Genomic DNA, 72,089 nt, shown 5'->3' with positions numbered 1-72,089 from the left:
TTGGCTCAGGTCTGAATCCTGACTGCCACACTCCCCGTGTGACCCCCCCCTCAAAAATGTTTTTGGGTCTGCCTCACGGGCTTCCTTGCCAGCCGTGCCAACTCCTCGTAGTGTTACCGCTCAGCCTTAGTTGCCTCCAGTTCCTCCTGTGGACAGTGATACTCCCCAGCCTGCCTCCAGTTCCTCCTGTGGACGGCGATACTCCCCAGCCTGCCTCCAGTTCCTCCTGTGGACGGCGATACTCCCCAGCCTGCCTCCAGTTCCTCCTGTGGACGGCGATACTCCCCAGCCTGTGCCCAGGGTCCATTGCCTTCCAATATCTCCTCCCATATCCATTTCCCCAGACAGCGCTGCTCCTCCTTACCATGCTGTGGTGGGTAGTTCTGTAATGGCTGTTGGTGGAAGAAGGTGAGGACCAAGGTGCGACGTGGTACGTGTTCAGTTTTTTTCCTGTTTTCACTTTGTCATTATGGGGTATTGTGTGTAGATTGATGAGGGAACAAATAGTGTTATCCTTTTTAGAATAAGGCTGAAATGTAACAAAATGTGGAAAAACGGAAGGGGTTTGAATGCACTGTATAGTGTATTTTTCCTGATAGGAATAACACCATTCTCCATGCACTGTTATTTACCAATTGATAAGAGGTATTGATATGATCTATTTAAATGAGCAAGCTGTCTGGTTAAGGGAATTGTAAATATAAATGACAATTGTTTCAGATCTGTCTTATGATCGCTGGAGACAATGTGAAACTAGTCATATTTCAGCAAATGGAAAAACATGTCAACATGACAGGTATTTCGGGCCTGTTTTTCACAAAGTGAAGTAGAAATAGCTGTGTCGTTATTCAGAACTGTAATTCTAAGCCTATGGCTTCAGAATTTGCAAGGCTGAAATTTGGAGACCCAAGCCGAGGCTGTATTCTATGGAAACCTGAGAGCACTGACATTAGTGCCTTACTTACCGGGTTGATTTATGCACTCTACAATGTTTTAATTATATGCCTGGACTTTTCAGTATTTAAAAAAAATCATTTCTGTCGTATTAAATATTAGCCACTTTCAGTAACCACCGTCAATAATATCAACATACATAATAACTGTCACTTTAGTGCAGTAGCCTACAATTGGTGCTGAAAAGGAGATGAATAGCGTGTATTTAGATGGCTTTCTTTCATTGATCCCTACGCTGAACCCATTCTCTCGATATACTCAGAGTGTACAAAACATTAGGAACACCTTCCTAATATTGAGTTGCATCCCCATTTGCCCTCAGAACAGCCTCAATTTGTCGGGCATTGACTACAAGGTGTCAAAAACTTTCCACAGGGATGCTGGCTCCAATTTAGCTGGAAGTCAATTGGATGGTGGACCATTCTTGATACATATGGGAAACTGTTGAGAGTGAAAAACCCAGCAGCGTTGCAGGTCTTCACATCCTCAAACCGGTGCGCCTGGCACCTACTACCATAACCTGTTCAAAGGCACTTCAATCTTTTGTCTTGCCCATTCACCCTCTGAAGGGCACACATACACAATCCAATGGTTCAATTGTCTCAACCTGTCTCCTCCCCTTCATCTACACAGATTGAAGTGGATTTAACAGGTGACATTAATAAGGGATCATAGCTTTCACATGGATTCAATTTGATTTGATTTTGATTTGATTCACCTGGTCAGTCTGTCATGGACAGAGCAGATGTTCCTAAGGTTTTGTACACTCAGTGTATATTCTGGTGAGTCCGTTGAGAAAATTCAAATGTAAGGTATACTGTATTTAAAGAGATGGCTTTAGATAAATGTACTAAAAACCTTATTGAATGAAAACTCCATGAGAAAATATGTTGGCCAGCAAGTGGGACGGTTTTCAGAGGTTGAATTACATTTATTCAGCAAACACAATGGAACCACACCTGAAAAGCCCATTACACACCTGCATAAGGTAAGTCTGAATGCCAACTACTGAGAAGTGCATAGGAAAGGCCTGCATAGGAAAGGCCTGCATAGGAAAGGCATACATAGGAAAGGCCTGCATAGGAAAGGCCTACATAGGAAAGGCCTGCATAGGAAAGGCCTGCATAGGAAAGGCCTGCATAGGAAAGGCCTGCATAGGAAAGGCCTACATAGGAAAGGCCTGCATAGGAAAGGCCTACATAGGAAAGGCCTGCATAGGAAAGGCCTACATAGGAAAGGCCTGCATAGGAAAGGCCTGCATAGGAAAGGCCTGCATAGGAAAGGCGTAAATCTGAATCGGGCCCTTAGTGCCTCATAATTACTTCATAGTAATAGTTTAAGGATGGTGATAAATCCGGGCTGAACTGTTTTGGCCTCTTGTCCCCAGGATACGGGGCTGTACTCACACACACACACACACACACACACACACACACACACACACACACACACACACACACACACACACACACACACACACACACACACACACACACACACACACACACACACTGGTGTTATCCATAAAAACAAACATTATCACCTACCACAAATCATCTGTCCTCGGTTGCAACACTCACTACCGAGTTGAAAGCCGAGGACGTCAGCACAAGAACTGTTCATCTGGAGCTTCATGAAATGGGTTTCCATGACGGAGCAGCCACACACAAGCCTAAGATCACCATACGCAATGCCAATCATCGGCTGGAGAGGTGTAAAGCTCGCCGCCATTAGACTGGAGCACACTGGAGCAGTGGAAACACATTCTCTGAAGTGGTGAATCACGCTTCACCATCTGGCAGTCCGACAGACGAATGTGGGTTTGGTGGAGGTCAGGAGAACACTACCTTCCCAAATGCATAGTGCCAACTGTAAAGTTAGGTGGAGAAGGAATAATGGTCTGGGGCTGTTTTCATGGTTCAGGCCCCTTAGTTCTAGTGAAAGGAAATGTTAACGCTACAGCATACAATGACATTCTAGATAGTTCTGTGCTTCCAACTTTGTGGCAAGTTGAGGTCCATACAGAATGGTTTGTCGAGATCTGTGTGTAAGAACTTGACTGGCCTACACAGAGCCCTGACCGCAACCCCATTGGACACCTTTGGGATATATTGGAACGCCGACTGCGAGCCAGGCCTAATCGCCCAACGTCTATGGAATGAGATGTTCGACAAGTCACGTACTTTTGGTCATGTAGTGTATGTTGTTACACTTTGAGAGGAGGTGGAATTCTGAATGAATTAAGTCAAGGTCAGAATATGGCGTATTTGTAAACACACCTCCACCACACATGAATTTCTTTGATATCCACCCCAAAGGAATAGCGGGTGAATAGCATGTTATTCTCATGCATAAGGTCAAGGTCAGAATACGCGAGAGAAAAGTGCATCAAAATGGAATTGTGTTCCGTTTATGCACGCTTCACTCAGGTTGGAATCCCCCTAAATAAAGAGTGTGATTGCCTTGTCGCCAGCGGTGCAAAAAGTCACTCCACATGAAGGTGACTTCAAGAGATGCAAGCGTCTCTGTGCCATGGCTACAGGGCTGAGTGATGGGTCTCCAGTTGGACCTCACACACACACATGCACGCACACTGGTGTTATCCATAAAATAAACATTATCACCTACCAAAACAGGGCACACATACCAGACTCAATCGGTGGACTTAAACACTGAAACATGCCCTTGTGTCGATAGATACACACACAGGTTGCCATTGAAGAGGCGATTATTTTTCTCTCTGCCTGAGTGATGTTTCAGTCCACTTTTGAGAGCCTGTCACTCATCCCCCATTCATTGGATGTCCTTGATGATGACATGTCACATCTGGAAGCTCTTCTGTGTGTTTGATACATAGACATTCTCATAGACATTTATTTGCTCTGCTTTCCCATGGGTGGGTTGTGCTCCTGTGATGTGAAGAGGGAAACCAAGACCTCCACAACAGCATTGAAGTCATTCTGTTATTCACCACCTCAAGTGTCTTAAAAGTGTTTAGGACAGTTGTTTAGAATCAACCCTTTAATGCCATTAGCTTTCTACAGGTGTGGCTGCAACCTAAGTAAAGCCAACCTTTCCTACATACAACATAGCAATATCAGTGTCTTGCACACTGAATAAATGTGTAGCCACTGGGCCATGTTAGAGTAGGATATTGTTTCACAGGAGAAAGTGACACTCGTCTAGATGGACTCCTAGGCACTGAGACACACACACACTTAGTTTTGGAGTGTAAAAATGGTTTGACATCAAAAATCCTAAAAAACCTAACCCTAATGCTAACCCTAGCCCTTAACCTAACCATAAACCCAACCCTAAACCTAACCATAAACATGAACCCTAACCCTAACCCTAACCATAAACCTTAACCCTAACCCTAAACCTTAGCCCTAACCCTAACCTAACCATAACCTTAACCCTAAATCTAACCCTAAACCTTAGCCCTAACCCTAACCTTAGCCCTAACCATAACCTTAACCCTAACCCTAAACCTAACCTTTAATCTTAAAATAGCATTTAAACAAATTTAGGACCTGAAAAAAGTCCTGACTTCTCAAAAAAGTGATTGTTTCCTACCTTTTCAGAACATTCAGGTGAAATGTTAGGACTTTGGGGTCCTGACACACACACCACTGATGTAACATCCCCCCAGAAGAGGCCAGTCTGCTTCCAGTTTGATTGTACATACTTACTGTTGATGTACAAAGGGCCGGATCCACTTTCAGGATACGCTTCTAATGAAACTCAAACTGTAACACATTTCAGATCTCAGAACAAAGAGGGAGAATCAAAAGCGTCAGAGGAGGCGACCTGGGGTAGAGCGTGCTCTCCGTTCTAAACACAGCACCTCACCATGATGATCCAACTGTAAACAAGACCTCTCTGAAGTCCATCTCAATTACCCAAACAGGTGGGGGAAAGAAAGCTATGTTGGTATTTAGAGTTAAAGCTAAGTGATATAAGCATAAACTACAATTTAAAGTCATGTTTACTTCCACAGCAGTAGAGCCTGAGAGAAGAGGCTACTGAAACTAACTGGCAAAGCATTGAAAATGATAAACTATTTAGAAAATCTGTTAAAATTAATGTTAATCCTTAACAAAAGTGCTCAGCTGCCATCGAGAGTTGAGTTATCTTAGACGCAGCGAGGACACATGAAAAGTATCGAATGCAAATAGAACAATATGTACGTCAGCAGATAAGTTATGACTTTTCAGCAGCTTTGAAAAGCCACACAACTCCATCTTAATAAACAAACGTATTATGAAGTTATGGAGTGAGAGATTTATTGGAAATGTTATAAATCACAACAGTCTCTGTTAAGTAGTGGGTTGTTCCACCCAGAAGAATGAAAGGAAATGCCATGGGGCCTCAAACCCGCTGTAGTGCTGCCTCCGCCTATGTAGAACGTAACAGTGCATTATGCAAGGTTTTTGATTAGATTATTGAATTGTTTGCCTGAATATAATTTGTATCATTAGTCTAAGGATTCATAGATCAGAATGGGTTTTGAATTATGTAAGTTAACTTCACAGAAATTGTTTACAGAGTTACATGTGAGGTTGATGAGAAAACCACAAGTTTGATTGTGGGTGCTGACATTCTTTAATGTACTTATTTGGTGTATCTTGTATCATCAGCCTACAGTATACATCCTCAGTGTAACTACTCCACCTAGAATATAGGCCTTCAAGCCCCGAGCCCTGAGGCCACAGCATTGTATTGTACAGCCCTGTCCTATTACCTCTCCCCCTGGAGCCCGGGTTGGTGGGCCATCCGGCCTCCCCCTGGAGCCATGGTTGGTGGGCCATCCGGCCTCCCCCTGGAGCCATGGTTGGTGGGCCGCCCGGCCTCCGCCTGGAGCCCTGGTTGGTGGGTCGCCCGGCCGCCCAGCCTCCCCCTGAAACCCTGGTTGGTGGGCCATCAATGCGCCCCCTGGAGCCCTGATTGGTGGATCAGAACACACCTGTGGCCAGCGATGTTCAGAGCTGATAAATGCTCATGCTTAATGGAGCTTGGGAGGAGGAGCTCGCTGCTTATTGGCCATGAAGAACACACCATTTTAAATGGCTCTGATCAAAATGGTTCTTACAGAGTGGTATAGCGCTGCCCAGTGTGAGTGGTCCACAGTTGTGTTGTGCATGAGTAAATGGTAATGGTGATGGTATCAGTTTAAACTGAGTGGCGGGATAAAGAGATGTGAGATCAGTGATTGTAAAGGTTTGCTGCAGGGGTTAAATAAATATTCACGGGGAGAAACAAGTGGAAAGTCCTACAAACACAACATTGTGAGTTACTGAAGCAGAGCGAGTGAGGTTTGGCGTTTAGACACAGAGCCCTGGTCTACACCAACTCATCAAAGACTATCTCAAGGACATAGACAAACGGTCAGAGCCCTGGTCTACACCACCTCATCAAAGACTATCTCAAGGACATAGACATAAACAGTCAGAGCCCTGGTCTACACCACCGCATCAAAGACTATCTCAAGGACATAGACATAAACAGTCAGAGCCCTGGTCTACACCACTTCATCAAAGACTATCTCAAGGACATAGACATAAACAGTCAGAGCCCTGGTCTACACCAACTCATCAAAGACTATCTCAAGGACATAGACAAACAGTCAGAGCCCTGGTCTACACCACCGCATCAAAGACTATCTCAAGGACATAGACATAAACAGTCAGAGCCCTGGTCTACACCACCTCATCAAAGACTATCTCAAGGACATAGACAAACGGTCAGAGCCCTGGTCTACACCACCGCATCAAAGACTATCTCAAGGACATAGACATAAACAGTCAGAGCCCTGGTCTACACCACCTCATCAAAGACTATCTCAAGGACATAGACATAAACAGTCAGAGCCCTGGTCTACACCACCTCATCAAAGACTATCTCAAGGACATAGACAAACAGTCAGAGCCCTGGTCTACACCACCTCACCAAAGACTATCTCAAGGACATAGACATAAACGGTCAGAGCTCTGGTCTACACCACCTCATCAAAGACTATCTCAAGGACATAGACATAAACAGTCAGAGCCCTGGTCTACACCACCTCATCAAATACTATCTCAAGGACATAGACATAAACAGTCAGAGCCCTGGTCTACACCACCTCATCAAAGACTATCTCAAGGACATAGACATAAACGGTCAGAGCCCTGGTCTACACCACCTCATCAAAGACTATCTCAAGGACATAGACATAAACAGTCAGAGCCCTGGTCTACACCACCTCATCAAAGACTATCTCAAGGACATAGACATAAACAGTCAGAGCCCTGGTCTACACCACCTCATCAAAGACTATCTCAAGGACATAGACAAAGAGTCAGAGCCCTTGTCTACACCACCTCACCAAAGACTATCTCAAGGACATAGACATAAACGGTCAGAGCCCTGGTCTACACCACCTCATCAAAGACTATCTCAAGGACATAGACATAAACGGTCAGAGCTCTGGTCTACACCACCTCATCAAAGACTATCTCAAGGACATAGATGGTCTCAGTCACACGCTGAAACCTGAGGACGGGATCAGGGCGTCTTTCATCTGTTTTCAGATTCAATGTTGTCGTCTATCTATCTGATGAACACAAACAACAGTAGCTGTTTCATGTTTTTGTCTGTATTTAAACCCTCCATTGTGCTCTGTTGTGTGTCATTCTTTCCTTCCTTGCCAACATGATTCACATGATGCTATCAGCTATTGACTGTGGTTTACAGTACACAGAAGCTTGATATTTTCCACATCTTCTTCCAGTTGATGAGTGTGGACAAAGTTCGTATTTATAACAAGGGGATAATGGATGGTTGTGCGAGGGGCCTGGCCACTCTGTCCCCAGGTCAGCCTCTCTCTCTGTCTCATGAATCTTGCGCACTATGGAAGTAACAGAGGCAGTAAGGGAGAGCACTATCTGATCTCATTCATGTGTGGTGCTGCTGTTTTTAGATACTGTCAATGTACTGTGAGAGAATTACCTTTCTACTGTACTGTTATAGTGCTGTCTTTCGTAGTACTGTTATAGTGCTGTCTTTCATAGTACTGTTATAGTGATGTCTTTCATAGTACTGTTATAGTGATGTCTTTGTTAGTACTGTTATAGTGCTGTCTTTTGTAGTACTGTTATAGTGCTGTCTTTCATAGTACTGTTATAGTGCTGTCTTTTGTTGTACTGTTATAGTGCTGTCTTTCGTAGGACTGTTATAGTGATGTCTTTCATAGTACTGTTATAGTGCTGTCTTTTGTTGTACTGTTATAGTGCTGTCTTTTGTAGTACTGTTATAGTGCTGTCTTTTGTAGTACTGTTATAGTGCTGTCTTTCATAGTACTGTTATAGTGCTGTCTTTTGTTGTACTGTTATAGTGCTGTCTTTTGTAGTACTGTTATAGTGCTGTCTTTCATAGTACTGTTATAGTGCTGTCTTTCATAGTACTGTTATAGTGGTGTCTTTTGTTGTACTGTTATAGTGCTGTCTTTCATAGTACTGTTATAGTGCTGTATTTTGTTGTACTGTTATAGTGCTGTCTTTCATAGTACTGTTATAGTGCTGTCTTTTGTAGTACTGTTATAGTGCTGTCTTTCATAGTACTGTTATAGTGCTGTATTTTGTTGTACTGTTATAGTGACATCTTTTGTTGTACTGTTATAGTGCTGTCTTTCATAGTACTGTTATAGTGCTGTCTTTTGTAGTACTGTTATAGTGCTGTATTTTGTTGTACTGTTATAGTGACATCTTTTGTTGTACTGTTATAGTGCTGTCTTTCATAGTACTGTTATAGTGCTGTCTTTCATAGTACTGTTATAGTGCTGTATTTTGTTGTACTGTTATAGTGCTGTCTTTCATAGTACTGTTATAGTGCTGTCTTTTGTAGTACTGTTATAGTGCTGTCTTTCATAGTACTGTTATAGTGCTGTCTTTTGTAGTACTGTTATAGTGCTGTCTTTCATAGTACTGTTATAGTGCTGTATTTTGTTGTACTGTTATAGTGCTGTCTTTCATAGTACTGTTATAGTGCTGTCTTTCATAGTACTGTTATAGTGCTGTATTTCGTTGTACTGTTATAGTGCTGTATTTTGTTGTACTGTTATAGTGCTGTATTTTGTTGTACTGTTATAGTGATGTCTTTTGTTGTACTGTTATAGTGCTGTCTTTTGTTGTACTGTTATAGTGCTGTCTTTTGTAGTACTGTTATGCCATTTACTGTTGAAAGTCTCTCAGTTGGTTTGGCATCTTTAGCTCATAGTCTTTGAATTATGTCCAGGGGCCAACATGGATTTGGCCCCAATTTCAATATGGCGGTTAAAGTACAATATTGAGTATGGGGCAGCCAACTCACATCTGATGTGACGATACTGGCGTCATAGTGTCATGTCCCCCTTGATGTCTCCAGAATAAACAGCACTGATCACATAGAGTACACATGAGAGTATGTGTGTGTGTGTGTGTGTGTGTGTGTGTTTAGACAAGCAGCTCTCAGTGCAACAGAGGCAGGCTGTGTTTGCAAAGCACTGAAGCCACAATGTGTGTGGGAGGGAGGCATCTTTTATGAAGCAGGACCTCAGCCTTGCTCATCTGTCTCCACTCCACAGTAGCTGTTACCGTGTGTTTGTGTGTGTCTGCACAAGTGTGTGTGTGTGCATATATGTTTATGTTTGTGAATCGTGTGAGAACTGTGTTTGAATATGTTAGACAGATACGGTCACAGTTAAATGGCTCAAACAACAAGACAGGAACACTGGATCCATTACATTTGTTTGACCAATAACTTCCTGTGAAAGATAGATGTGTTTTGGCCCAGGCAGGTGTTCATTCTGACAGCAGAGTCACTCCCCTTGCACGATGTCCCTGTATGCTGGGGGAATTACCATTCAGCGCACGTATGTGTCTGCCTGTGTGAGGTTTGGGAGTAGCAGGTTCAGCTTGCCTAATGTAAAGAGCTCAGACAGAGACCCTATCTCACCTCACATAGCCACGCATAAAGGACAGAGACACAGGAGGCCATTCTCAGCGTCTCAGTCACAGCTCTGTGTGTGTGTGTGTGTGTGTGTGTGTGTGTGTGTGTGTGTGTGTGTGTGTGTGTTTTCAGCACAGGGTAAATCAGCACATGAAAGGTCGCTTCTCTCTGCTCTGAAACAAACATTCAGTCTGATGTTAAGTTTCTCAATTTCTCTCACACGTGGGATTCTGTGAAACCAGCTAACTTTCAAACACAAAAATAAATTGAAATAGAGAACTTCCTCCTGCAACGGGACAACTACAGCATTGTCAGTGTTAACATACAACTCTCTACATTTTCATTTCTGCCAGTCTCAAACAACAACAACCCTGTATGTGTAGTTTACTACACCATGACATGTATTTATTTGTGCGCTCCTGTGTTGATAATGTATCAAGGCACAAATGGCGTGAGTCAGTCAAGGACTACATTTACCAGTGCTATTGTGCATGTCTGTATGGGTGAGTGAGCCCAAGGGCCAAAGTGTATGTCTCTGTGTGTGTTCTTAGGAGATTTGTGTTGGGCATTTCAATGTAGCCAAACCCTTAAAGGGCGGTTTTGGGAGGGCAGAGACACAGAAATATAGAGAGAGGGAAGAATGAAGGAGAGGGAAGAGGAAGGTAAAGGGACGAGTAACTGTCTGACCAAAGCAAAAGAGAAGAAATATGGTGGATCTCTCATCCCGGTCACACAAATGTTTTGACTAGACCATTTAAGACATCTCTGTCATCACCAATCACCTAGCAATAAATCCCAGACCAGCTATGAGTGAACCTCGGTGGAAAGGGAATAAGAAGGGGATTCCTGAAAGATGGCTCTGGTTTAAAGAGGAGAGCCATCCACTACACAGCAGCAGCAGTCAAAATGAATTAAAGAACGCGTTGAATTAGATTATGCCGCGACTCTTGACATTTGTTTCTAGTTTCCTGAGCTACAACGAACCTTGGCAACTGGTCAGAATTTGATAGGATCTTCTGTTCAAGTAGTGGATTTGTTGTTAAGGACATTTCGGATGGAGAAACTTAAATCGTTTTAGGTGTTATGTGATGTCGGAACCCTTGTCATTATATCTATATACTGTATGTAGTTTTCTCCACAAGTGTCTCCCAGTCAACAGCCTGTAAGGTGCAGACGGGGCTGTGGTCACTAATGACACTGCACGGTGAAGGCTAACACAATGCACCTGATGACAGGACTGAAGACCACTGGGGCTATAGAGGCGGACCTACTGACTGATGCCTTTTACTCTCCCAACATTCATTATCTACATCCAGGTTTTCTGTGGTATTTAGCTTTTTTTCTTCCTGCCCCTGTCCAATTCTCCTCTTTCACCATCTCCCTCTCTCCACTGCGAGAAAAAGAGGGGAAGAGTGTGTTGAATCAAGAGAAACCTCAACACATTTGCCAGATATTGGTTAGAGCCTGTGTATACCCCAGGCCTCAAATACAGTTACTGCTCAGAAGGAACATAGTATGTGACAGAACGGAAAACAGTTGTATATAAGCTGAAATTCTTGAACTTTCACATTCTGTTTTGGGACAATGCCTGTTCAGATTTGTTCTCTGTACATTGTCACATTCATTGCGTTTCTCACGAGCCCCAGCTTCAGCCTGGAGTCTGAGACAACTTTTTCAAATCACATCCTGACAGATACAGGGTAAACAATAAGGACACAATATCTGCATCTTCTCAAACAATGTGAGAAACCCCTATTCCTTTCTCACAGGTTAATTGCAGGAAAATAATTGTTGATGTATCTCAGTTCCCTGCATCCTCCTTTTAAACAGAAGGCTTTTCAAGGCCATCACTGAAATGCAACATGCTTGTGATACTGGGCTGAATTATGTCAGAGGATTTGGATTACAAGCAAATGCGCAAGCACATACACACGCACGCACATACACACGCACGCACATACACACGCACGCACATACACACGCACGCACATACACACGCACACACATACACTTACAACAAGGACAGATTCATACTAGTGTGATGAGTTTGTATTGCTGCAATGCTTTCTTAAACCAGCAGAGGCTCTGAGGTAAAACCAGAGAAGTTTCACTTCCAATCTGTTCTTTAACTTTAACTTGTTTATTCTCTCCATCTCTCCAGCTATAACTTTTAATTATCTTTTCTACATTTTTTTCTATCACTCTTTTTCCTGCTGGTGTTGTGTTACTCACTGTCAAATTCTTGGCCTCTAAGTGGTTTTGGTCATCAGGGTTTGTTGCTACCCATGAGTACCACTCCCTTGGTTTCCATGGACGCAGGCCCTCAGCTTTAAAGGAATGTCCAGGAATGTTGGAACGGACACCCAGAATAGACCCGCACACCCTCCCTATACATATAAAATGCCCATGGATGGCACCCTTCACGCGGGGCAACCAACAACTGTGCATCCCCCTGTTACCACGGCAACAGCAGCCAGACACAGTGTTGAGACAACTTTGTCCGTATCATTCCCAGCGTGACTGTGGTTTTGCCGTAAACCCTGGCTGGCGTGGTAATGACACTCCATGGCGGTGCAGCAGGGCGGTGGGCGTGGCTGACTGGTGCGGGGAGCAGTGGGTGGACGCTGATCTGGGCCCAGTCTGGCCAGATTCAGATGGGGAGGAACAGCAGGAAACTCAGGCTTCCAGTAAAAACATGCCATTAAAACACATTGAGTTGCTGGGAGCCCCGGTGTGCATGCTCTGTATGTGGTGGTGGTGGGGGCTGTCCCAAGAAAAGGGAATAGACAACATATTTTAGAGCCACTAACCCTCTGCGTTGAGGTGTAGGAAGAAAGGAGTATTCCACAGCTGAAAAAAAGCAGACATACTTTGTCTGGACTTTTTTAAAACATTTTAATGCCCCTGTGTTTGAGAGCGTCAGCGCGGCCCTGAGGCCTGACCACTAAGAGCAGGCAGCGGGCACAAGCACCAGGCACAGGCACCAGGCACCAGGCACAGGCACCAGGCACAGCTGAACCAGTGGGGAGCCCTGCCTGGACGGCCATGTGGTGAAATCCGTTCCAGAGGGAGTAGAGGTTAACATGGCCACATCTGATCTGAGAACCCTGCAGAACAGACAGCTGCCAGTCCTCAGGGACACTGGGTGTGTGAGTGGTGGAGATGCGACTGTAAAGGCACATGTCTCATTCCATATCCACGATCTCCCATGAGTTTAGCAAAGCAAGAGCAGCATAGGCCTAATCAGTCTCTGGGGGGATAGGTGTTACTAGTTTTCTGCATTGATTTATTGATTGATTTTACACCATATCCACAGAAACAAGCACCCAAACACAGAAAATAGACATACCGACTATTGGTTTTATAAACCAGAGTGTGATTTTGAGGAGACTGACTGTCAAACATGATAGGATTTATAGCCACTTCAACAGCACCACAGCCTATTTGATGACAAGTTTAGAGAGACTTCCAGCTCAAGCATCCAACTGCCATTCAGGAGATTCTCACAGGCTCAGTAAATCCTACAAACCAATGCCTTTGAGCCCTTCAGGAGCATCAGCAGTGGATGAGTTTGAGAAATGAGTCCGAGTGAGTCCCTCTATAGAGGGAGCAGAGAGTAGAGCAAACATCAGAGAGACTCTTTAGTGGGTGGCTTTAGATCAGGTGGTGATCAGAGTGATGACTGTGGCCTCTGAAAAAAGCAATTAAATGACCTCAGGCTCCCAGCAGACTCCCAGCCAACCCAAGAATAAGGGTTAAATTAACAACAACAAAGTCAACAATTTTAACCAACTCTCAAAGCGTTTCCGAAATTCCCCAACGTCAACAGTTAACCAACACGCACTTAGAATGGACAGAATAAATGTCTGTTTTGTAGGTAATGAGGTTTTTATGAAGTAAAAACATGGAAGTGTGATGTGAAATATTCACAGTTTGAGATGAACAGTAAAAGAGAGGGAATGTGTAACAGTCTGTGGAATACAGGAAGGCTATGGTCTGGTCATATAAAATCTACAGAGAAACAAACATAACTGCACCATCCATTAAATACACTTCCCATTTAACATACAGGATTACAAAAACAGGAGTGCAAACACAAAGAAACTACTTGATCCCTCAGAATATGAAATGACCATAACAAAACATTCTTCTTTTGACAAACTGTAACAGTAACTTTGACAATGGTAATGCATTACATTTCCAAGCAATGCGTGGGCTGGAGGAAGGGAGTAGGCTGGCTGTGTTTGGTAAACATCTTTGGCTTGGAAACTCCTTGGAAAGTTTGTACCTGGTCACAATAATTGTGGCAGAGTAAGACACCTGAGCAGAGGTGGTAAAGGCACTGTATGGTTGGCATGAGGTGGGACCCTAGAAGCAGACTGTGGGGTAGAGACTTTTTGAACTAGGCTAGTTATTGTATTGTGCTGCATAGTCTGGAAATATCAATCCCAATATTTATATCAATCCCAAAGCCAAAATATCAATCCCAAACTTTCATATCAAAATGAAATTGGATGTAAATGGCAAACAGGGAGAAAATGGCAGTTTGGAAGCAGATCAGAACTGTGTGGGTCTTGTGCCTCATCCAAAAATCCCTGTGAATTGAATATCTAATGTTCATACTCCATAATTCATACGTACAGGATTTGTTTCAATATTTAAATGTATCTTTTCCATATTCTGCATTTGCATATACAGTATTTAATAGCAACAAACACTGCTTATTGCTACATATGAAATGCATAGCAAGTCATCCTGTATGTATAACACTGTAAATATAGTATACTGTATCCTTATCTTTAGTAAACTGTCTCAAATAGATGGGTTTCTTAGCCCTCGGTCTCTCCGTGAACGTTCTCCATGTGCACTTTGAGGTAGTCATTCCTGGTGAACTTCTTATGGCACAGCGAGCACTCTGCCATGGGCCTGTTGGGGTTGTGGGTCAGCTTGTGCCTGCTCAGCATCTTCTTCAGACTGAACGACAGATCACACACCTACAGAGGAGAGAGAAGTGTGTTAGTTAGCTCTGTTAGAGATGGCAATTATCACACCTTTAATACGGTACATACAAATCTCTGTTTTAGTAGGTCTCTGACAGATCATATTGAACTCATTCAGTCCTAAACTAAAGGACTATGTTGGAGAGGAATATTATGCTATGAAATCCCCATTATGAGTGCAGCCAGCTAATTGAACCAATCACATGAGAGAAGGCTTCAAGGCAGAACTCATATTTTCCCAGTAAAGCAAGGAGGAAATAAATTAAAGATCCATCACAAATGATACATTTTACACCCTACAAATGACTCCATCTCAAACTATCAATCATATTAATCCTGCATTGGCATGAGCACAGCAGTTCCCCACATGGACTTAGGCTTCCCAGCATGTCTTCTTCACACTCAAATACTGTATCCTCCATTCAAAATACAAACCATGGAGAAGTACCCTGAAAGTCCGGCTGCAGAGAATCTTCAGCTTCCTGTGACCAAGTGTGTGAGTGCTTCTGTGACCGAGTGTGTGAGTGTTTCTGTGACCGAGTGTGTGAGTGTTTCTGTGACCGAGTGTGTGAGTGTTTCTGTGACCGAGTGTGTGAGTGTTTCTGTGACACACACACACACACACACACACACACACACACACACACACACACACACACACACACACACACACACACACACACACACACACACACACACACACACACACACACACACACACACACACACACACACACACCACTTGGAGTTAGGGTTAGAGTCCAGAATAAGGTGGTTTGAGACTCACATCACACTGGAAGGGTTTCTCTCCGGTGTGCGTCCTCATGTGTTCGTCCAGACCTCTCTTCTGACTGAAGGCCTTGTTACACTCACTGCATTTATATGGCTTCTCCTGCAGGGACACACAGACAAATACACACTTTACAGACAGATCACCTCTCAACACACAGCTAATCTGTATACCATGGGTCGGCAACAGGCGGCCTACGGGCCAAAACCATCCCGCAAATGTTGATTTTTCGAAACTGTAAAATCACCAAGGATTCAGCCAAAAAGGAGTTTAATTTTGGAAATCTATTACCAAGTATCCCCCCCCCAAAAATGTGATCGTGTCTCAATGAAATTATTGTATTTGAAAATCTGAATCTAGCTGCCTACCCCTGCTGTATACTGTACACAAATACTGAAACACAAATTAACTCTCTCACACATGGAAGAAACCTGGATAACATTTAGCATCCCAAAAAAGTACCAACACACACTCTCATATCCTCTCACTTCACACCCCGCCGCCCCCCAGTGAGTTTATGAAGATATGAAATGAGAAGTTGTACAGCACCTGCAGTAGGGAAGAAATGAACAGCGTAGGAACACATATTTTTTTATTTTGTTTTTGGATCCCTAAGGAACACATGGAATCCTAAGGAACACATGGATCCCTAAGGAACACATGGAATCCTAAGGAACACATGGAATCCTAAGGAACACATGGATCCTTCAGGAACACATGGAATCCTAAGGAACACATGGAATCCTAAGGAACACATGGAATCCTAAGGAACACATGGAATCCTAAGGAACACATGGAATCCTAAGGAACACATGGTTCCCTAAGGAACACATGGAATCCTAAGGAACACATGGAATCCTAAGGAACACATGGAATCCTAAGGAACACATGGATCCCTAAAGAACACATGGAATCCTAAGGAACACATGGATCCCTAAGGAACACATGGATCCCTAAGGAACACATGGATCCCTAAGGAACACATGGATCCCTAAGGAACACATGGAATCCTAAGGAACACATGGATCCCTAAGGAACACATGGATCCCTAAGGAACACATGGATCCCTAAGGAACACATGGATCCCTAAGGAACACATGGATCCCTAAGGAACACATGGATCCCTAAGGAACACATGGATCCTCTAAAGCTTAAGCAAAACATGGCACAGAAAAGCCCTTTGAACATATATCAGTGCACTGGCTCACAGGGGCTGTAGAATATCACTCCTGTCTCCACACCTCATCAGTTTACCAAATACATTTTCCTCTGTGCCTTTCAGAGGCCTGTCTGGGTGTCACTCAAAAGCAGTTATCGCTCTGTGGGTGTGTTATTGTGTGTGTGTTTCTCAATCTAGTTGTGTGTCTGACTTCAGGGAAATATTTTTGACACTTGAAAGCTTAGTTAGAGTTAAATAATAAGCACAGAGATAGCAAGACTTCTTGTTTGGGTGTCAGTCTTTGACAAGACTCACTGATAGTGAAATCTCTACCCATTTATGGATCAGTCGTCAAGGGTACGGGGTGAATGCAGGACGTTAGGGTCCTGGGAATAGGGCTATCATGTGGGAGGGACACATTTAGTGCCCAGAGACACAGGATACAAAAGGAGGTACAGATCAGGTTCAATGCACATATCTGCATGAGTATGTTTGTGTGTGTGAGTGAGAAAGAAACATAGAGACACCTAACATAGAGACACCTAACATAGAGACTAGAGACACCTAACATAGAGACACCTAACATAGAGACTAGAGACACCTAACATAGAGACACCTATGGGGGTGTGTGAGAAACTTGGGTGTGGAGGCCAAACCAGAACATAATTGACAGTCTGTGTATTGTAAAATCTGCTAGTTTAACAGGTATTGCTTTTCTAATAAAGTATCACTTTCCCACTTTGGGGAAATCTTCCCCCCTGAATGACATACAAAACCCCCCAAAAAGGGTTAAAGTTCAGAGTTTAGGAAACACATGGATGTAGAGGGGTGATGTGGAGGACCCAGAATGCATCACTGTGGCCCCAGTAAAGTAACATCTAACATCTGTACCTGGTGACCTTTGCTCTTCAGCAGCTGTCCACCCTAGTGACCTTTGACCTGACCCTCTGACTGGCTGGCCTCTGAATCTGGCCCCTCAGGAGTCAGTAGGGTTATGAATGGAGGGATAAAGCTCTGTTTATTTACACAGAGAGGCAGGAGGATCATATTTCATATCAAACGTGTGGTCAATGGTCATCTCTAAACCAACATGGCATGTCCTCATCTTCTGTTACCCAATACAACATGAAACCCTTGCCCCTACACCCCTAGGCACTTCGTATAGCTCTGAAAGGATTGGAGAGGTATTAGCTATATGATGATAATTCACCTAGCCTACCAGAGGGCAAAGTGGAGCACCTGCCATATTTCTAATACCCATTTCAACTGGTCCGATCACTTAATGCTGTGATTAACCAATCAGAGACTGCTATACTGGATCAATAGGAGCCAGCTGAAACTGACCAATGGAAAAGTATTACAGTAAAACCCTTTTAGAGGTTTTCAAACTGAAAACAGAGGTACTTGGAAGATTATGTTGGAACTATCAGAACTCTAGGCCAAAGTCAAACAAAACCGAACAGGCACCCCCACAGAGAGAACAAGTGGAATGTTAATCAGTGTGTTTACAGTCAGATCACTCTTGTCACATCACAGAACCTTAAAGAGATTAATAAAAATCTCTGACCAGGCAACATGTCAGCAGCTTTATAGGAATCACATGTATTCTCATTGTTGCAGATGGTTTGGTATGTGGGATAAACACACAATTCTAAACAGATCCATCTCTAAACTATACATTAACACTGAGCTGGAGCTCCTTCAGCCAAATGACATTGTTCTGCTGAGTATTGATGTCATCGTCCAGCTCTCTGCTGTGTATCACAGCTCGGCCCATATTTCACTACTGCAGTCACCGTGCACTGAGCAAAGACAGAGCCGGGAACTCACAAAGCCATGTCTCAATTCAAACATTAACATTTCATCAAGTCCTCTCTAGAGAATTGGAGCTGATAGGAGTTTCCCGGTCCCGCCAGCTGCCTGTTTCCACTGTACCGTTTCAGGCCAGAAGCTTTACACTGTACCTGCAGCACAGGTTCAAAGGGTGCAATGAAATGGTTTGTGCTTGAGCAAACAGGAAAGGTACTTGAAACATGTCAACAAAACCCTCAGGCCATAACCATATGAAGTAATGATCATGTTAAAAGTCATAAATAAATACTGTATATATGAATATACAGCCCCATATGGCTATAACCACAAACACAAACACACACTTCAACACACACAGCTCATGGAAAGCTGTGAAGTGGTGGAGAACATCAGTGGGTAGTAGTGCAGAGGCACAGGCAGGAAATGACCTAATGAGAGACCAGTGTGACCATGCCCTTCCTCTTACAACACTGAGCTCTGAGTCAGGTTACACGTACGGTGCATTTGGAAAGTATACCTTCCCTTTTTCCACATATTGTTAAGTTACATTCTTATTCTAAAATTGAAAAAATATATATATAATCTATCTACACAATACCCCAAAATGACAAAGCGAAAACAAAAAAAATGTAAATACAAAAGAAAAGTATTTACATAAGTATTCAGACCCTTTGCAATGAGACTTGATATTGAGCTCAGGTGCATCCTGTTTCCATTGAGCATCCTTGAGATGTTTCTACAACTTCATTGGAGTCCAACTGTGGTAAATTCAATTGACTGGACATGATTTGGAAAGGCACACACCTGTCTATATAAGGTCCTACAGTTGACAGTGCATGTCAGAGCAAAAACCAAGCCATGACGTCGAAAGAATTGTCCGTAGAGCTCCAAGACAGGATTGTGTTGAGGCACAGATCTGGGGAAGGTCCCCAAGAACACAGTGGCCCCCATCATTCTTAAATGGAAGAAGTTTGGAATCACCAAGACGCCAAACTGAGCAATCAGGGGAGAAGGGCTTCGCTCAGGGAGGGGACCAAGAACCCGATGGTCACTCTGACAGAGCTCTAGAGTTCCTCTGTGGAGATGGGAGAACGTTTCAGAAGGACATCCATCTCAACAGCACTCCACCAAATCAGGCCTTTTTGGTTGAGTGGCCAGACGGAAGCCACTCCTCAGTAAAAAGGCACATGACAGCCTGCTTGGAGTTTGACAAAAGGCACCTAAAGGACTCTCAGGCAATGAGAAACAAGATTCTCTGGTCTGATGAAATCAAGATTGAACCCTTTGGCCTGAATGCCAAGTGTCACGTCTGAAGGAAACCTGGCACCATCCCTACGGTGAAGCATGGTGGTGGCAGCATCATACTGTGGAGATGTTTTTCAGCGATGGGGACTGGAAGACTAGTCAGGATCGAGGGGAAGATGAACGGAGCAAAGTACAGAGAGTTCCTTGATGAAAACCTGCTCCAGAGCGTTCAGGACCCCAGTCTGAGGCGATAGTTCACCTTCCAACAGGACAACGACCCTAAGCACACAGCCAAGACAACACAGGAGTGGCTTCGTGACAAGTCTCTGAATGTCCTTGCGTGGCCCAGCCAGAGCCCGGACTTGAACCCGATCAAACATCTCTAGAGAAACATGAAAATAGCTGTGCAGCGACGCTCCTCATCCAACCTGACAGAGCTTGAGAGGTTCTGCAGAGAAAGAATGGGAGAAAATCACCAAATACAGGTGTGCCAAGCATGTAGTGTCAAAAGCAAGAAGACTATAGGCTGTAATCGCTGCCAAAGGTGCTTCAACAAAGTACTTAGTAAAGGATCTGAATTCTTATGTAAATGTGTATTAAGTTGTTTTATTTGCTTTGTCATTATGAGGTATTGTGTGTAGATTGATGAGGGAAAAAAACAATTGAATCCATTTTAGAATTAGGCCGTAACGTAACAAAATGTGGAAAAAGTCAAGGGGTCTGAATACTTTGCAAATGCACTGTACATGCTCATCATATCAACACCAACGATACCTGTCATGTTCTCCGCTCGTATACATTCAGGAACCCAATGACTGTCTTTCAATAAGACTGCATGAGATTGATATGAGATGTGGATGTATTCTAGTTTACCATCTACAGCTCTAAGTAGTCTTCATTATCCTCCCCAGTCTTAAAGAAATTCACTGTGGGAGCAGCCTAAGTGAGGGTCCTGGCATCACCGCATTGGAAATAAGACCTTCAGCGTTCATGACTGCAGAACTAGACCAACTAGACCCTGCTTGGCGGCCTGACAGAGGTGTGTGAACCTCTAAACCTGGGTGTGTTACGTTCTACAGCTTGGCTGAGCACTGAGCAGATCAACCAAAGCATAGTACTGGAGATGGAGAGAAGACTTTACGGACACCTAGGAAATACTCAACACACACACATACACTCGCAAAAACAGTAGCGTGTGCAGATTTTCCTACATCTATAAAAAGAGAAAAGTATGCTTCAGGATATTTCATGTGACTTATTGAATAGATCATAACTCATGTTGCGGTCAGAAGTTATTTCCTAATGGCCAGCTGGTTTAGAGGTTAAAAACCCCCGTCAAAGAAAACAGCTCCAAAATGTTACTGCTATTGCCTGGCTTTCATGACAGTTTTCTTTTACTCACATACATATGCGACCACACACACACACACACACACACACACACACACACACACACACACACACACACACACACACACAGCGTTGTGGGGAGGTGGAGGGAAATTACCCGAGTGTGTGTGCGGATGTGCATCTTCAGACCATCATTCTTGCTGAATGCTTTGTCACAGTACGGGCACTGGTATGGGCGCTCACCTAGGGAGAAAACAGAAGGATCAACACACATCAGAGAGAAGGAAACATAAAAAACGGCCCAGAGCATACTACAAAGACAGTGTACAAATGCTTTTAATTAGTTAAGATAAGTAGTTAAGACATATATTTGTCTACACACTAGGCAGTAGGCAACAAACTCCTTGAAACATAAAATACTATATGATGATCAAACATTAGACATACAGTACATACAGTGCCTAAAGAAAGTATTCATACCCCTTGAATTATTCCACATTTTGTTGTGTTACAGACTGAATTCAAAATTAATTAAATATTATTTTCTCACCCATCTACAACAACCCATAACGACAAAGTGAAAACGTTTTTTTTTTTTACATTTTTGCAAATGTATTGAAAATTAAATACAGAAATATCTCATCTACATAAATATTCACACCCAAAATAGAGCAGATCTGAGCTTTAAAAGAAGAATTGGAGGTATAAAGAAAGGGAGGGAGAAAACTAAGATGCTGGGCCTCCAGCTCTATGCAGCACCACAGACAGAGCCGGGCCTCCAGCTCTATGCAGCACCATAGACAGAGCTGGGCCTCCAGCTCTATGCAGCACCACATACAGAGCTGGGCCTCCAGCTCTATGTAGCACCACATACAGAGCTGGGCCGCCAGCTCTATGCAGCACCACAGACAGAGCTGGGCCTCCAGCTCTATGCAGCACCACAGACAGAGCCGGGCCTCCAGCTCTATGCAGCACCACAGACAGAGCTGGGCCTCCAGCTCTATGCAGCACCACATACAGAGCTGGGCCGCCAGCTCTATGCAGCACCACAGACAGAGCTGGGCCTCCAGCTCTATGCAGCACCACAGACAGAGCCGGGCCTCCAGCTCTATGCAGCACCACAGAGAGAGCGGAGGAGCTCCACTCTGCCACTGAGCCTCCTGCTAGCTGGAGCATAAATCTGGTTCTTCTGAAGGCCCCTCTTCTCCCTCCAGCCATGCTGCCTCTGATGTGTTTCTGATGCTCTTCCATGCAGGGAAACTCTTCTTCTCCAGGATGTAGGTCCTCACAGGAACTATCGACGATGGGATTCTATGGGTCTCATGATTGGGGTCGAGGTTACTTTAATGTAGATGTGTTCTGAGAAGACCTTCATTGTCCAATGATGAAGCAAAGCAAACAGAACCCCCACAAGCCTTCTCAGAATCAGATTAGTAAAATACCACTTCATCTTAATAAATGTAACACACATCTGCCTAGAGTTTAATCTGAGAAAAGTATTATTATTAGTTGTGTGAGAAAAGCCCCAACAATCAGTGGTACCGCTTGTCACGTGAAAGACCCGAGTCAAAGAGTAAGGACACACTACAATCCATTAGGGGTGTGAACGTTATAACATTTAAACCAAATTGAATCGTTAACGTTAAGAAATAAACCCCAAATTGAAATTGCAGTGCCGTTATCACAAGATTACCACTAACAGGTCCCGATCATCATCATAAAAGGGGAGAATTGTAACATATAGGCCAACCTAACGCAACAATGGTGTAACGTTAGTAAAAGTGGATGCATCTTTCAAATGATTTGCCTCGGATATAAAGCACTCCACAAATCATCGTCATTAAAATGTGGGGGAAAAAAGCACTGATTACAGGAATGATTGCAGTTGATAAGCAGCCAATGTCAGTGGCCTACTATAGTTGATAAGCAGCCAATGTCAGTGGCCTACTATAGTTGATAAGCAGCCAAAGTCAGTAGCCTACTATAGTTGATAAGCAGCCAATGTCAGTGGCCTACTATAGTTGATAAGCAGCCAATGTCAGTAGCCTACTATAGTTGATGAGCAGCCAATGTCAGTGGCCTACTATAGTTGATAAGCAGCCAATGTCAGTGGCCTACTATAGTTGATAAGCAGCCAATGTCAGTAGCCTACTATAGTTGATAAGCAGCCAATGTCAGTGGCCTACTATAGTTGATAAGCAGCCAATGTCAGTAGCCTACTATAGTTGATAAGCAGCCAATGTCAGTGGCCTACTATAGTTGATAAGCAGCCAATGTCAGTAGCCTACTATAGTTGATAAGCAGCCAATGTCAGTGGCCTACTATAGTTGATAAGCAGCCAATGTCAGTAGCCTACTATAGTTGATAAGCAGCCAATGTCAGTAGCCTACTATAGTTGATAAGCAGCCAATGTCAGTAGCCTACTATAGTTGATAAGCAGCCAATGTCAGTAGCCTACTATAGTTGATAAGCAGCCAATGTCAGTAGCCTACTATAGTTGATAAGCAGCCAATGTCAGTGGTCTACTATAGTTGATAAGCAGCCAATGTCAGTGGCCTACTATAGTTGATAAGCAGCCAATGTCAGTAGCCTACTATAGTTGATAAGCAGCCAATGTCAGTGGCCTACTATAGTTGATAAGCAGCCAATGTCAGTGGCCTACTATAGTTGATAAGCAGCCAATGTCAGTAGCCTACTATAGTTGATAAGCAGCCAATGTCAGTGGCCTACTATAGTTGATAAGCAGCCAATGTCAGTGGCCTACTATAGTTGATAAGCAGCCAATGTCAGTGGCCTACTATAGTTGATAAGCAGCCAAAGTCAGTAGCCTACTATAGTTGATAAGCAGCCAATGTCAGTGGCCTACTATAGTTGATAAGCAGCCAATGTCAGTAGCCTACTATAGTTGATGAGCAGCCAATGTCAGTGGCCTACTATAGTTGATAAGCAGCCAATGTCAGTGGCCTACTATAGTTGATAAGCAGCCAATGTCAATAGCCTACTATAGTTGATAAGCAGCCAATGTCAGTGGCCTACTATAGTTGATAAGCAGCCAATGTCAGTAGCCTACTATAGTTGATAAGCAGCCAATGTCAGTGGCCTACTATAGTTGATAAGCAGCCAATGTCAGTAGCCTACTATAGTTGATAAGCAGCCAATGTCAGTGGCCTACTATAGTTGATAAGCAGCCAATGTCAGTAGCCTACTATAGTTGATAAGCAGCCAATGTCAGTAGCCTACTATAGTTGATAAGCAGCCAATGTCAGTAGCCTACTATAGTTGATAAGCAGCCAATGTCAGTAGCCTACTATAGTTGATAAGCAGCCAATGTCAGTAGCCTACTATAGTTGATAAGCAGCCAATGTCAGTGGTCTACTATAGTTGATAAGCAGCCAATGTCAGTGGCCTACTATAGTTGATAAGCAGCCAATGTCAGTAGCCTACTATAGTTGATAAGCAGCCAATGTCAGTGGCCTACTATAGTTGATAAGCAGCCAATGTCAGTGGCCTACTATAGTTGATAAGCAGCCAATGTCAGTAGCCTACTATAGTTGATAAGCAGCCAATGTCAGTAGCCTACTATAGTTGATAAGCAGCCAATGTCAGTGGCCTACTATAGTTGATAAGCAGCCAATGTCAGTGGCCTACTATAGTTGATAAGCAGCCAATGTCAGTAGCCTACTATAGTTGATAAGCAGCCAATGTCAGTAGCCTACTATAGTTGATAAGCAGCCAATGTCAGTGGCCTACTATAGTTGATATGCAGCCAATGTCAGTGGCCTACTATAGTTGATAAGCAGCCAATGTCAGTGGTCTACTATAGTTGATAAGCAGCCAATGTCAGTGGCCTACTATATTTGATATGCAGCCAATGTCAGTGGCCTACTATAGTTGATATGCAGCCAATGTCAGTGGCCTACTATAGTTGATATGCAGCCAATGTCAGTGGCCTACTATAGTTGATAAGCAGCCAATGTCAGTGGTCTACTATAGTTGATAAGCAGCCAATGTCAGTGGTCTACTATAGTTGATAAGCAGCCAATGTCAGTGGCCTACTATAGTTGATATGCAGCCAATGTCAGTGGCCTACTATAGTTGATATGCAGCCAATGTCAGTGGCCTACTATAGTTGATAAGCAGCCAATGTCAGTGGCCTACTATAGTTGATAAGCAGCCAATGTCAGTGGCCTACTATAGTTGATAAGCAGCCAATGTCAGTGGCCTACTATAGTTGATAAGCAGCCAATGTCAGTAGCCTACTATAGTTGATAAGCAGCCAATGTCAGTGGCCTACTATAGTTGATAAGCAGCCAATGTCAGTGGCCTACTATAGTTGATAAGCAGCCAATGTCAGTGGCCTACTATAGTTGATAAGCAGCCAATGTCAGTGGCCTACTATAGTTGATAAGCAGCCAATGTCAGTGGTCTACTATAGTTGATAAGCAGCCAATGTCAGTGGCCTACTATAGTTGATATGCAGCCAATGTCAGTGGCCTACTATAGTTGATAAGCAGCCAATGTCAGTGGCCTACTATAGTTGATAAGCAGCCAATGTCAGTAGCCTACTATAGTTGTTAAGCAGCCAATGTCAGTGGCCTACTATAGTTGATAAGCAGCCAATGTCAGTGGCCTACTATAGTTGATAAGCAGCCAATGTCAGTAGCCTACTATAGTTGATAAGCAGCCAATGTCAGTGGCCTACTATAGTTGATAAGCAGCCAATGTCAGTAGCCTACTATAGTTGATAAGCAGCCAATGTCAGTGGCCTACTATAGTTGATAAGCAGCCAATGTCAGTGGCCTACTATAGTTGATATGCAGCCAATGTCAGTGGCCTACTATAGTTGATAAGCAGCCAATGTCAGTGGCCTACTATAGTTGATAAGCAGCCAATGTCAGTGGCCTACTATAGTTGATAAGCAGCCAATGTCAGTGGCCTACTATAGTTGATAAGCAGCCAATGTCAGTGGCCTACTATAGTTGATAAGCAGCCAATGTCAGTGGCCTACTATAGTTGATAAGCAGCCAATGTCAGTGGCCTACTATAGTTGATATGCAGCCAATGTCAGTGGCCTACTATAGTTGATAAGCAGCCAATGTCAGTGGCCTACTATAGTTGATAAGCAGCCAATGTCAGTGGCCTACTATAGTTGATAAGCAGCCAATGTCAGTAGCCTACTATAGTTGATAAGCAGCCAATGTCAGTGGCCTACTATAGTTGATAAGCAGCCAATGTCAGTGGCCTACTATAGTTGATAAGCAGCCAATGTCAGTGGCCTACTATAGTTGATAAGCAGCCAATGTCAGTAGCCTACTATAGTTGATAAGCAGCCAATGTCAGTGGCCTACTATAGTTGATAAGCAGCCAATGTCAGTGGCCTACTATAGTTGATAAGCAGCCAATGTCAGTGGTCTACTATAGTTGATATGCAGCCAATGTCAGTGGCCTACTATAGTTGATAAGCAGCCAATGTCAGTGGCCTACTATAGTTGATAAGCAGCCAATGTCAGTGGCCTACTATAGTTGATAAGCAGCCAATGTCAGTGGCCTACTATAGTTGATAAGCAGCCAATGTCAGTGGTCTACTATAGTTGCAAGGTAATTTGCTAAATAGAGGACTGCAAGCTCCATTTGACACGCGACTCGAGCTACTGAAACAGGTGCGTCTTTCTCATCAATATCGCTTTTCACCATTTACTCCTGTTTCAACAGGGTGTTATTCACTACATAATGGTTGTTGAGTTGAGTTGAGACATAGTGTCCACATCACTAAGGAATTAACATGGTCCACACACACCAACACAGCCGTGAAGAAGGCACGACAACATCTCTTCCCCCTCAGGAGGCTGAACAGATTTGTCATGGACCCTCAGATTCTCAAAAGATTCTACAGCTACACCATTGAGAGCATCTTGAGTGGCTGCATCACCGCCTGGTATGGAAACTGCCTGGCATTCATCTACAAGGCGCTACAGAGGGTAGCGCATATGGCCCAGTACATCACTGGGCCGAGCTCTCTGCCATCCAGGACCTCTATACCAGGCGGTTTCAGAGGAAGGCCTTAAAAATTGTCAAAGACTGTTCTCTCTGCAACTGCACGGTAAGTAGTAACGATGGAACCAACAGGACCCTGAACAGCTTCTACCCCCAAGTCATAAGACTGCTAAGAGGTTAACCAAATAGCTACCTGGACTACCTGCATTGACCCCTTTGGCATTCACTCTTTTGACTCATCACATTCGTTGCTGCTACTGCCTATTATCTATCCTGTTGGCTAGTCACTTTACCCATATCCAAACTCTTCAGGACCCTGTCTTTCAAAGATAATTCGTAAATATCCAAATAACTTCACAGATCTTCATTGTAAAGGGTTTAAGCACGGTTTCCCATGATTGTTCAATGAACCATAAACAATGAATGAACATGCACCTGTGGAACGGTCGTTAACACACTAACAGCTTACAGACGGTAGGCAATTAGGTCACAGTTATGAAAATTTAGGACACTAAAGAGGCCTTTCTACTGACTCTGAAAAACAAAAAAAGAAAGATGCCCAGGGTCCCTGCTCATCTGTGTGAACGTGCCTTAGGCATGCTGCAAGGAGGCATGAGGACTGCAGATGTGGCCAGTGAAATAAATTGCAATGTCCGTACTGTGAGACGCCTAAGACAGTGCTACAGGGAGACGGACAGCAGATCGTCCTCACAGTGGCAGACCACGTGTAACAACACCTGCACAGGATCGGTACGACCAAACATCACACCTGTGGGACAGGTAAAGGATGGCAACAACAACTGCCCGAGTTACACCAGGAACACACAATATCTCCATCAGTGCTCAGACTGTCCGTAATAGGCTGAGAGAGGCTGGACTGAGGGCTTGTAGGCCTGTTGTAAGGCATGTCCTCACCAGACATCATCGGCAACAACGTCGCCTATGGGCACAAAACCTACCGTCGCTGGACCAGACAGAACTGGCAAAAAGGGCACTTCAGTGACGAGTCGCGGTTTTGTCTCACCAGGGGTGATGGTCGGATTCGCATTTATCGTCGAAGAAATTAGCGTTACACCGAGGCATGTACTCTGGAGCAGGATCGATTTGGAGGTGTAGGGTTCATCATGGTCTGGGGCAGTGTGTCACAGTATCATCGGACTGAGCTTGTTGTCAATCTCAACGCTGTGCATTACAGGGAAGACATCCTCCTCCCTCATGTGGTACCCTTCCTGCAGGCTCATCCTGACATGACCCTCCAGCATGACAATGCCACCAGCCATACTGCTCGTTCTGTGCATGATTTCCTGCAAGACAGGAATGTCAGTGTTCTGCCATGGCCAGTGAAGAGCCCGGATCTCAATCCCATTGAGCACGTCTGGGACCTGTTGGATCGGAGGGTGGGGGCTAGGGCCATTTCCCCCAGAAATGTCCGGGAACTTGCAGGTGCCTTGTGGAAGAGTGGGGTAACAACTCAGCAAGAACGGGCAAATCTGGTGCAGTCCATGAGGAGGAGATGCACTGCAGTACTTAATGCAGCTGGTGGCCACACCAGATACTGACTGTTACTTTTGATTTTGACCCCCCCCCTTTGTTCAGGGACACATCATTCCATTTCTGTTAGTCACATGTCTGTGGAACTTGTTCAGTTTATGTCTCAGCTGTTGAATCTTGTTGTGTTCATACAAATATTTACACGTTAAGTTTGCTGAAAATAAACGCAGTTGACAGTGAGAGGACGTTTCTTTTTTGCTGAGTTTTTATATGTACCTATATGTACCCCTGCACATTGACTCGGTACTGGTACCTTGTGTACATAGCCAAGTTATCGTTTCTCATTGTGTATTAATTCCTTGTGTTATTATTTTTCCCGTAACGAAGCATTTCAAAGTTAGTCTACACCTGTTGCTTAAGAAGCATGTGACAAATACAATATCATTAAATGTTATATAGTTGACAGCATTAGAAAGTTCAAATTCTTCCCATATCAACCAGGTGATACCCGCATGTGTTTTCTTTTGCTTTTGTTAAACATGAAACAAAGTAGACTCCTAAACTAATGAATATGCTATTTGTCTTCATCAAAACCATGTTTTTGTTGCATATTTCAGTCTGGAACCTGTCTAGGTTGTAACCTATAATAAATGGCACACTAGCAGTTCGCAAAAAAATACTAAAATAGAGGAGACATCTATTATTCCAAAACTGCAGCTTGTGGTTGGAACACATCATTCCATACTTCAATCAAACAGTCCAGTTTGAATTTCTGATAAAGGTGTAATGATTGTCTACAGTTTGGTTTGACTGTTACTTTTGATTTTGACCCTCCCATCAATTAGATAGTTTTTTTAGACAGTCATTTCTGTAGCCCTATAGAGCTTGTGTATGCAGCACCCATGCGTGTAGAGGGAGCGGTTGAGTGAGAGACACGCAACAGAGGGAAAAGAGAATGTAGGGAGAAGTTGGCTAGGTTTCTTTTTTGTTGTGAGTTGGTAATGCACATAACAAATGGAAGGAACACGAGTCAATGTGAATTAACGGCTGTCTTCGGGACAAAATTTCAGCTGCCCATTTGGGCACCAACGAAGCAGATTCCAGATGCCTTAAGACTCGTACACTGATTGCATCCAACTGTAAATAACATAATGTTTAAGCATTTTAATGCACGACCCCACTGAGCATTTCTCCTTAGCTAAGATAATCCATCCACCTGACAGGTGTGGCATATCAAGAAGCTGATTAAACAGCATGATTATTACACAGGTGCACAGTAAGTGTACAATAAAAGGCCACTCTAAAATGTGTAGTTTTGTCACAGAACACAATGCCACAGATGTCTCAAGTTTTGAGGGAGCGTGCAATTGGCATGCTGACTGCAGGAATGTCCACCAGAGCTGTCGCCAGAGAATTGAACGTTCAGTTCTCTCCAACGTTGTTTTAGAGAATTTGGCAGTACGTCCAATCGGCCTCAACCACACACCACGTGTAATCATGCCAGCCCAGCTTCTTCACCTTCGGGATCGTCTGAGTGGGGGTAGGGGGGTGCTGAGGAGTATTTATGTCTGTAATAAAGCCCTTTTGTGGGGAAAAAACTCATTCTGATTGGCTGGGCACCCCAGTGGGTGGGCCAGTCTGACATGTGGGTGAGCCTATGCCCTTCAAGGCATATCAAGAAGCTGATTAAACAGCATGATCATTACACAGGTGCACCACTGCCCAGTCATATGAAATCCATAGATTGACTGATTTCCTTATATGAACTGTAACTCAGTAAAATCTTTGAAATTGTTGCATGGGTAATTTTCAAAAAACACTCACTTGTTGATATTTAGCTAACATTATAAAAGCAATATGAACTAGAGGAGACAATGGCCTGTGCTTAAATGTTTATTTCATTACAGCTCATCGGTTTACATTGTGCTGCTTTTGTCCCACCCGTCTCTCCTGTAACTTCTCCCAGGCTACACCCAAGACTAGCTAGCATGATACTTGAAACCTGTGCTGTCATTTAGTCACTAGATGGGTTAAGAAAATGATATACTGTATGTTTCGGACCTTAAAACTAAACACAACTTTTCAACTGAAAAACACTTTCAAAAAAAAAAAAAAACACTTTCAAAAAATAAAATTACATCGCTCAAAACAACTTTTTGTTGATAACTCGATGAAACATTGTCAGACTGGGCTGTTTTTTACAGGGAGGTTTTTCCTCCACATTAGGAGCATATAAACACTACATGACGAAAAGTATGTGGACATTATATGCTGTAGCGTTAAGATTTCCCTTCACTGGAACTAAATGGCCTAGCCCGAACCATGAAAAACAGCCCCAGACCATTATTCCTCCTCCACCAAACTTTACAGTTGGCACTATGCATTGGGGCCGGTAGTGTTCTCCTGGAATCCACCAAACTCAGATTCGTTTTTCAGGACAGCCAGATGGTGAAGCGTGATTCATCACTCCAGAGAACGTGTTTCCACTGCTCCAGAGTCCAATGGCGGCGGGCTTTACACCACTCCAGCCGACACTTGGCATTGCGCATGGTGATCTTAGGCTTGTGCGGCTGCTCGGCAATGGAAACCCATTTCATGAAGCTCCTGACAAACAGTTATTGTGCTGCCGTTGCTTACAGAGGCCGTTTGGAACTCGGTAGTGAGTGTTGCAACCGTGGACAGACAATTTTTACGCCCTACGCGCTTCAGCACTCGGCGGTCCCATTCTGTGAGCTTGTGTGGCCTACCACTTTGCGGCTGAGCAGTTGTTGCTCCGAGACGTTTCTACTTCACAATAACAGCACTTACAGTTGACAGGGGCAGCTCTAGCAGGACAGAAATTTGACAAAATTACTTTCTGGAAAGGTGGCATTTTATGATGGTGCCACATTGAAAGTCACTGAGCTCTTCAGTACGGCCATTCTACTGCCAATGTTTGTCTATGGAGATTGCATGGTGGTGTGCTCAATATTAAACACCTGTCAGCAATGGGTGTGGCTGAAATAGCTGAATTTGAAGGGGTGTCCACATACCTTTCTATATATAGTGTCCTTCCATCCCTGGTCACCCTTATTTTATGACATTTTCTTATTGTTGTAATAGTAAAAATATTTTTTTTTATGTAAAGGAAAATGATATATTTGTCACATCCCTATAACCCATACACAGGCTGGCCTGGCCCAGTGTAGCTGAGCTGAGCCTGGGCCCAATGGATCAAAGGCAGGCCAGCCTAACTCCCTGAGTTCCTATCTGAGCACGCTCCGTAAGATGGCAAAGAGGATGTGACAGGCTGTCAGTCAAAGAGCCGGCAGAACACGTGGATCTATTTACCCCTGAGCTGATCCTCAGCCCAGATAGCACAACCAGCACTGATTACCAACCTATATATGGAAGATGAGGTAACCCATATAAATGCAAAGGAAATAACCATTCCAAGGGAAAATACAGTACAATACATGTAAGGAAGTATTTTGGGGTTCCACCACAGCTATGTTACTGGTTCTGAACTATTGAAGTCAGAGGCAGAATATTCCTTTCACAGAGGCTCACAGTAAGTTATTGTTAACTACACCTCAACAGTCACGACCAGGTAACACAAGGAAAAACCAAGGTATGAAACTAAAGACAGTGAAATTTGGCTAATTTCTGGGGTAATGGAATCAGTTTATTTTGGACAGAATGAGTCCCTTCTGAACAAGAGCTGCTCCTGCTGGTGTTAATGGAGCCGATCCAGGGGGAGACGTGAAACAGCTAAATGTTAACTTAATAAAACACTGCCTTAAGAGGGATACAGATGACTCTGTGTGTGTGTGTCCCTGCGGGTACAAAAATCTAATTTCTCATTCATTTTGTTGTAGCATAATCTCTCTTTAGTGACTAATTGTCAAAGAGAAAAAGATAGTTTCTTTAATCAGATAGAGGAGGAATTGATGGGGGGGATGTTTTGCTCTTGTATGTAATAAGGTTAATGACCTAAGTGTCCCAGAGAGATGGAGAGTTAACATGCAGGGATGCTTATTCAATCAGAGGAACCACAACCACCCAGAGAGAGAAAGAGTACACAGCAGACAAATATCACCCATAACAAACATTTAGCTCTGTTTGGGTCTATTTCACCACAGACACAACTTAGACAGGTTTTAAACTGAGCTTCCAGGTGAATGTCATTCACATCCACCTTGTGCTGTACGAGATGATGTGGTTTTGGGTTAAACACTATTCCTGTCGAGTCTTCTATTACCAGACTTCATTGGGAGTGGACTAGCCCGCAAGGCTGCATCCTTTACAGATTCACTCATTTTCTGGGGAGGAAAAAAAATATTTGTCATGTTTCAGAGTGTCAAATCTGTTTAAGTCTCCTCTAACTCAAGGGTGGGATTTTACTGGTTTGTTTTCATTTGTGTCTGTGTGTCTGCCCATTTCTTCCAACCCAGTACATTTTTATTAAAACCAGGCTAGCTATCACTTTGCTGTCCTTATAAATGTTCTTTTTGTTTTTACTTAACCTTTATTTAACAAGGCAAGTCAGTTAAGAACAAATTCTTATTTACAATGACGGCCTACATCGGCCAAACCCGGACGATGCTGGGCCAATTGTGTGCCGCCCCATGGGACTCCCAATCACAGCCGGTTGTGATACAGCCTGAATTCAAACCAGGGTGTCTGTATTGATGCCTCTGGCACTGAGTGCCTTAGAACACTGCGCCACTCAGGAGACCCAAAACCCCATAAACCAGGAGTGGCCACAGAGGTAGAATGGGCGCACCAGACCGTCCTGTCTTATCCATCCAACATATAGCTTGTAAAGGGTTAACAACAGGCCTCATGTACAGTGTGGAATGATCACACATTCATGAGCAGAGGACAGCTCAAAATCACATCCCCCGATAAAATCCCTGTTCTGCTCAATTTCAGCCTCTAGGATGCCTTTGTTGACAAACAGGAAAATCGGAGTCCCAGATGTGCCATCTCTCACAGAGGAGAGAGAATCTGTCTGTTATGTAGCATGATGGGGTATCAGGGTAAGGCTGGTCCTTTCCTTGGGGGGCCCTAGAGAAGGCATTTGTGTGTTCTAATATGGTTGATACAGTGTAGTAGCGTGCTCTGACTGCCTCTGCTCTGCGGCTTGCAGCGCATCCCTCTCGGTAGGGGCAGAGGAGCAGGCTGAGTATAAACTGATATACTGTACAGACACCCACACTCTGCAAACGGAGCATTAGTCCTCATCATTGTGAACAGCAGGGTACAATGTGGTCACTAGGATCAAACTTACGTAAATGTTCAGTAACGTTATCCTCCTTCTACAGTTGACTGACACACAACCCCAACCCTTTGGCACCCCTCACACCAAACCAGACCAGCTCTCTCTAACACACGCCTGACGACCAGAATACCCCAAAAAGATCAGCTCAATCCTTTACAGGATACAAACATGGACCAGAACCAATAGCGATCATTTCAGGAATAATTTCCTTGGGGTGACATGGTTCATATGAGAGGCACTATGTCCTTTCAGTTGAACAGTAATGTAACTGGAAACCATCCACTTATTATCTAGATTGTTGGGGATTATGTGGTGAGGCTGGGCTCTGTGTGGTGGAGATGGTAACTGATTTAGTATGCGCTGAAATGGGACACCATCTCTCTGTGACCCTGGGTGTCTCTCTGCCACCCACCCCCCACTGTGCTCCTTACACCCCTTGTCTGCTAATCGATCCGTTTGGCACCCCTAACAGTGTGTGTGTGTGTGTGTGTGTGTGTGTGTGTGTGTGTGTGTGTGTGTGTGTGTGTGTGTGTGTGTGTGTGTGTGTGTGTCTGGTAAGCAGATGGTCTTGCTCGTCGCATGTCTGCCACACAGCGTTCGTGTTACGGAGAACGCTTTGTAGCTCCAGGCCCTAGTCTGAAAGACATTATCGCTGTCCATCAGAAATGTATTCCTGGCTTCCTCCAGTCCAGCAAGACACTGGCGCTCCCCAGTCCCTCTCTCTCTCTGCCTCTCTCTGCATGCCGGCAGGGGCCACTGAGGTAATGTGATATCGATCTGTTTTATCCGATAAGCAATTTGCCTTTGATCAGCCCCAGAAACACTCAACAACTTTACACTTGGCCTTGCCATTATGGCCAGGGCCTCCAAAGACTGCTCTACTTCCTCAAACATTTCTCTTAAACTGGCCCATGTGAGAGTACCTGTATCACAGAACTTCACGCCCTGCCCTCAGCTCTACCACACACCCACACACCACAATGATCCATACCTTAAAACTACCCTCACCATACACCTTTTTCAGTGGAAACTAACCTCCTTAGGCCTTAATAGAGGAGAGGAGGAGATGAGGAGAGAAACTTGTCTCTGGGACAAACTGTGCTATTAAAACCAGGGGACCTCAGATATCAACATGACATCATGTCCCTACAGGCTGACAAAAACACAGAGACAAACAGCCATAAATAAGTGGTCCTCCAGTGTTTTGCAGAGGTCTGCCAGATGTACATTTGAACTGCATGTTGTGACCAGAGACACTAGTGCATAGTTAACAACTGTCAGGACACTGGTCTCCAGCAGAGTACATTTCCCTTAGAATTATCCATCGTTTTCAGTCCAGAAGACACAGAGCCACTCCTCACTCTGGTCTGGACTCTCAGATGGAAACTCAAGACATCTGCTTCACTGTCTTTATAATGACAAACAGTACCATATCTTTACACACATCATGCAGAGGGATGGGTCATGGGTGGAATGACTCAAACATTTTACTTCTCTTGTATCTTGCACAGAAACAGATTTTTTAAACTAAACTACCAATTAATCTCCATGTTTAACCAATAACTGCAAAGTTCACCATTTTAATGTACGTAGGTGGAGCCAATCATACATTTGGAACCCTAAATATTACAATTCCAGAAACGTAATCCAAAATATAAAATCTCACACAAAGAACTTCTCTGTTTAGAGACACTAAATAGTTGAACTGGGTAATTCCACAAGTGACAATTTGCGAGCGTTAAACTATGACATTTGCTATGATGTCAGTAACACTCATGCCACTGGGTTTTGTAAACATTTCCTTTGGCGTAAGCACCTTGGTCAACCCCAGGACTACCATATAACATTACTGCACGCTGTAGAAAACTCAGTCACACTAACCAATTATCTATTTATGCTCATTTGCATTTACACCAGTTTTATGCCAAGATGAATCATCTGGTGAATTAATACTTAATATTCTCTGGAATCACCTGTAATGTCCCCACCCCCTTCCACTTTTCAATGTAGATTGGAAGGATTTCTGATTGGGATTTTGAGACATTGAGTTTGGTGGAGGATGTCCCCTGGATGCCCATGACATCACCCGCAGTACTCTGGAGAGAAGTGTCCCACCCGCTCTGTCTGCCTGGAATAATGCTTGTGAATCAATCAACAGCTAAATTCCATGTTACTATGTGTTAGCCAAACAACATCCAAAATTAATGGGATGGCCATTAATTTCCTCATAAACAGGCCATACTATTAGTGCATTCAATGGAGCACTTCGATTGTTTTTCAATTCAAAGTGTGCTATAAATTCAATTATTAGAGTTAATACATAACCTCTCCAAAATAGTTTTAACAATTCTGTGATGACCAGAGTGTCCAGTGAAACAGTGATGACCAGAGTGTCCAGTGAAACAGTGATGACCAGTGTCCAGTGAAACAGTGATGACCAGTGTCCAGTGAAACAGTGATTACCAGTGTCCAGTGAAACAGTGATTACCAGTGTCCAGTGAAACAGTGATTACCGGTGTCCAGTGAAACAGTGATTACCAGTGTCCAGTGAAACAGTGATTACCCGTGTCCAGTGAAACAGTGATTACCAGTGTCCAGTGATACAGTGATTACCAGTGTCCAGTGATACAGTGATTACCAGTGTCCAGTGAAACAGTGATTACCTGTGTCCAGTGAAACAGTGATTACCAGTGTCCAGTGAAACAGTGATTACCAGTGTCCAGTGAAACAGTGATTACCAGTGTCCAGTGAAACAGTGATTACCAGTGTCCAGTGAAACAGTGATTACCAGTGTCCAGTGAAACAGTGATTACCAGTGTCCAGTTAAACAGTGATTACCAGTGTCCAGTGATACAGTGATTACCAGTGTCCAGTGATACAGTGATTACCAGTGTCCAGTGAAACAGTGATTACCAGTGTCCAGTGAAACAGTGATGACCAGTGTCCAGTGAAACAGTGATGACCAGTGTCCAGTGAAACAGTGATGACCAGTGTCCAGTGAAACAGTGATGACCAGTGTCCAGTGAAACAGTGATTACCAGTGTCCAGTGAAACAGTGATTACCAGTGTCCAGTGAAACAGTGATTACCAGTGTCCAGTGAAACAGTGATTACCAGTGTCCAGTGAAACAGTGATTACCAGTGTCCAGTGAAACAGTGAGTACCAGTGTCCAGTGATACAGTGATTACCAGTGTCCAGTGAAACAGTGAGTACCAGTGTCCAGTGATACAGTGATTACCAGTGTCCAGTGAAACAGTGATTACCAGTGTCCAGTGAAACAGTGATTACCAGTGTCCAGTGAAACAGTGAGTACCAGTGTCCAGTGATACAGTGATTACCAGTGTCCAGTGAAACAGTGAGTACCAGTGTCCAGTGATAACTGCTCCCAGGGGGGAAAACACCTGCTGTGACAAAACTTTGCAAATCATCCAGTGTGTTTATTGTTTATCAGGTAAATAAGTGAAGCTGTGCTGTTCCTGTGAAGGGACACTGGTAAATCAAAGAATGCCAGGCTTTAACCTTTTACCATCTAGAGAGTCTGTCAACATACAGGCCTTTGACCTCAGCTGGGGGCTTCCTTTAAGGAGATTATTGACAGGGAGAGATGCCACGTTAAAGGTTTATTTACAGAACTAGCAGCCACGTGAACAAAACGACACCTAGTAGTGTACAGAGACAACACAAGTCTTTCACAAATGTCTTGTTTTTTTTACACAGTTTGTTTTACAGGACATGATAAGTGTCCTTCCTTTTTAACTGTACTTAACAAAACCTAACAGACATGCACTACTCATACTTCTGTCTTCCTACCTGCAGAGAGGTCAAATGCCACTAGAATGGAGATACTCTACCCCAATTAAAATACCTCCACTACTGGTTCAGTTCATACAGCATCATTTGTAAGCCCACACTATGCATTCCCTGTATAGTTCATGCATAATGCTACACTAACACTTCAAAGCTGTTCTGGAAAGAACAGTATGTATGCCCAACAAATAACTCCTCAATGTAAGAGAAAAAAAAGTAGCCTTGTTGAGTTTTTTTAAATGGGAATAACTCACACTTTTCCTCAACTTTCTTTACACAAGAAACAACAAAAGCTTGGTCAAGTGAGTTCTGGGCTATAGAATGAGAGGACAGATTTACAGCCAGTCAAGGGTCATCCCACTGCTTTCTTGGAGTGGTCTTTTCTCTCTCTTCTCTCCTTCCTCTTTTCTTTCTTTGAGGTGTCCCCTCCGCTCCCACCCCTCACGCTGCATTCCCCCACAGCCCCGCTCTTTGGTTTATTCTATATAAATACAAACAGCCTCATCCATGTTCCACACTGCCACACACACACACACACACACCAGATACACACACTCACTCTTTATTTTGTGGCTTTGGAACCTATAGAGAGGTTGAGTAGAACTGAGCTAGCAATGAAATGGTTTCAGACTAAATCCTTACCTAAATAAGTAGGAATAGGCATTAGGTTAATAGATATATAGTCATAGATAAATTAGCACATTATAAAAACTATCAAAAGGCATCATTAAGCATAGGTACTCCCAAGGTGGCATAGCAGTTCAGACGTCTTTTGTCCTCGTCTTGTCGTGTCCTGTATATATATATATATATTTACAACTTTTTCAAATACATTTTATTTTTATTTTCCATCAACTCATCTTCAAAACACTCTCCTGCAACCCGCCTCACCAATGTATATTTATAAAAAAGTATTATTTACCTCAGATCTGTAATCCTCCAAGAAGCTAGCCAGAAACTCCAAGAAGCTAGCCTGAAACTAGCCAGAAGCTAATCCAGAAGCTAGTTCAGAAGCTAGTTAGCTCCTTTACTGGCAAATCGTTAGTATTCAGCTAACCACGGTTTGTGGTCATCAGCTATCCTTTAGCTCGAAAATCTATCGCCAGTTCTGTACGGCGCAGCGCGGCTCGGAACGGAACATACCGGACCAATTTTTCTCTCCATGTCCCTGGATTTCGACTGCTCTCTGGACATTCATACCCGGATCTCACAGCTAGCTAGCTGCTATCCGTGTGACTATCGGCCTTCGTCGATTCCGGAGCAAACATCAATTATTCCGGAGCTAGCAAGCTCCGTCAATCACTCCTGAGTTCCATCAATCACACCTGGGCTGCAGTCACCTATCCGGACCCGTTTTACTGCTTTCGCGGAGCCCCACCGGGCCTTCACAACTGGACTGCCGACGTTATCTACCCGAAGGAGTTATTCGGCTGGCTCCTCCGTCGCGACGTTACCTGAACGCCCATCTGCGGCCTGCTAACCGTTAGCTGTCTTACCGGCTGCTATCTGAATAGACAATCGGACAATTTTTTTTTATATATATATTTTTTTATTTTTTATTTTTTATTATTATTATGTTTTCTTCTTGGGCCTCTATAACTATATCTATTGTTTTTATTTTTGTTGTTGTTGTGTGATTTGGATTAATCCCCTCTACCACACGGAACCCCACTAATCTACTGACGGAACGCAAGAGGTAGCTAACAACAGACCTCCATCCTATGCTAGCTTGCTACCGATGCCCTGGCTAGCTGTCTAAATCACCAACCAACCTCTCCACTCACCGGACCCTTTTGATCACTCGACTAAGCATGCCTCTCCTTAATGTCAATATGTCTTGTCCATTTCTGTTCTGGTTAGTGTTTATTGGCTTATTTCACTGTAGAGCCTCTAGTCCTGCTCACTATACCTTATCCAACCTATTAGTTCCACCACCCACACATGCAATGACATCTCCTGGTTTCAACGATGTTTCTAGAGACAATATCTCTCTCTTCATCACTCAATACCTAGGTTTACCTCCACTGTATTCACATCCTACCATACATTTGTCTGTACATTATACCTTGATGCTATTTTATCGCCCCCAGAAACCTCCTTTTACTCTATGTTCCAGACGTTCTAGACGACCAATTCTCATAGCTTTTAGCCGTACCCTTATTCTACTCCTCCTATGTTCCTCTGGCGATGTAGAGGTGAATCCAGGCCCTGCAGTGCCTAGCTCCACTCCTATTCCCCAGGCGCTCTCTTTTGACGACTTCTGTAACCGTAATAGCCTTGGTTTCATGCATGTTAACATTAGAAGCCTCCTCCCTAAGTTTGTTCTATTCACTGCTTTAGCACACTCTGCCAACCCGGATGTTCTAGCTGTGTCTGAATCCTGGCTTAGGAAGACCACCAAAAACTCAGACATTTTAATTCCAAACTACAACATTTTCAGACAAGATAGAACTGCCAAAGGGGGCGGTGTTGCAATCTACTGCAAAGATAGCCTGCAGAGTTCTGTCCTACTATCCAGGTCTGTACCCAAACAATTTGAACTTCTACTTTTAAAAATCCACCTCTCTAAAAACAAGTCTCTCACCGTTGCCGCCTGCTATAGACCACCCTCTGCCCCCAGCTGTGCTCTGGACACCATATGTGAACTGATTGCCCCCCATCTATCTTCAGAGTTCGTGCTGCTAGGCGACCTAAACTGGAACATGCTTAACACCCCAGCCATCCTACAATCTAAACTTGATGCCCTCAATCTCACACAAATTATCAATGAACCTACCAGGTACCTCCCCAAAACCTTAAACACGGGCACCCTCATAGATATCATCCTAACCAACTTCCCCTCTAAATACACCTCTGCTGTCTTCAACCAAGATCTCAGCGATCACTGCCTCATTGCCTGCATCCGTAATGGGTCAGCGGTCAAACGACCGCCACTCATCACTGTAAAACGCTCCCTGAAACACTTCTGCGAGCAGGCCTTTCTAATCGACCTGGCCGGGGTATCCTGGAAGGATATTGATCTCATCCCGTCAGTAGAGGATGCCTGGATATTTTTTTTAAATGCCTTCCTAACCATCCTAAATAAACATGCCCCATTCAAGAAATTTAGAACCAGGAACAGATATAGCCCTTGGTTCTCCCCAGACCTGACTGCCCTTAACCAACACAAAAACATCCTATGGCGTTCTGCATTAGCATCGAACAGCCCCCGTGATATGCAGCTGTTCAGGGAAGCTAGAAATCATTATACACAGGCAGTTAGAAAAGCCAAGGCTAGCTTTTTCAAGCAGAAATTTGCTTCCTGCAACACTAACTCAAAAAAGTTCTGGGACACTGTAAAGTCCATGGAGAATAAGAACACCTCCTCCCAGCTGCCCACTGCACTGAAGATAGGAAACACTGTCACCACTGATAAATCCACCATAATTGAGAATTTCAATAAGCATTTTTCTACGGCTGGCCATGCTTTCCACCTGGCTACTCCTACCCCGGACAACAGCACTGCACCCCCAACAGCAACTCGCCCAAGCCTTCCCCATTTCTCCTTCTCCCAAATCCATTCAGCTGATGTTCTGAAAGAGCTGCAAAATCTGGACCCCTACAAATCAGCCGGGCTAGACAATCTGGACCCTTTCTTTCTAAAATTATCTGCCGAAATTGTTGCCACCCCTATTACTAGCCTGTTCAACCTCTCTTTCGTGTCGTCTGAGATTCCCAAAGATTGGAAAGCAGCTGCGGTCATCCCCCTCTTCAAAGGGGGGGACACTCTTGACCCAAACTGCTACAGACCTATATCTATCCTACCGTGCCTTGCTAAGGTCTTCGAAAGCCAAGTCAACAAACAGATTACCGACCATTTCGAATCTCACCATACCTTCTCTGCTATGCAATCTGGTTTCAGAGCTGGTCATGGGTGCACCTCAGCCACGCTCAAGGTCCTAAACGATATCTTAACCGCCATCGATAAGAAACATTACTGTGCAGCCGTATTCATTGATCTGGCCAAGGCTTTCGACTCTGTCAATCACCATATCCTCATCGGCAGACTCGACAGCCTTGGTTTCTCAAATGATTGCCTCGCCTGGTTCACCAACTACTTCTCTGATAGAGTTCAGTGTGTCAAATCGGAGGGTCTGCTGTCCGGACCTCTGGCAGTCTCTATGGGGGTGCCACAGGGTTCAATTCTTGGACCGACTCTCTTCTCTGTATACATCAATGAGGTCGCTCTTGCTGCTGGTGAGTCCCTGATCCACCTCTACGCAGACGACACCATTCTGTATACTTCCGGCCCTTCTCTGGACACTGTGTTAACAACCCTCCAGGCAAGCTTCAATGCCATACAACTCTCCTTCCGTGGCCTCCAATTGCTCTTGAATGCAAGTAAAACTAAATGCATGCTCTTCAACCGATCGCTGCCTGCACCTACCCGCCTGTCCAACATCACTACTCTGGACGGCTCTGACTTAGAATACGTGGACAACTACAAATACTTAGGTGTCTGGTTAGATTGTAAACTCTCCTTCCAGACCCATATCAAACATCTCCAATCCAAAGTTAAATCTAGAATTGGCTTCCTATTTCGCAACAAAGCATCCTTCACTCATGCTGCCAAACATACCCTTGTAAAACTGACCATCCTACCAATCCTCGACTTTGGCGATGTCATTTACAAAATAGCCTCCAATACCCTACTCAACAAATTGGATGCAGTCTATCACAGTGCAATCCGTTTTATCACCAAAGCCCCATATACTACCCACCATTGCGACCTGTACGCTCTCGTTGGCTGGCCCTCGCTTCATACTCGTCGCCAAACCCACTGGCTCCATGTCATCTACAAGACCCTGCTAGGTAAAGTCCCCCCTTATCTCAGCTCGCTGGTCACCATAGCATCTCCCACCTGTAGCACACGCTCCAGCAGGTATATCTCTCTAGTCACCCCCAAAACCAATTCTTTCTTTGGCCGCCTCTCCTTCCAGTTCTCTGCTGCCAATGACTGGAACGAACTACAAAAATCTCTGAAACTGGAAACACTTATCTCCCTCACTAGCTTTAAGCACCAACTGTCAGAGCAGCTCACAGATTACTGCACCTGTACATAGCCCACCTATAATTTAGCCCAAACAACTACCTCTTTCCCAACTGTATTTAATTTTTATTTATTTATTTATTTTGCTCCTTTGCACCCCATTATTTTTTTATTTCTACTTTGCACATTCTTCCATTGCAAAACTACCATTCCAGTATTTTACTTGCTATATTGTATTTACTTTGCCATCTTGGCCTTTTTTGCCTTTACCTCCCTTCTCACCTCATTTGCTCACATTGTATATAGACTTGTTTATACTGCATTATTGACTGTATGTTTGTTTTTACTCCATGTGTAACTCTGTGTCGTTTTATCTGTCGAACTGCTTTGCTTTATCTTGGCCAGGTCGCAATTGTAAATGAGAACTTGTTCTCAACTTGCCTACCTGGTTAAATAAAGGTAAAATAAAAATAAATTTGATTCCTTAATCATAGAGCCCTGATTAGGTATATATGACTGGAAAACGGGACATAATTCATTCAATTGGATGGTGGTCAGTGATAGTAGTGATGGTCGTGATAGTGATTGATGCACTAGTGATTATGTGTGTACTTTGGATCTCAATGGCAGAAAAGCCCATGGAAAATCTTTTGTACTAAAAAGCTGCAAACACAATCTAGAGATTAAGGGGATTGGGGAATGGAAATCACCATTGTTTGTTGGGAGCTACGTAGCCTGAGAGGATGTATGTGGCATGACTGGAGTGAGGATTCAATCTCACATACAGGGAAGACAAGAGGAGAACAGGAAAGATCGTGGGGGGAGACAAGAGGAGAACAGGAAAGATCGGTGGGGGAAGACAGGGGAGAGAACAGGAAAGATCGGTGGGGAAAGACAGGGGAGAGAACAGGAAAGATCGGTGGGGAAAGACGGGAGAGAACAGGAAAGATCGGTGGGGAAAGACAGGGGAGAGAACAGGAAAGATCAGTGGGGAAAGACAGGGGAGAGAACAGGAAAGATCGGTGGGGAAAGACAGGGGAGAGAACAGGAAAGATCGGTGGGGAAAGACAAGAGGAGAACAGGAAAGATCGGTGGGGAAAGGCAAGAGGAGAACAGGAAAGATCGGTGGGGAAAGACAGGGGAGAGAACAGGAAAGATTGGTGGGGAAAGACAAGAGGAGAACAGGAAAGATCGGTGGGGAAAGACAGGGGAGAGAACAGGAAAGATCGGTGGGGGAAGACAGGGGTGAGTCTAAGTGGGAGAGAGGCAAGAGCCAAAGAGACAAGTAGAAGTAGAGAAATAAAAAAAGGGAGGGAAGGGTAGATGGAAGGAGTGTGACTGTGCCAGGTCTCTGCACTAGTCTGTTGGTAAGGAAACACACAGGAATGTGTAGCTCTCCAGTTCAAGGCAGTTTAATGATCATCCACTCTGAGACACTGTTACCATTCTGAGCTCTGGGGAGCAGGCTTGCGGGCTGGTAGGGTGGATCTGGTAGATTGGATTGGTCGATCTCACACCGTTTTACAGTTTGTGATGTTTAATGACAGTTGATGAATTTAACCAAACAATTAGGACAATATAGTTGAATTTGTCCGAATGACTGGTTATGGAAGGCCTACTGACCTGTATGGCTGCGGATGTGAACCCTCAAAGTTCCATTGCTGGCAAACTTCTGTCCACAATATGGGCAGATCTTCTCCTTTTCCCCTGTGTGCGTCTGGAAAAGATCAGAAAACATCTTGTTTGTATTTAGGAAAGACAATTGGAACATGCAGTAGTACAACTTTGCCTCATTACAGAGCACACAGTGATCACTGATAGAGCATACCCGTCACTTGGATACTATGAGCACTGCTAATACACTTGAATACTAAAGAGAGAAGCTCTTAAAGTCCAGTTAAATGCCCCATGGTTATATACCATTTCCAAAGTATTTTTAATAAAGTGTTGGATAAATGATCAAAGTTGTTTAATATACTGTATATTGTCAACAACAACAAAAAAGACTCAAAGTCAACCTCATGCAGGGTGAATTCAAGGGTGATCTTCTGACAAATATTTTATGTCATTTTATGTCATTTAACCAGAGACCCTGTTCAGCACTGGGAGCATCTACCCCCCTGCAACTAGACACTGTTACTAGACACTGGTGTTCATTGGAACTCTACAGCTCTCCAATGGGAACTCTATAGGCTCTGAACTCTACAGCTCTCCAATGGGAACTCTATAGGCTCTGAACTCTACAGCTCTCCAATGGGAACTCTACAGCTCTCCAATGGGAACTCTACAGCTCTCCAATGGGAACTCTACAGCTCTCCAATGGGAACTCTACAGCTCTCCAATGGGAACTCTACAGCTCTCCAATGGGAACTCTACAGCTCTCCAATGGGAACTCTACAGCTCTCCAATGGGAACTCTACAGCTCTCCAATGGGAACTCTACGGCTCTCCAATGGGAACTCTACGGCTCTCCAATGGGAACCCCACAGCTCTCCAATGGGAACTCTACGGCTCTCCAATGGGAACTCTACGGCTCTCCAATGGGAACTCTACAGCTCTCCAATGGGAACTCTACAGCTCTCCAATGGGAACTCTACGGCTCTCCAATGGGAACTCTACAGCTCTCCAATGGGAACTCTACAGCTCTCCAATGGGAACTCTACAGCTCTCCAATGGGAACTCTATAGGCTCTGAACTCTACAGGCTCTCCAATGGGAACTCTACAGCTCTCCAATGGGAACTCTACAGCTCTCCAATGGGAACTCTATAGGTTCTGAATTCAACAGGCTCTCCAATGGGAATTCTACAGACTCTCCAATTTGAACTCTATAGGCTCTGAACTCTACAGCTCTCCAATGGGAACTCTATAGGTTCTGAATTCAACAGGCTCTCCAATGGGAACTCTACAGCTCTCCAATGGGAACTCAATAGGCTCTGAGTTCTACAGCTCTCCAATGGGAACTCAATAGGTTCTGAATTCAACAGGCTCTCCAATGGGAACTCTACAGGCTCTCCAATGGGAACTCTACAGGCTCTCCAATGAGAACTATACAGGCTCTGAGCTCTACAGCTCTCCAATGGGAACTCTATACACTCTGAACTCTACAGCTCTCCAATAAGACCTATACAGGCTCTGAACTCTACAGGTGCTCTAATGAGAACTATACAGGCTCTCCAATGAGAACTGTAGAGGCTCTGAACTCTACAATCAATAAATTAATCAATCAATCAAATGTATTTATAAAGCCCTTTTTACATCAGCTGATGTCACAAAGTGCTGTACTGAAACCCAGCCTAAACCCCCAAACAGCAAGCAATGCAGGTGTAGAAGCACAGTGGCTAGGAAGAACTCCCTAGAAAGGCCATAACCTAAGAAACCTAGAGAGGAACCAGGCTATGAGGGGTGGCCAGTCCTCTTCTGGCTGTGCCGGGTGGAGATTATAACATGGCCAAGATGTTCAAATGTTCATAGATGACCAGCAGGGTCAAATAATAATACAGGCTCTCCAATGAGAACTATACAGGCTCTGAACTCTACAGGCTCTACATGGGAACCCTACAGAATGACTAGTGGTTTCAATTAAGTCTTTCTCCTGGAAGCTGGATACAAAAAATGCAGGCATCTCATTAGAGACAAAGAGCCAGGAGGGTGAGGGGTAGGGTGGAGACCAGATAGATCTGCTCTGCATTCCTCTCCTCCTCCCGCTTTCTCCCCTTGCTCCTCAAACACACTCAGGTCAGTCTATTCTCTGAACTCCAGACTGGGGGGCACTATACAGTGGGGCAAAAAAGTATTTAGTCAGCCACCAATTGTGCAAGTTCTCCCACTTAAAAAGATGAGAGGTAGGTACATCATAGGTACACTTCAACTATGACAGACAAAATGAGAAAATAAAATCCAGAAAATCACAGTGTAGGATTTTTAATGAATTTATTTGCAAATTATGGTGGAAAATAAGTATTTGGTCACCTACAAACAAGCAAGATTTCTGGCTCTCACAGACCTGTAACTTATTCTTTAAGATGCTCCTCTGTCCTCCACTCGTTACCTGTATTAATGGCACCTGTTTGAACTTGTTATCAGTATAAAAGACACCTGTCCACAACCTCAAACAGTCACACTCCAAACTCCACTATGGCCAAGACCAAAGAGCTGTCAAAGGACACCAGAAACAAAATTGTAGACCTGCACCAGGCTGGGAAGACTGAATATGCAATAGATAAGCAGCTTGGTTTGAAGAAATCAACTGTGGGAGCAATTATTAGGAAATGGAAGACATACAAGACCACTGATAATCTCCCTTGATCTGGGGCTCCACGCAAGATCTCACCCCGTGGGGTCAAAATGATCACAAGAATGGTGAGCAAAAATCCCAGAACCACACGGAGGGACCTAGTGAATGACCTGCAGAGAGCTGGGACCAAAGTAACAAAGCCTACCATCAGTAACACACTACGCCGGCAGGGAATCAAATCCTGCAGTGCCAGACGTGTCCCCCTGCTTAAGCCAGTACATGTCCAGGCCCGTCTGAAGTTTGCTAGATAGCATTTGGATGATCCAGAAGAAGACTGGGAGAATGTCATATGGTCAGATGAAACCAAAATATAACTTTTTGATAAAAACTCAACTCGTCGTGTTTGGAGGACAAAGAATGCTGAGTTGCATCCAAAGAACACCATACCTACTGTGAAGCATGGGGGTGGAAACATCATGCTGTGGGGCTGTTTTTCTGCAAAGGGACCAGGACGACTGATCCGTGTAAAGGAAAGAATGAATGGGGCCATGTATCGTGAGTTTTTGAGTGAAAACCTCCTTCCATCAGCAAGGGCATTGAAGATGAAACGTGGCTGGGTCTTTCAGCATGACAATGATCCCAAACACACCGCCCGGGCAACGAAGGAGTGGCTTCATAAGAAGCATTTCAAGGTCCTGGAGTGGCCTAGCCAGTCTCCAGATCTCAACCCCATAGAAAATCTTTGGAGGGAGTTGAAAGTCCGTGTTGCCCAGCAACAGCCCCAAAACATCACTGCTCTAGAGGCGATCTGCATGGAGGAATGGGCCAAAATACCAGCAACAGTGTGTGAAAAACTTGTGAAGACTTACAGAAAACGTTTGACCTCTGTCATTGCCAACAAACGGTATATAACAAAGTATTGAGATAAACTTTTGTTATTGACCAAATACTTATTTTCCACCATAATTTGCAAATAAATTTATAAAAAATCCTACAATGTGATTTTCTGGATTTTTCTTACTCATTTTGTCTGTCATAGTTGAAGTGTACCTATGATGAAAATTACAGGCCTCTCTCATCTTTTTAAGTGGGAGAACTTGCACAATTGGTGGCTGACTAAATACTTTTTTGCCCCACTGTATGTATGCATAAAGGAGAATGTGTACAAAAAGAGGAGTGTGCTGCACCCAGCAAGCCTAAATGTTCTCTCCCTCTTTCTTTCCTCCTTCATTCTCCTTCACTCCCTCTCTTTCTTACTCTCTGCTGAAAGGTAGGTATGTTGAGAATTCTGCTGCTGGCCTGATGTCAATTCCACAGAATAAACACAAGTATAAGAAGCTCAAATGCTGAGTGACAGTTTAAACAGCAGTACAACAATATAGACAGGAGTACCCCCTTTCTATCCTCCTCTTCTCTCCATCCCCCATCACCCCCTGCATCACACGCCACCAGCATTATGTTACATAAGCCCTTTCCTTCATTCTCCCTCTCTCACACAGACAGATGTCTTCCAGATGCCTCAATGTACAATTGTTTGGTTTGTTGTTTGAAGGACAAGGAGAAATATCACTGGAATTCTTACTTCATGAAAAGCTTCATATAGTTTTCCCTATGGAACATGATGTTCCAAAACAACACTTTAAGGTATTGGGGTTAGACGTAATCATTAAACCATCCTTGTAATATGGATGTGACATGAATAACTTGGCCAAAACCGCTGTCATTTCTTCACACACAAAACAAAAACAATATAGCGGTACTGTACATTCTACCATTTTACAATTGAGTCGATAGCTAGGTGGGACAACCACATATCACAGTCATAATAAGTGACATTTTCTCAATGAAGTAGCTATCAGCAAAGTCAGAAATAATAGAGGGGGGGGGGGGTTGAGGTGAGGAGGAGGATTATTTAATATACTCTTTGAAGAAGAGTAGAGTTTCAGGTGCTTTCAGAAGATGGGTAGGGACTCTGCTACCTTCCCATGGTGCCAAAAGGCCCAGAGGTGGCAGAACGGAGTGCTCGGGTTGGGGTGTAGGGTTTGAGCAGAGCCTGATGGTAGGGAGGTGCAGTTCCCCTTGCTGCTCCGTAGGTAAGTACCATGGTCTTGTAGTGGATGTGAGCTTCTACTGGAAGCCAGTGGAGTATGAGGAAGGAGCGGGGTGACATGGGAGGAGCAGGGTGACATGGGAGGAGCCGGGTGACATGGGAGGAGCAGGGTGACATGGGAGGAGCAGGGTGACATGGGAGGAGCAGGGTGACATGGGAGAAGCAGGGTGACATGGGAGGAGAAGGGTGACATGGGAGGAGCGGGGTGACATGGGAGGAGCGAGGTGACATGGGAGGAGCGGGGTGACATGGGAGGAGCAGGGTGACATGGGAGGAGCGGGGTGACATGGGAGGAGCAGGGTGACATGGGAGGAGCAGGGTGACATGGGAGGAGCGGGGTGACATGGGAGGAGCAGGGTGACATGTAAGAACTTGGGAAGGTTACAGCGGTCTGGATAAATTGCAGTGGTTTGATGGCACCATCGGGGAGCCCAGCCAGAAGGGAGATGACAAGTGCCCGGAGTAGGACCTGCGCCGCTTCCTGTGTGAGGTAGGGTCGTACTCTACGGATGTTGTACCTGCAGGAGCGAGTCACTGCGTTGATGTTTGCAGAGAATGACAGGGTGTTGTCCAGGGCCACACCAAGGAGCTTTGCACTCTGGAAGTGCGACACTGTGGAGTTGTCAACTGTGATGGAGAGGTCTTTGAGCAGTCAGGTCCTTCCCCAGGAGGAAGAGCAGCTCCGTCTTGTCGAGGTTGAGCTTGAGGTGGTGGGCCGACATCCAAGCTGAGATATTGGCCAGGTACGCAGGGATGCGTGTCGTCACTTGGGTGTCCGAAGGGGGAAAGAGAAAAGTAGTTGAGTGTCATCCGCATAGCAATGAGAAAAGAGACCATGTGAGGATATGACAGAGCCGAGGGACTTGGTGTAGAGAGAGAAGAGGAAAGGACCAAGAGACCTGGGGGACACCAGTAGTGAGGAGACTGTGGTGCAGACACAATTGTAACACTCTGTTTCATTTCGTTCATTCTCCTTTGTTATTTTGTTTAGTGTTGTCGTGATAATAAATTATCAATATGGACACTTTCCACGCTGCGCATTGGTCCTCACCTTCTTCCGCCAACAACGGCCGGTACATTATTTTTTAGGCGTTACATTTGGCCCCAGCCCTTGGCAAGGGGCAAATGTAACGTCTGGACATTTCAGATTGAAATCAATAATGTTATCTGACTGCTTCATGTTATAGACCTATAAATGGTATGAATGATTAGGAGACATATGTAAGTTTCTTATATCAAAAAAATAACTGGCCTAAAATACAAAACATTTGACAATTGTCCCCAGTCTCCCCTATACACAACTCTGACTTTAAGAATAATGTTGACGCCAATTGCAGGATGTTCTGAGAGGAAGACTAAACTAGGGCTGCCAGAGAAACACATCATTACTGTTGATGTTCAGATCAACCTGTCAGTGGAGAGGACACTCAGACAGCACCTGGAGGAAAAGAAACTCAGATGACAGGAACAAGACGATCCTTACTCTCCTGTCATGAGCGGAATAGAAAATTGAGGATAAAGACTGTGCTCTCTACAGTGTAGTACAACACACAGTGCACCATGTACTCAGTGTCTTTCCCGTCTGAAACGGCACCCTATTTCCTATATAGTGCACTACTTTTGACCAGGGCTGGCCAAAGGTAGTGCACTATATAGGACAAAGGGTGCCATTTGGGACACCTGGTGTTCAGTCCCAGCCAGGTCTCTTGGGCTCAGCCACCTGTCTTTAATCACTGCCAGAGCAGAGCTCTCAGAAGTCCACAGTTTCTGAACATCGGCCGGCCGGAGAGAGACAACTCATGTGCCTGTCTGTCTTCAGTCCTATTGTACTAAGGCCATGTTATGTTTTAGTCTTTCTGTGGCAAGAACGGTCTCAATCTGATCAATAACCCAAGCGGACAATGTTATATTGAGGCTGGTAATCTGCTCTGGGATCTGTCCTGTGCTTTGAAACCCTGTGGAGCTAATGGAATAAATGTTATATTGAGGCTGGTAATCTGCTCTGGGATCTGTCCTGTGCTTTGAAACCCTGTGGAGCTAATGGAATAAATGTTATATTGAGGCTGGTAATCTGCTCTGGGATCTGTCCTGTGCTTTGAAACCCTGTGGAGCTAATGGACTAAATGTTATATTGAGGCTGGTAATCTGCTCTGGGATCTGTCCTGTGCTTTGAAACTCTGTGGAGCTAATGGACTAAATGTTATATTGAGGCTGGTAATCTGCTCTGGGATCTGTCCTGTGCTTTGAAACCCTGTGGAGCTAATGGAATAAATGTTATATGTCATTTACAAACAGAGACCAGATGATTCCTGGGCTGCATGGGGACCAATGGTGGAGGATGACTATATACTGTAGCCTAGTTCCTAGGAGAGATAACAAGAGAACAGCACTCTCAATTTCCTATACTTTCCTTTAACTTTCAAAGGACAATCATACATATCATTCTTTTTTGAAAAAGCACACACACATACTGGATAATTATTTGAAAGAGGATTTTCTCTGGGAAAGATTGACAATGTCTGGACTGGGCTCTACAGTGTGTCAGACTGGCAGTGATTGCTGAACTCACCTTCTTGTGGCTCTTGAGAACAGAGGGGGTGACGAAGGCCTTCTCACACAGGTCACACTTGTACTTCTTGTGTCCGTCGTGTACCACCTGGATGTGCACGTTGAGCGTGTCTTTTCTCTTGAAGGTGGCATCACATTGGTCACACTTAAATGTCCTCTCACCTGGAGAAGTGACAAAAGATGACAGTAAAGAAAGACACTTTCCAATAGTCTCTTTTCTGCACCCTCTTATTTTCTAGGGAGGAGGAGAAGAGATGGATCCATTATTATGCTTCTAAAAGCAGAACTTTCCCTCACAGTAGAACTGAAAACTATTTCTACGGGATAATTGTATGGGCTAAAGAACGTTGTGTGTTACGTTGCTGCTCCCTATAATGTTATTTTCAAATGTTCGGGACAGTACTTATTTGTTTACCTTTTTCTAAAACGACACTCATTTTGAATCCTTCCCTAGTAACACAGATTGCAGGAGAGGACAGAAAGAGGGGGACACTGAACATACACAGCTGCCTGCTCTTTGAATGGATCTCTTATTTAACAGCAATTACATTTAAAAAAGCAGCCAGCACTTAAATGATTCATTCATTTAAAAACATAAAAAACACCAGACATCACTCTGACATTAAACAAAAGCAGAACTCTCAGCTGTTCCCAACCAGAGCCATATAAACTACAGCCTGATGTTATTCCTCACGCCTTAACTCAGTGACTCTATACAACAGAGACTATTGTTGAGAAGTGCTTTACAGGGGGATCAGTGGGTTGAATAGTGTGTGTTTGCTTGGCAGAGTGAGTACTGGCTCCAAACGTGTGTTAATTCTCCCATTACAAAGAAGGAACATGATGGTCAATAAAGTGGGACACAAGTAGACGCCGGTGTCCGTTAACGCTCTAGTGGTCCCATAAAAACCTTCCACCATGAATATTCATGTCAGGGACAGGCTTCATTAATGCTGAGGTTTTAAGTCATTCAGAAACATGATTGATTATGAGAAGCGATGAAGGGCTATTGTTCATTCAATAACGCCTTCAGAAACATACACGGATACTCAAACACACACACACACACACACACCGAGGATCATAACACACACTGAGGGCTTACCACTGAGTGACATTTGACCCCACGTAAAGGTGTAATATTTATTTCATGTTAAAATGATATGATAGCTGTTCTTCATTTTCTCACAGCGGAACACACAAGTGGACAGAGACATCACATAAACAGAGATTTAGTCTCTTTCTCTCTGTATATATACTGAACAAAAATATAAACATGTAAAGTGTTGATCCTATGTGTGATCCTATCCTATGAGCTGAAGTAAAATATCCCAGAAATGTTCTTTATGCACAAAAAGCTTATTTCTCTCAAATGAGAGTTCTCCTTTTCCAAGAGAATCCATCCACCTGACAGGTGTGGCATATCAATATGCTAATAAAACAGCATGATCATTACACAGGTGCGCACATTGTGCTGGGGACAATAAAAGGCCACTCTAAAATGTGCAATTTTGTCACACAACACAATAGCGTGCAATTGGCATGCTGACTGCAGGACTGTCCACCAGGGATGTTGCCAGATAATGTAATGTCCATTTCTCTACCATAAACCGGCTCTAACGTTGTCTTAGATAATTTGGCAGTATGCCTATCGGCCTCATAACCACGCCAGCCCAGGACCTCCACATCTGGCTTCTTCACCTGCGGGATTGTTTGAGACCAGCCACCCGGACAGCTGATGAAATTGAGGTGTATTTCTGTCTGTAATAAAGGCCTTTTGTGGGGAAAAACTCATTCTGATTGGCTGGGCCTGGCTCCTCAGACTTTACCATACTTTCTTCCCACATGCTGTTTCTCTTATTCTCTTTGCTCTCTTCTCTCACACACACACACACCACACACCACACCACACCACACCACACACACACACACACACACACCTGATACATAATACCAGTCTCAGCCTCATGGCCCAGTATCCTAGTGATTTGTGTGAATAGTGATCTGTCTCCAGAGACACAAGCAGGAAATGCCTTGAGCTTCACAATCTCTGTGTCATCGGTCTAGACTGGGAGACCATGCAGGACTCCATCCTGCCAAGACCAACTGTCTGTAGGGCTCCTCAGTCCTCAATGACCACTGTGTCTGTCTGGCTATGACACTCAGGACTAGGAGGACCACTGTGTCTGTCTGTCTTGACTGTCTATGACACTCAGGACTAGGAGGACCACTGTGTCTGTCTGTCTGGCTATGATACTTAGGACGAGAAGGACCCCTGTGTCTGTCTGTCTATCTGTCTGGCTATGACACTCAGGACTAGAAGGACCACTGTGTCTCTCTGTCTGGCAATGACACTCAGGACTTGAAGGACCACTGTGTCTGTCTGTCTGTCTGTCTGGCTGGCTATGACACTCAGGACTACGGGGACCACTCTGTCTGTCTGTCTGTCTGTCTGTCTGTCTGTCTGTCTGTCTGTCTGTCTGTCTGTCTGTCTGTCTGTCTGTCTGTCTGTCTGTCTGTCTGTCTGTCTGTCTGTCCTGTCTGTCTGTTCTGTCTGTCTGTCTGTCTGTCTGTCTGTCCTGTCTGTCTGTCTGTCTGTCTGTCTGTCTGTCTGTCTGTCTGTCTGTCTGTCTGTCTGCTGTCTGTCGTCTGTCTGTCTGTCTGTCTGTCTGTCTGTCTGTCTGTCTGTCTGTCTGCTGTCTGCTGTCTGTCTGTCTGTCTGTCTGTCTGTCTGTCTGTCTGTCTGTCTGTCTGTCTGTCTGTCTGTCTGTCTGTCTGTTGTCTGTCTGTCTGTCTGTCTGTCTGTCTGTCCTGGTCGCTGTCTGTCTGTCTGTCTGTCGTCTGTCTGTCTGTCTGTCTGTATGTCTGTCTGTCCTGTCTGTCTGTCAGTCTGTCTGTCTGTCCTGTCTGTCTGTCGTCGGTCTGTTGTCTGTCTGTCTGTCCCCTGTCCTGTCTGTCCTGTCTGTCTGTCGTCTGTCGTCTGTCCTGTCGTCTGTCTGTCTGTCCTGTCGTGTCTGTCGTCGTCTGTGCATGTCTGTCTGTCTGTCGGTCTGTCTGCTGTCTGTCGTCTGTCTGTCCTGTCTATGTCTGTCTGTCTGTCTGTCTGTCTGTCTGTCTGTAGGTCTGTCTGTCTATCGTCCTGTCTGTCCTGTCTGTCTGTCTGTCCTGTCCTGCTGTCTGTCTGGTCTGTCGGTCTGTCTGTCTGTCTGTCTTGTCTGTCTGTCTGTCTGTCTGTCTGTCTGTCTGTCTGTCTGTCTGTCTGTCTGTCTGTCTGTCTGTCTGTCTGTCTGTCTGTCTGTCTGTCTGTCTGTCTGTCTGTCTGTCTGTCTGTCTGTCTGTCTGTCTGTCTGTCTGTCTGTCTGTCTGTCTGTCTGTCTGTCTGTCTGTCTGTCTGTCTGTCTGTCTGTCTGTCTGTCTGTCTGTCTGTCTGTCTGTCTGTCTGTCTGTCTGTCTGTCTGTCTGTCTGTCTGTCTGTCTGTCTGTCTGTCTGTCTGTCTGTCTGTCTGTCTGTCTGTCTGTCTGTCTGTCTGTCTGTCTGTCTGTCTGTCTGTCTGTCTGTCTGTCTGTCTGTCTGTCTGTCTGTCTGTCTGTCTGTCTGTCTGTCTGTCTGTCTGTCTGTCTGTCTGTCTGTCTGTCGTCTGTCTGTCTGTCTGTCTGTCTGTCTGTACTGTCTGTCCTGTCTGTCTGTCTGTCTGTGCTGTCTGTCTGTCTGTCTGTCTGTCTGTCTGTCTGTCTGTCTGTCTGTCTGTCTGTCTGTCTGTCTGTCTGTCTGTCTGTCTGTCTGTCTGTCTGTTGTCTGTCTGTCTGTCTGTCTGTCTGTCTGTCTGTCTGTCTGTCTGTCTGTCTGTCTGTCTGTCTTCTGTCTGTCTGTCTGTCCTGTCTGTCTGTCTGTCTGTCTGTCTGTCTGTCTGTCTGTCTGTCTGTCTGTCTGTCTGTCTGTCTGTCTGTCTGTCTGTCTGTCTGTCTGTCTGTCTGCTGTCTGTCTGTCTGTCTGTCTGGCTGTCTGTCTGTCTGTCTGTCTGTCTGTCTGTCTGTCTGTCTGTCTGTCTGTCTGTCTGTCTGTCTGTCTGTCTGTCTGTCTGTCTGTCTGTCTGTCTGTCTGTCTGTCTGTCTGTCTGTCTGTTGTCTGTTCTGTCTGTCTGTCTGTCTTTGTCTGTCTTGTCTGCTGTCTGTCTGTCTGTCTGTCTCCTCTGTCTGTCTGTCTTGTCTGTCTGTCTGTCTGTCTGTTCTGTCTGTCTGTTCTGTCTGTCTGTCTGTCTGTCTGTCTTGTACTGTCTGTCTGGTTCTGTCTGTCGTCTGATCTGTCTGTCGGTCTGTGCTTCTGTCTTGTCTGTCTGTCTGTCTGTCTGTCTGTCTGTCTGTCTGTCTTCTGGCTGGCTGTCTGGCTGGCGCTGTCTGGGCTGGCTGTCTGTCTGTCTGTCTGTCTGTCTTGTCTGTCTGTCTTGTCTGTCTGTCTGTCTGTCTGTCTGTCTGGCTGCTGTCTGGCTGGCTCGTCTGGCTGGCTGGTCTGGCTGGCTGTCTGTCTGTCTGTCTGTCTGTCTGTCTGTCTGGCCTGGCTGGCTGGCTGGCTGGCAGGCTGGCTGGCTGGCTGGCTGGCTGGCTGGCTGGCTTGTCTGTCTGTTCTGTCTGTCTGTCTGTCTGTCTGGCTGGCTGGCTGGCTGGCTGGCTGGCTGGCTGGCTGGCTGGCTGGCTATGACACTCAGGAACTAAGAGGACCACGACACAGAGGACCAGGAGGTTGTGGAAGCCCTCAGTATCTCATGCTAAAACAAGGTCTGAACTAAGGGCTATAGCATCTATGTGTTGTAGGGGCCCTGAACGTAGGTACTAGTGGCTACAGTCTCACACTCTGAGAGATACACAAACAAACTCATACTTACTGTTGTGGATGAGCAGGTGGCGCTGTAAAGAGAAGGGGGTGCGGAACAGGGCCTTGCACTCCTCACACTGGAACGGCCTCTCCTCTGAGTGAGTCTGGCAAAAGAACAGGACAGCATTTACGGTTAAGGTACACAGCATCACTGAAAACTACCTCTGATTTCCCCTCTCTACATATCTTGGTATAAACATACCAGTTAGCTGACCATCAAAACCTACACCTTCCTTTCTATTTAATTGACTAATATAGAGTAAATAAGTATTTAATGATGCGGTCAGTTCGTGAGAACAGCTATCAGAGCTTATGTGTGGCCCTGACACCCACTAAATACACTGCATTTGGAAAGTATTCAGACCCCTTGACTTTTTCCAAATGTTGGTACATTATAGCCTTATTCTAAAATTGATGAAATGGTTTTTTTCCCTCATCAATCTACACACAACACCACATAATGACAAAGCAAAAAACAGGTTTTTAGAATTTTTTTGCAAATGTAACACAAATAAAAAACGGAAATATCTCATTTACATAAGTATTCAGACCCTTTACTCAGTACTTTGTTGAAGCACCTTTGGCAGCGATTACAGCCTCGAGTCTTCTTGGGTATGACGCTACAAGCTTGGCACACCTGTATTTGGGAAGTTTCTCCCATTCTTCTCTGCAGATCCTCTCAAGCTCTGTCAGGTTGGATGGGGAGCGTTATTTTCAGTTCTCTTCAGAGATGTTAGATCGGGTTCAAGTCTGGGCTCTGGCTGGGCCACTCAAGGACATTCAGAGACTTGTCCCGAAGCCACTCCTGTGTTGTCTTGGCTATGGGCTTAGGTTTGTTGTCCTGTTGGAAGGTGAATCTTCTTTTGAGTCTGAGGTCCTGAGCACTTTGGAGCAGGTTTACATCAAGGATCTCTCTGTAGTTTGCTCCGTTCATCTTTCCCTCGATTCTGACTAGTCTCCCAGTCCCTGCTACTGAAAAACATCCACACAGCATGATGCTGTCACCACCATGCTTCACCATAGGGATGGTGCCAGGTTTCCTCCAGACTTAACGCTTGGCATTCAGGCCAATGAGTTCAATATTGGTTTCATCAAACCAAAGAATCTTGTTTCTCATGGTCTGAGTGTCCTTTTGGCAAACTCCAAGCTGGCTGTCATGTGCCTTTTACTGAGGAATGGCTTCCGTCTGGCCACTCTACCATAAAGGCCTGATTGGTGGAGTGCTGCAGAGAGTGGAAGGTTGGAAGGATCACTGTCTTTCTGGAAGGTTCTCCCATCTCCTCAGAGTGGTCAGTGTGACCATCGGGTTCTTGCAGCAGACATTTTCTGGTACCCTTCCCCAGATCTGTGCCTCGACACAATCTGGCTCTATGGACAATTCCTTTGACCTATTGGCTTGGTTTTGTGGGACCTTATATAGACAGGTGTGTGCCTTTCCAAATCATGTCCAATCAATTGAATTGACCACAGGTGGACTCCAATCAAGTTGTAGAAACCTCTCAAGGATGATCAATGGAAACAGAATGCACCTGAGCTCAATTTCGAGTCTCATAGCAAAGGGTCTGAATACTTAAATAGGTATTTCTGTTTTTTATTGTAAATAATTTTGCACAAATTTCTAAAAACCTGTTTTCACTTTGTCATTATGGGGTATTGTGTGTAGATTGATGAAGGGAAAAATAATTGAATCTGTTTTAGAAGAAAGCTGTAACATAACAAAATGGGGAAAATGTCAAGGGCTCTGAATACTTTCCGAATGCACTGTACATCTCATCTATTCTCTCACTCCCTCTAAATCTCCATCTCTTCTCTTGGTTCAATCTGAACGCTGTCTCCTGTCTCTTTGTTGATGTGGGATCAGATGTGTGAGTATTGGGGTTTGGGTTAGAGTTAGGGTTAGGCCTCATGGTTGATTTGGTATGTTGACTTGATGAAGACAAGTAGCTTGAGGGGCTGAGGTTCAAAGTACATTTGTTTATGTGTACCCCACATGTCTGTCTGAGTGACACCCTATTCCCTTAAGTAAATATGGAAGTCTTCAGGGGGGGGGGCAGGCCACAGACGCCACAGAAACCCAATGAACACTGAAGAGACGTCTAACAATGTTAGTTCTGAAGAAGTGGGGGTATGCTTGTATGTTAGTTTGTGTATGTATGTGCTTGTTAAGTTTCAGCATTATCTCCATCAGTAAAACGTGCATATTAAAAACCACCCATTTAAATCTGTCACATCCACCTTTTATGTAGTTGAAGCATTCTGTCATTCTGAAAAGAGACTACAGCTTTCTGACCCTCCCTGTTCACCTTCTTGTGGTTCTTGTAGACGTTCCTGTGGGCAAACTCCTTCCCACACAGCTTACACTTGTAGGGCTTTTCCTCACTGTGGATGATCTTATGGGCCGTCACCTGGTCCAGACGCTTGAACGAACGACTGCAGATCTCACAGGTATACGGACGTTTCTCTAACCAGGAACAGAGAGAGAGAGAGAGAGAGAGAGAGAGAGAGTATACGATGTCTGAATGTAGCTGTGTGTGTGTGTGTGTGTGTGTGTGTGTGTGTGTGTGTGTGTGTGTGTGTGTGTGTGTGTGTGTGTGTGTGTGTGTGTGTGTGTGTGTGTGTGTGTGTGTGTGTGTGTGCTCTCTTACCTGAGTGAGTGATCATGTGGCGCTTAAGCTGATTGGTCGAGATGAATTTCTTGTCGCAGGCAGCACAGTCGAATATCTCATGTACCTGGAGATACATAAATTAGCCAACAGACCAGATACAGGGGGGTTATGTAAGAGACAGAGATCTGGATTTCACTGCACGCTGTGTTCTGTAAATGACAATGTATGACCTTGATGTGTAACCCTTTCCACACTTGCAGGCAGAGGAGTATTCACATACACACACTCTTTCACTCCTTGCTCAATTACGTCAGCACACAGATATATAATTAAACAGCTGAAAAGTTTGAATCCTTCTCTCAGCATGGTTTGAATAATAGCACATTTGATAGCTGTTCTGCCTAATGCTACAATATGCTGAGACTGAAATGCTCCTCCGCTCAGAGCTTCAAAGATTGAGCAGTCCAGGATAATTCTAATAATGACTGGTTTAAGTAGCTTTTGTGCAAACGTATCATTATGCTAAGTTGGAGTGCTCTAGTGCGAATCATAATCCTGGGTTCTGAAGTGTCTGTCTCTAGCTCAGCTGTGACATGTCTTCTGTTCTATAGAACTTTGGCCCAACAATGTTTCTCTTTCTTTGCTTCATGTCTTTTTAACCTCCGCACACGACTGTTCCAATGAAACCTGTAACATATGAGCTGTGTAAGTAGGACCAAATAAACTACTTCATACAAGAGAAGAATGAAGCATTGATTGAATTTGGGTGGCAACTGACCCAAATCTCCCTGTATGAATACACATTTTCTGTGTCTACTGTCAATGAGGAAAGAGCCTCTCTCACAGACAAAGACTGATGATTAGAGCATCAGTAATACAGGAAAGCTTATTAAACCTTTTTCAAGTTCACATTTGCCACGTATAGAATGGATAGGACTGGCACTGGCAGCATGAAAAGGTCAGAATAGGGCAATGTACTCTCCCTTTTCAAATACATTGGGTGGCAGTTTGGAGATAAGAAAAACCTGATTGATTGACTGATAGTTCTGGAACAGATCATTGAAACATGTCTAGGTGATTAACAGTAACACAACCTTTGCTTATGAAGTGTGTTCATTATGAATCTCTTATGACCCTGTTCAGTTCATTAGAGTGGATTAATGTCTTCTGATTAATCTATTGGATCAATGTTGACAGGGAACATGAAACCTCACCCAAACACCAGCTGGGTTCACGGGTCATAAATATAAAATCCTCATTTGGATGGGAAGCCAAACCAATTGCAGGTCAATCAAATAACTCACTGCAAATACACTCTCCAAGATAATTCACTTCAAGCATATAAAGATACTTCACTGTGAAATAGTTCGTGATGGAAATACCTTACCTCCATTAATCTCTAAAAGTAATGTAACATAATGGTTCTGTGGTTCTGTCATTTTTCAGGGTCCATCTCTGAGAGGTAGAATCCTGCCGCCACAGTTAAAGCCTTATAGTCTACTCACCATGCCTCTTAGGTTTCATGAGAGTCTGTGGGGATGAGCTTGTGAAATTAAAACCAAACTTTCTCTACTGTCACACGGTCTGAAAATGTAACATCTTGAACATAAAGCCAACCTCCTTCGGAGAGAGAAGAAGAGTGAGACAGGAGACAGAGCGTGGGATTAGGGGACAGGAACAAAGAAATGGAACAAAAAGAGATGGAGGGATATGGAGGAAATAGAGCAGGAACAGACATGGCCAGTGTGAAACCAACCACACACACCTGACTCTAGACACCAGAGGGCTAAGTGGACTGGGAGCCATTACAACATACACCTTACACCTATCTAGTCCTTCCAGATCTCTGAAGGATCAAACGCATCTAGGAATACATGTAAAACAGAGGCAGTGAAAAGGTGAGACAGTGAGGTAGTATGTAGGAGCCTGACCGTGCGATGTTCCTGGAGGTTCAGTAAGGAGGAACATTTCCTGTTGCAGATGGTGCACATGAGCTTCCGCCTGGAACTTCCTGAAACACAATGATTGGACAAACAGAGTTACCAATCCTGCTCTTCATGCCTCAATCTACATTGTGATGATGTCGTGGCTAGCAATAGCAACAATGGTTAGGGCATTCCACATGTTAGTGAACAGCATAATCACTCACCTCGTGGCAACGCCAATTCCATCGGAAGCAAATACACACATTGTATCAGATAATCACTTGAGGTCAAAGTTTAATTACCAGATGTATGTTCTCTTCTGACTGTCGGGGGCAACCAAGATGTAACATAAACATGACAGGGTCACTAATGAAGGCTGTCTGCATCTATTGGCCACATATTGGTTAAATCAACGTTGTTTCCACATCATTTTGAATTTCTATGTCCCTCCATGCACCCTCTGTGACTTCTAGGAAGAGTCTAACCCACTTAACCCCAACATTTCTCCAAGTTTTCACCATGATTGTAAATCCCTAGTTATTTTGTTGCTGAGACAAATTCATTTCTGAAGATGATTATTTATTTCATGTGATTCATTTACATCTGTCCCTCATTTTAAAGTCAACCCTGCTACATGAACTGAACTCTGAACTCTATTCAAATATGATAAAACTTTTCATTTAAAAAAGAAAACATGCAAGAAACATTGAAAATCTAAAAGTCAAATCATTATGTAAAAGCAGGTGAGCTGGTTCTACTCTGTTCTGCCATTTGCTGGTGTTTTGTGGAGTAAAACTGAGCAGGTCGAGCATAACCATGTCTATGTTCTATCTATGTTACACATAGATAGAAGAAGGCTAGAACTGTTTTAAATATAAAGAGTTTATATATATTTAGTGAAGCTTGCATTCAATTGCCACTGCCTGTTACACACAACAAGCTTCCATTCCCCCAGTCACAACGGGACTCATGGTTGATTTAAGGTTCACCCTGTTACGATCAACCCTGTTACCTTATTTGGCATTTAATAGGCACTTACTTTTGTAATTCATTTCATTTAACCTCGAAATGGGAAAACACATGTTTTATTAGGATAGCAATGTGCACTTTATAACAGAATGTTAACATTTTGTGAAATCTAATTTTTCTTAAGCTTAAGACCAAGTTACACTTCTCAAAAAGCACAAAATTGATTGAACGACCCATTTATTTATTTAATGTGTGCCACATTTATAGAGCCGACACCACATCCCTCTCACCTACACACTCCTATACTGACCAGACTGCTAAAAGATCAAAACAGATACTTGTTTCAAAACTCAGCAAAAAATAAACGTCCTCTCACTGTCAACTGCGTTTATTTTCAGAGAACTTAACATGTGTAAATATTTGTATGAACATAAAAAGATTCAACAACTGAGACATAAACTGAACTATTTCCACAGACATGTGACTAACATAAATGGAATGATGTGTCCCTGAACAAAAGTAACAGTCAGTATCTGGTGTGGCCACCAGCTGCATTAAGTACTGCAGTGCATCTCCTCTTCATGGACTGATTTGCCAGTTCTTGCTGTGAGATGTTACCCCACTCTTCCACCAAGGCACCTGCAAGTTCCCTCACATTTCTGGGGGGAATGGCCCTAGTCCTCACCCTCCGATCCAACAGGTCCCAGACGTGCTCAATGGGATTGAGATCCGGGCACTTCGCTGGCCATGGCAGAAACCTGACATTCCTGTCTTGCAGGCAATCACGCACCGAACGCGCACCGAATGGTGGCATTGTCATGCTGGAGGGTCATGTCAGGATGAGCCTGCAGGAAGGGTACCACATGAGGGAGGAGGATGTCTTCCCTGTAATGCACAGTGTTGAGATTGCCTGCAATGACAACAAGCTCAGTCCGATGATGCTGTGACACACCGCCCACGACCATGACGAACCCTCCACCTCCAAATCGATCCCACTCCAGAGTACAGGCCTCAGTGTAACGCTCATTCCTTTGATGATAAACGCGGATCCGACCATCACCCCGGTGAGACAAACCTTTTTGCCAGTCCTGTCTGGTCCAGCAACGATGGATTTGTGCCCATAGGCGACGTTGTTGCCGGTGATGTCTGGTGAGTACCTGCCTTACAACAGGCCTACAAGCCCTCAGTCCAGCCTCTCTCAACCTATTGCGGACAGTCTGAGCACTGATGGAGGGATTGTGCGTTCCTGGTGTAACTCGGGCAGTTGTTGTTGCCATCCTGTACCTGTCCCGCAGGTGTTATGTTGGGATGTACTGATCCTGTGCAGGTGTTGTTACACGTGGTCTGCCACTGCGAGGATGATCAGCTGTCCATCCTGTCTCCCTGTAGCACTGTCTTAGGCGTCTCACAGTACGGACATTGTAATTTATTGCCCTGGCCACATCTGCAGTCCTCATGCCTCCTTGCAATGTGCATAAGGCACGTTCACGCAGATGAGCAGGGACCCTGGGCATCTTTCTTTTGGTGTTTTTCAGAGTCAGTAGAAGGGCCTCTTTAGTGTCCTAAGTTTTCATAACTGTGACCTTAATTGCCTACCGTCTGTAAGCTGTTAGTGTCTTAACGACCGTTCCACTGGTGCATGTTGATTCATTGTTTATGGTTCATTGAACAAGCATGGGAAACAGTGTTTAAACCCTTTACAATGAAGATCTGTGAAGTTATTTGGAGTTTTACAAATTATCTTTGAAAGACAGGGTCCTGAAAAAGGGATGTTTATTTTTTGCTGAGTTTACTTCATCACCAGTGTGGACTATATGTCTATATACATGTCTGTGAGACGGAGACCAACCTGTGTGGACATTCCCTTTGTGTTTCTTCAGAGAGTCTTTGCTCTTGAACCTCTTCCCACAACTCTCAGCCTTACAGATGAACCTGGTGTCTCCTCTACACGCCTCCTTGTGCTGTTCATAACTACACACACAGAAAATACAGATACAGTCACTCAAATACACAGGAACAGATGGCAGCCACTGTATACATATTATGCTAATTTGTATGTTCATATCTAGTTATGTAAGCCTACCTGGACTCTGAGCTGAAGGTGATGTAGCAGAGGGAACACTGGTGGTGGGCTCTGGAAGAGTCTCCTGAAGGACCCAGGGTCTCCGCACAGTGCAGAACACTGAGGGCAAAATGAAGGAGGTATACAGAGTCAGATAGGAGGAGGCTATAAAGATATGAACAGCAATACTACTACATTTACAGGTGTCCTACATCAGAAAACGAATAAAGAGGCTGATTCAGTTGTAAGAAAATGTACTGAGTGTGTGCAAATCTCTCAGTTCCACTATATGATCCACTTGGTAGCATACTTCTGTGTAACTCAATAGAGTGTCAGGTAAGTAGAGTAGAGAGATGATGTAGGCTACACACTGGCGCTGCAGGGCTTGTTTGATGGGGAACTTCTTGCCACAGTTCTTGCACTTGTACTCCTTCTCCTCAGTACTGGGTCTCTGGTGCAGGCTCTGGAGGTGGGCTGCTAGGATCTCCTCGCTAGGGAAGCTGCTCTCACACAGCAAGCACGGGTGGTCCTCCTTCTTGATCACCAGCTCTGCACACATACAGTCATTATTACAAATTACACACACATGCAGCCGTATCAGCTGTGTGTGAGTATCAGCTGTGTGTGAGTATCCGCTGTGTGTGAGTATTAGCTGTGTGTGAGTATCAGCTGTGTGTGAGTATCAGCTGTGTGTGAGTATCAAGTATCAGCTGTGTGTGAGTATCAAGTATCAGCTGTGTGTGAGTATCAACTTTGTGTGAGTATCAGCTTTGTGTGAGTATCAGCTGTGTGTGAGTATCAGCTTTGTGTGAGTATCAGCTGTGTGTGAGTATCAGCTGTGTGTGAGTATCAGCTGTGTGTAAGTATCAGCTGTGTGTGAGTATCAGCTGTGTGTGAGTATCAGCTGTGTGTGAGTATCAGCTGTGTGTGAATATCAAGTATCGGCTGTGTGTGAGTGTAAGCTGTGTGTGAGTATAAGCTGTGTGTGAGTATAAGCTGTGTGTGAGTATAAGCTCTGTGTGAGTATAAGCTGTGTGTGAGTATAAGCTGTGTGCAAGCATTACATACTTCAAGCATAAACTGTTAGACTAACAAAACACTGTTTATGAAGGTTTAGATAAAACTTTGTTAGGTATTTACCCATTTCAACGAGATGTTTGGCATCTTTGCTGTTTTCATCTTCATATTTGATGATTTCCTCTTCCTCCTCCTCTGACTCTTCCTCCATATCACTGTCCAGGTAGCCTATCAGCAGCTCGGTGTCAGTCTCAATGTCGTCCACTGCCAGGTAGAATATATTCTCTCCATCCTGAGAGATCAGAACCACAATCACCCCCCCCCCCCCCACACACACACACACACACACACATACACAGAAAAAAGGGGTAGCTGAAGGTTGAACTCAATAAACCTAGACATTCATCTGCTGAGGCTTGATTAAGGTCGAAGATCAAACACTCCATCTCCTAAACATGTCATCATTAACTTCCACATCCTAAAGGTCACGGTCTAATCAAATCAAAGCATCATTTTCTTTTGCATAAGGCATTTATAAATACACATATATATTAATTTAAAAGAGAAACACAATAAATTAAACTTTTGATGTAACACAGAGCTCTAACACACATGAATGACCTTCGAACAAGTGATCACTTTAGCACTGTGGCATTAATGACAGAACCTCAGCCAGAAGATCACAGGTTCTGTTCTACTTCCCTTCTAAATTCTCCCTTCTTCCACGTTTTTTCTTTTTCCTCTAGCTGAGATATCCCAGGCCAAGCCCTGACTCGTGTGTGTGTGTGTGTGTGTGTGTGTGTGTGTGTGTGTGTGTGTGTGTGTGTGTGTGTGTGTGTGTGTGTGTGTGTGTGTGTGTGTGTGTGTGTGTGTGTGTGTGTGTGTGTGTGTGTGTGTGTGTGTGTTCACGACTTTGGCCAATAGATCTGATTGTGTATGGGTTGTATGTGTTTGTGGGTTTATGGATATAGTTAATCTGATCTTAATCACAGACTGGCATGTTTTGTTACATTTCATTGTAAGGGATGCACAAAGCACTAGAGAAGATTTTCATAATAAGTTCAGACACTTTGAGAGAGTTACTTACAGCTGTGAAAGACACCTCAACTCATACAGTCATCAGACAGAACCACCATCACATCTCCTTTTGATATGGCAGGCTTGATCAGTAACACATGGTGCAATCTTACAAGCTGTCTGCACAGGCAGACAAAACAAAAAAATCCACATTCCCCTTCATTTCACTCTCACTATCCATCTCAACTCACTCTCACCAACTTTCTCTCACTTCTCTTCTTGTCTTTCTCTCTGATGTCCATCTCTCTCTTTATTTCTCTCTCTCCTTCTCCCTCTCTCTCTCTCCCCTTCTCACTCAGAGATATGTGCTGATATCCAGCTCTATCTGTGTCTCTCCCTGTAGATACATCTGAAGGTGTTACTATCTTCAGCGTGGGGCTGTACCTGGATTGCTGCCAGGTTCTTCTCCTCTTGTGATGGCGCCTGATGGACAAAACGCAGCCAGTTGGCATGGCGAGGGTTACTGGCATCCAAAACATAGAGCACATCGCCTTTATTACCTCGGACCTGAAACAGAAAACAGACATGCCTATCAAGAACATGAAATACTGTTGGCTGGAATAACGTCTCCCTTCCATACAGACCGAGCTTCTTGATCTAGCTTTGTGTTCATCTGGAGATGCTGTTTTACAAACTAAATCACAGTTGCCATGAAACACCCTGTGATATAAAACAATGTGGTTCTATCCAATATAACATGAAGGTTATAGATTACTAGATGATTATATAACACTGAGAAAGAATATAAAATGCAACATGCAACAATTTCAAAGATGTTATGAGTTACAGTTCATATAAGGAAATCAGTCAATTTAAAAAAAATAATTAGGCACTAGTCTATGGATTTCACATGACTGGGAATACAGATATGCATCTGTTGTTTAAAAAAGGGCAGGGGCGTGGATCAGAAAAACAATCAGTATCTGGTGTGACCACCATTTGCCTCATGCAGTGCGACACATCTCCTTCACATAGAGTTGATCAGGCTGTTGATAGTGGCCTGTGGAATGTTGTCCCACTCCTCTTCAATGGCTGTGCAAAGTTGCTGGATATTGGTGGGAACTGGAACACGCTGTCGTAGACTTCGATCCAGAGCATCCCAAACATCCTCAATGGGTGGGTGTCATGTCTGGTGAGTATGCAGGCCATTGTGAAATTGTGTACAGATACTTACGACATCCTTACGACATGGGGCCCAGCATTATCATGCTGAAACATGAGGTGATGACGATGGATTAATGGCACGACAATGAACCTCAGGATCTCATCACGGTATCTCTGTGCATTCAAATTGCCATGGATAAAATGCAATTGTGTTCGTTTTCCGTAGCTTATGCCTGCCCATACCATAACCCCACCACCACCATGGGACACGATGTTCACAACATTGACATTAGCAAACACTCGCCCACACGACGCCATCTGCCCGGTACAGTTGAAACCGGGATTCAACCGTGAAGAGCACACTTCTCCAGAGTGCCAGTGGCCATCAAAGGTGAGCATTTGCCCACTGAAGTTGGTTACGATGCAGAACTGCAGTCAGGTCATGACCCTGGTGAAGACAACTGACAGTTTGTAGATTCGGTTGTGCAAAACCACAGTTTCATCAGCTGTCATCTGAGACTATCAGGCAGGTGACAAAGCCGGATGTGGAGGTCCTGGACTGGCCTAGTTACACATGGTCTGCGGTTGTGAGGCCGGTTGGACATACTGCCAAATTCTCTAAAATGACGTTGGAGGTAGATTATGGTAGAGAATTGAACATTACATTCTCTGGCAACAGCTCTGGTGGACATTCCTGCAGTCAGCATGCCAATTGCACGCTCCCTCAAAAGTTGAGACTGTGGCATTGTGGAGTGTGACAAAACTTCACATTTTAGAGTGGCCTTTTATTGACCCCCGCACAAGGTGCACCTATGTAATGAGCATGCTGTTTAATCAGCTCCTTGATATGCCAAACCTGTCAGGTGAATGGATTCTCTTAGCAAAGGAGAAATGCTCACTAACAAGGATGTAAAAAAAATTGTGCACAAAATTTGAGCGAAATAAGCTTTTTGTGCATATGGAACATTTATGGGATCTTTTATTTCAGCTCATGAAACCAGCACTTTAAATGCTGCATTTATATTTTTGTTCAGTGTATAAGTTCAGACCACACCTGAATTCTTTATGGCTGACATATAATCAATTACTTGTACTTTTAACTACACAGAAAATAAACATAATCTTACTGATCTGAAATGTAATTAAACCTGTCCCTTATCTCAGATAAATTCAAAACCTCATGATGGGGATAAAACATAATTATAACAAAGGCCACACGATGCGGGTGGAGTTTGCCAAACCAAGACTCATTACAAAAACAAGACTCTACAGTCAACAAGTGTATGTGCATCAAACTAGAAGCTCCAATTAAGCATCACCTGTGCTGTATCTGAACTGCCACAGAATTCATCTATTTAGCCTTTCATTTCAATAGTAGGCCTACAATGAACATAAATATGATTTATTGTATTATGTAAAAGTAAGGTAGTCTGTTTTAGTATCACCTTGAACATCAGTCTGGTGTCTGTGCTGTGACTGCAGTGTTAAAGGACTGAAGGTAGTCTGTTTTAGTATCACCTCCCACATCAGTCTGGTGTCTGTGCTGTGACTGCAGTGTTAAAGGACTGAAGGTAGTCTGTTTTAGTATGACCTCCCACATCAGTCTGGTGTCTGTGCTGTGACTGCAGTGTTAAAGGACTGAAGGTAGTCTGTTTTAGTATCACCTCCCACATCAGTCTGGTGTCTGTGCTCTCATCCAGCTCACTTGGTAGTTTCTTCTCTCCAGCAAAAGGGCCAAACTTTTCCCCCTTGTAGAAAACACACGTTGTCAGAATTTGAGGATACAAGATATTCATTTTCTTGTCTATCTTTTTTACTAAGAGGCATTTTCCATTTTGTCAGGGGCTATGTGAAGGCAATCAGATATAAATTGTGCGATGGAATAGATGCCAAAAATAATGTAGTAGTAAACATTGTAAAACAGTATAGGACTATAGTATTATAATACATAGTATTGTCCATGAATCCATCCTATGCGTTTCACTTTGGACCTACAAGTTGTAGTAGCCTAGTTCAAACACCCAACAAAGAGGGGGTGTGGTCAAGATGTGCTCCTCGTGAATGAAGCATTCATGTTCAAAGTTTTAACCAATGTGAGATTGTAATGAATAACGTTTGGTAGCCTGGCCATTTGAAGTGTTTATTAACTTTCATTTAAAAACATTGTTTGCACCATTTTCAACCACCATTGTTTGTAACATTGTCAACTTGGTTACAATATTGTGTAATAGCCTATAATACTAGACACATTTTGAGTATGCAAGTTAAATGACAGCATAGGAAACGTACATTAGAACGTGTTCAATATGTATCAACACGTGTTACTGTGTAACACACGAGAGTTGAGTTCTAAGTGAACATTGTTATGGAGTGAGCTAGTTACAGTATCTACGTGGCACTGCACCTCAGAGCAGCATTAAAGTAGGCTATGGCTTGAGCTTTTGGGAGCGACTCGCAAAAAGAACCCAAAATACGAACAGAAAACTGCCTTTCTCCCATTCACCGAATGAGTTTTGCACGTTGGTACGTTTCTTCATGCCCAAAACATACAAAATTGTGCTGTCCAAAAAAACCAAACCTTTTTCACTTGTCTCGCCGTGTAAAGCCCGATTCCATCCTGGACATTAGATGATTTCAAAGAAAATCTATCTGGCACATACATTCCCAACATTGTCATTTCTCTGAGCGAATCCCTAATGTGATCATTAGAAACTATGCCAGCGGGGAAAGTAATGACTATTGTCTGTTTTCGCACAAACACGAGAGTTTGCAGCGGGGTGTTCTCTGTAATTCGGTCCAGGTTGAATTTCCTCCCTTGCTACATGACTAGCAGGCGTCCTGATTGGTTCAAAGTTTGTTACCAGAAGCTACATATTTTGTGAAGGATGCTCACGTACTTTGAAGTCCCTCTTGTCCTCTAACTTTGGATGACGAACAGTAACCACAAACATATGCAAATCTAAAGTTGATCAGGTCTTTACATTGGTTCTTATTATTATTATATATATTTTTTTTTATATATATCTGCAATGTGCCTATGTATATATACACTACCATTCAAAAGTTTGGGGTCACTTAGAAATGTCCTTGTTTTTTAAATAAAAGCACCAGTGTCAAGGTCAACAGTGAAGATGCGACTGCAGGATACTGGCCTTCTAGGCAGAGCCTTCTAGACCAATAAAAAGAAAAGATTAAGATGGGCAAAAGAAGTTAGGGGGGGTGATGAGCTCTACAGCAGTCTCACAACTCAATCGCTGGTTGAAAACTGTTTTCTGCCCCTCCCAAAATAATTTGTAGATAATTGGCCCTCTTTCTGGGACTCACCCAAAAACAGGACCAAGCCTGACCTGCTGAGGAGTGACGGACTCCATCCTAGCTGGAGGGGTGCTCTCATCTTATCTACCAACATAGACAGGGCTCTAACTCCTCTAGCTCCACAATGAAATAGGGTGCAGGCCAGGCAGCAGGCTGTTAGCCAGCCTGCCAGCATAGTGGAGTCTGCCACTAGCACAGTCAGTGTAGTCAGCTCAGCTATCACCATTGAGACCGTGTCTGTGCCTCGACCTAGGTTGGGCAAAACTAAACATGGCGGTGTTCGCCTTAGCAAACTCACTAGGATAAAGACCACCTCCATTCCTGTCATTATTGAAAGAGATCATGATACCTCACATCTCAAAATAGGGCTACTTAATGTTAGATCCCTTACTTCAAAGGCAATTATAGTCAATGTACTAATCACTGATCATAATCTTGATGTGATTGGCCTGACTGAAACATGGCTTAAGCCTGATGAATTTACTGTGTTAAATGAGGCCTCACCTCCTGGCTACACTAGTGACCATATCCCCCGTGCATCCCGCAAAGGCGGAGGTGTTGCTAACATTTACGATAGCAAATTTCAATTTACAACCAAAAAAAATGACGTTTTCGTCTTTTGAGCTTCTAGTCATGAAATCTATGCAGCCTACTCAATCACTTTTTATAGCTACTGTTTACAGGCCTCCTGGGCCATATACAGTGTTCCTCACTGAGTTCCCTGAATTCCTATCGGACCTTGTAGTCATAGCAGATAATATTCTAATCTTTGGTGACTTTAATATTCACATGGAAAAGTCCACAGACCCACTCCAAAAGGCTTTCGGTGCCATCATCGACTCAGTGGGTTTTGTCCAACATGTCTCTGGACCCACTCACTGTCACAGTCATATGCTGGACCTAGTTTTGTCCCATGGAATAAATGTTGTGGATCTTAATGTTTTTCCTCATAATCCTGGACTATCGGACCACCATTTTATTACGTTTGCAATTGCAACAAATAATCTGCTCAGACCCCAACCAAGGAACATCAAAAGTTGTGCTATAAATTCACAGACAACACAAAGATTCCTTGATGTCCTTCCAGATTCCCTCTGTCTACCCAAGGACGCCAGAGGACAAAAATCAGTTAACCACCTAACTGAGGAACTCAATTTAACTTTGAGATGCAGTTGCACCTCTAAAAACTAAAAACATTTCTCATAAGAAACTAGCTCCCTGGTACACAGAAAATACCCGAGCTCTGAAGCAAGCTTCCAGAAAATTGGAATGGAAATGGCGCCACACCAAACTGGAAGTCTTCCGACTAGCTTGGAAAGTACCGTGCAGTACCGAAGAGCCCTTACTGCTGCTCGATCATCCTATTTTTCT

General features: G+C 44.1%; 1 protein-coding gene across 1 annotated transcript; it reads right to left on the bottom strand.

Moving 5' to 3' along the window:
- Positions 1-13,790: 13,790 nt before the first annotated feature.
- On the bottom strand, positions 13,791-70,196 carry LOC109901585 (PR domain zinc finger protein 5-like). Its single transcript, XM_031785889.1, has 16 exons — positions 69,982-70,196; positions 69,068-69,151; positions 66,684-66,806; positions 65,346-65,514; positions 64,577-64,754; positions 64,227-64,325; positions 63,993-64,114; positions 61,181-61,260; positions 59,289-59,373; positions 58,947-59,104; positions 56,654-56,747; positions 51,775-51,935; positions 44,485-44,578; positions 21,435-21,520; positions 15,709-15,813; positions 13,791-14,915 (listed from the first exon to the last, which is right to left on the bottom strand). Exons 1-16 carry the CDS (start codon positions 70,078-70,080, stop codon positions 14,751-14,753), a joined length of 1,902 nt encoding a protein of 633 aa, XP_031641749.1. The 5' UTR covers positions 70,081-70,196; the 3' UTR covers positions 13,791-14,750.
- Positions 70,197-72,089: the final 1,893 nt, after the last annotated feature.

The sequence above is a fragment of the Oncorhynchus kisutch genome, linkage group LG13 (genome assembly GCF_002021735.2).
Source record: "Oncorhynchus kisutch isolate 150728-3 linkage group LG13, Okis_V2, whole genome shotgun sequence".
In the NCBI taxonomy this organism is placed as follows: domain Eukaryota; kingdom Metazoa; phylum Chordata; class Actinopteri; order Salmoniformes; family Salmonidae; genus Oncorhynchus; species Oncorhynchus kisutch.
The sequence above is the reverse complement of the archived record's forward strand: the minus strand, read 5'-3'. Positions and strand labels throughout refer to the sequence as shown.

Excerpts from the sequence above, each read along its gene's own strand:
- LOC109901585 (XM_031785889.1), bottom strand. The coding sequence starts at position 70,080 with ATGACAATGTTGGGAATGTATGTGCCAGATAGATTTTCTTTGAAATCA. Across the intron at positions 64,755-65,345 it reads CAAACATCTCGTTGAAATGG|AGCTGGTGATCAAGAAGGAG; the intron begins GTAAATACCTAA and ends GTATGTGTGCAG. Across the intron at positions 61,261-63,992 it reads CAAAGGGAATGTCCACACAG|GAAGTTCCAGGCGGAAGCTC; the intron begins GTTGGTCTCCGT and ends ATTGTGTTTCAG.